The 72,089-nt window shown below is 33.3% G+C and overlaps 5 protein-coding genes across 5 annotated transcripts; 2 read left to right on the top strand and 3 right to left on the bottom strand.

Annotated features, from left to right (window-relative positions):
* The first annotated feature begins 19,370 nt into the window (after nt 1-19,370).
* LOC139852558 (uncharacterized) lies at nt 19,371-23,908 on the top strand. The gene is made up of 5 exons (XM_071841855.1): nt 19,371-19,485; nt 20,380-20,866; nt 21,659-21,687; nt 21,783-22,715; nt 23,622-23,908. Exons 2-4 carry the CDS (start codon nt 20,554-20,556, stop codon nt 22,695-22,697), a joined length of 1,257 nt encoding a protein of 418 aa, XP_071697956.1. The 5' UTR covers nt 19,371-19,485; nt 20,380-20,553; the 3' UTR covers nt 22,698-22,715; nt 23,622-23,908.
* A 693-nt stretch (nt 23,909-24,601) lies between these two features.
* On the bottom strand, nt 24,602-29,680 carry LOC139852010 (SUMO-activating enzyme subunit 2-like). The gene is made up of 11 exons (XM_071841227.1): nt 29,435-29,680; nt 29,260-29,349; nt 28,396-28,479; nt 28,101-28,319; nt 27,566-27,667; nt 26,904-27,362; nt 26,489-26,718; nt 26,067-26,160; nt 25,742-25,924; nt 25,523-25,620; nt 24,602-25,347 (listed from the first exon to the last, which is right to left on the bottom strand). The coding sequence occupies exons 1-11, from the start codon at nt 29,465-29,467 to the stop codon at nt 24,981-24,983; spliced, it is 1,959 nt and encodes a 652-aa protein (XP_071697328.1). The 5' UTR covers nt 29,468-29,680; the 3' UTR covers nt 24,602-24,980.
* A 3,737-nt stretch (nt 29,681-33,417) lies between these two features.
* On the top strand, nt 33,418-39,816 carry LOC139851831 (uncharacterized). The gene is made up of 19 exons (XM_071841006.1): nt 33,418-33,568; nt 33,680-33,740; nt 34,176-34,212; nt 34,615-34,745; nt 34,882-35,070; nt 35,155-35,262; nt 35,345-35,423; nt 35,547-35,680; nt 35,954-36,093; nt 36,170-36,220; nt 36,318-36,400; nt 36,472-36,526; nt 36,640-36,748; nt 37,063-37,558; nt 37,649-37,862; nt 38,006-38,076; nt 38,449-38,617; nt 38,694-38,823; nt 38,985-39,816. The coding sequence occupies exons 1-19, from the start codon at nt 33,467-33,469 to the stop codon at nt 39,578-39,580; spliced, it is 2,955 nt and encodes a 984-aa protein (XP_071697107.1). The 5' UTR covers nt 33,418-33,466; the 3' UTR covers nt 39,581-39,816.
* Nucleotides 39,817-40,795: 979 nt separating this feature from the next.
* Nucleotides 40,796-46,473, bottom strand: LOC139852771 (uncharacterized). The gene is made up of 12 exons (XM_071842101.1): nt 46,121-46,473; nt 45,041-45,150; nt 44,765-44,834; nt 44,500-44,638; nt 44,281-44,418; nt 43,440-43,579; nt 43,025-43,072; nt 42,839-42,949; nt 42,370-42,554; nt 42,148-42,269; nt 41,978-42,054; nt 40,796-41,179 (listed from the first exon to the last, which is right to left on the bottom strand). Exons 1-12 carry the CDS (start codon nt 46,328-46,330, stop codon nt 41,060-41,062), a joined length of 1,470 nt encoding a protein of 489 aa, XP_071698202.1. The 5' UTR covers nt 46,331-46,473; the 3' UTR covers nt 40,796-41,059.
* A 1,382-nt stretch (nt 46,474-47,855) lies between these two features.
* Nucleotides 47,856-52,518, bottom strand: LOC139851430 (purple acid phosphatase 2-like). Its single transcript, XM_071840464.1, has 8 exons — nt 52,323-52,518; nt 50,037-50,237; nt 49,818-49,905; nt 49,506-49,735; nt 48,873-49,011; nt 48,581-48,801; nt 48,257-48,378; nt 47,856-48,133 (listed from the first exon to the last, which is right to left on the bottom strand). The coding sequence occupies exons 1-8, from the start codon at nt 52,503-52,505 to the stop codon at nt 47,938-47,940; spliced, it is 1,380 nt and encodes a 459-aa protein (XP_071696565.1). The 5' UTR covers nt 52,506-52,518; the 3' UTR covers nt 47,856-47,937.
* Between the last annotated feature and the right edge of the window lie 19,571 nt (nt 52,519-72,089).

The following is a 72,089-nucleotide window of genomic DNA, read 5'->3' on the forward strand; positions in this document are numbered from 1 at the left end:
CGTCCAAATCCCTTTGGACGAATACATCATTCATTGATTTCATAGTGAGGTTTTTGACCTCTATATGATACGTTTTGTAAACATTGCATTCTTTTAAAAAGGTAAACCATAAATGAATATATAAATCCAACGTTTTCAATGTCTGATGATTTCTACGTATAGATAATTACCGTCTATAATAGTTTACAATACTACATCCGTTGACAATGCAGTCAAAATAAGATACATGGTGACGATTTTGTGAATGCAAAGTTTTCTTGAATAAAGCATGTATGACTCCATGCACATAGCTTGTATAACGCATAAGCAAACAGCGGAAGACTTCTAGAAACCTGAGAATAAACATGCTAAAAAGTGTCAACACAAAGGTTGGTGAGTTCATAGTTTTAATGTTGCGCATAATCTGTATATAAAGGTGAATCATAAGTTTTCAATTGTTTCATCCAGAAACGTTTATTAAAATATTCTACGAAATTGAGCACCCTGGTAACTAAACTTAACGTATATATAATTTATACCCTTTGTATAATCATCTTAATAATACACGCAAACCAACGTGTACGCTTCTCAAATAGCATACGTCCGTTAAAAGGCTAGTGCTCTAGCTCGGACGGGGATATCAAGCCCTATGGATCCATATACTACTACTCGCGCCCACCAGTTCTTATAACCGGCAGTTACTAGTTACCAAAGCTAAGGGATTTTTGGTTCAAACTCGGTGTAGAATTTAGTATGTACTTGTATCCATTGCGTTTAAAATAAAGTGCATGTATTCTCAGCCCAAAAATATAGATTGCAAAAGCAATTAAAAAGGGAGCAAATGAAACTCACGTTAGCAGCACATAAGGTCATTCACCAAAAAGTGACCGAAACTCGGAATATCAAATAATCGTGGATCTCAACCTAGAGAACATATGTTGGTCAATAAATGTCTATCAAGCTAGGTCAGGTCATAGTGTATCACAATCCTAATGTAGTGACCCGAACTTTTCCATGTTTATATATATTAATTGAGATTGATATTTACATGATTAAATGTTTCCAACATGTTAATCAATCAAACTTGTTAAGACTTGATTAATTGAAATATGTTTCATATAGACAATTGACCACCCAAGTTGAACGGTGATTTACGAACGTTAAAACTTGTAAAAACTATATGATGACATATATATGTATATATATATATATAGTTAACATGATACTATGATAAGTAAACATATCATTAAGTATATTAACAATGAACTACATATATAAAAACAAGACTACTAACTTAATGATTTTTAAACGAGACATATATGTAACGATTATCGTTGTAAAGACATTTAATGTATATATATCATATTAAGATATATTCATACATGATAATATCATGATAATATAATAATTTAAAATCTCATTTGATATTATAAACATTGGGTTAACAACATCTAACAAGATCGTTAACCTAAAGGTTTCAAAACAACACTTACATGTAACGACTAACGATGACTTAACGACTCAGTTAAAATGTATATACATGTAGTGTTTTAATATGTATTTATACACTTTTGAAAGACTTCAATACACTTATCAAAATACTTCTACTTAACAAAAATGCTTACAATTACATCCTCGTTCAGTTTCATCAACAATTCTACTCGTATGCACCCGTATTCGTACTCGTACAATACACAGCTTTTAGATGTATGTACTATTGGTATATACACTCCAATGATCAGCTCTTAGCAGCCCATGTGAGTCACCTAACACATTTGGGAACCATCATTTGGCAACTAGCATGAAATATCTCATAAAATTACAAAAATATGAGTAATCATTCATGACTTATTTACATGAAAACAAAATTACATATCCTTTATATCTAATCCATACACCAACGACCAAAAACACCTACAAACACTTTCATTCTTCAATTTTCTTCATCTAATTGATCTCTCTCAAGTTCTATCTTCAAGTTCTAAGTGTTCTTCATATATTCTACAAGTTCTAGTTACATAAAATCAAGAATACTTTCAAGTTTGCTAGCTCACTTCCAATCTTGTAAGGTGATCATCCAACCTCAAGAAATCTTTGTTTCTTACAGTAGGTTATCATTCTAATACAAGGTAATAATCATATTCAAACTTTGGTTCAATTTCTATAACTATAACAATCTTATTTCAAGTGATGATCTTACTTGAACTTGTTTTCGTGTCATGATTCTGCTTCAAGAACTTCGAGCCATCCAATGATCCGTTGAAGCTAGATCCATTTTTCCCTTTTCCAGTAGTTTTATCCAAGGAACTTAAGGTAGTAATGATGTTCATAACATCATTCGATTCATACATATAAAGCTATCTTATTCGAAGGTTTAAACTTGTAATCACTAGAACATAGTTTAGTTAATTCTAAACTTGTTCGCAAACAAAAGTTAATCCTTCTAACTTGACTTTTAAAATCAACTAAACACATGTTCTATATCTATATGATATGCTAACTTAATGATTTAAAACCTGGAAACACGAAAAACACCGTAAAACCGGATTTACGCCGTCGTAGTAACACCGCGGGCTGTTTTGGGTTAGTTAATTAAAAACTATGATAAACTTTGATTTAAAAGTTGTTATTCTGAGAAAATTATTTTTATTATGAACATGAAACTATATCCAAAAATTATGGTTAAACTCAAAGTGGAAGTATGTTTTCTAAAATGGTCATCTAGACGTCGTTCTTTCGACTGAAATGACTACCTTTACAAAAACGACTTGTAACTTATTTTTTTGACTATAAACCTATACTTTTTCTGTTTAGATTCATAAAATAGAGTTCAATATGAAACCATACGGATTTAAAATGAAGAAGTTATGGGTAAAACAAGATTGGATAATTTTTCTCATTTTAGCTACGTGAAAATTGGTAACAAATCTATTCCAACCATAACTTAATCAACTTGTATTGTATATTATGTAATCTTGAGATACCATAGACACGTATACAATGTTTCGACCTATCATGTCGACACATCTATATATATTTCGGAACAACCATAGACACTCTATATGTGAATGTTGGAGTTAGCTATACAGGGTTGAGGTTGATTCCAAAATATATATAGTTTGAGTTGTGATCAATACTGAGATACGTATACACTGGGTCGTGGATTGATTCAAGATAATATTTATCGATTTATTTCTGTACATCTAACTGTGGACAACTAGTTGTAGGTTACTAACGAGGACAGCTGACTTAATAAACTTAAAACATCAAAATATATTAAAAGTGTTGTAAATATATTTTGAACATACTTTGATATATATGTATATATTGTTATAGGTTCGTGAATCAACCAGTGGCCAAGTCTTACTTTCCGACGAAGTAAAAATCTGTGAAAGTGAGTTATAGTCCCACTTTTAAAATCTAATATTTTTGGGATGAGAATACATGCAGGTTTTATAAATGATTTACAAAATAGACACAAGTACGTGAAACTACATTCTATGATTGAATTATCGAAATCGAATATGCCCCTTTTTATTAAGTCTGGTAATCTAAGAATTAGGGAACAGACACCCTAATTGACGCGAATCCTAAAGATAGATCTATTGGGCCTAACATACCCCATCCAAAGTACCGGATGCTTTAGTACTTCGAAATTTATATCATATACGAAGGGTGTCCCGGAATGATGGGGATATTCTTATATATGCATCTTGTTAATGTCGGTTACCAGGTGTTCACCATATGAATGATTTTTATCTCTATGTATGGGATGTGTATTGAAATATGAAATCTTGTGGTCTATTATTATGATTTGATATATATAGGTTAAACCTATAACTCACCAACATTTTTTTTGACGTTTTAAGCATGTTTATTCTCAGGTGATTATTAAGAGCTTCCGCTGTCGCATACTTAAATAAGGACGAGATTTGGAGTCCATGCTTGTATGATATTGTGTAAAAACTGCATTCAAGAAACTTATTTTGTTGTAACATATTTGTATTATAAACCATTATGTAATGGTCGTGTGTAAACAGGATATTTTAGATTATCATTATTTGATAATCTACGTAAAGCTTTTTAAACCTTTATTGATGAAATAAAGGTTATGGTTTGTTTTAAAATGAATGCAGTCTTTGAAAAACGTCTCATATAGAGGTCAAAACCTCGCAACGAAATCAATTAATATGGAACGTTTTTAATCAATAAGAACGGGACATTTCAGTTGGTATCCGAGCGTTGGTCTTAGAGAACCAGAATTTTGCATTAGTGTGTCTTATCGAGTTTGTTAGGATGCATTAGTGAGTCTGGACTTCGACCGTGTTTACTTGAAAAATGATTGCTTAACAAATTTTGTTGGAAACTATATATTTTTAACATGTGAATATTATGTGATATATTAATCTCTTAACGCGTTTGATATTATGTGATAGATGTCTACATCTAGAACAAGTCCCATTGACTCACCTAATAATAATGAAGAGTCAAATGTAAATTGGAATGATTCGTGGACTGATTCACAAGTTCCCGAAGAGGAACCGGAGGAAGAATCGGAACCGGAAGAAGAATCGGAACCGGATGAAGAAATAGAACCGGTGGGGGAAATAATAAAACGGTTAAGTAAAAGAAAATCCTCAACCAACCGACCAAGGTTACTTATGGTCAATGGTGTTTTCGCCAAGGAAGCAAAATATTGGGAGGATTACCAATTCTCCGATGAATCAGATTCCGACGAGAATTCCGATGATGTTATAGAAATTACCCCAACTGAATTTAAAAAGGCAAAAGAAAATAATAAGGGAAAGGGCATAAAAATAGAGAAATCTAATTCCAACCCTGATGAACTTTATATGTATCGTCAACCCCCGAAGTCCTTAAGTTGTAACAATGACCCGGGAACCTCTAAACCACCAGGTTTTTCTAAACCAATGTGGAAAACGATGGCTCGTATTAGGGGAACATCATATATCCCTAGAAACTTGGCAAAACGAACCAAAACCGAAGAAGAAGAAACAAGCGAGTCGGAATAAGATAGTTGTATTCGTGTGGTGTAATATATGTAATATAGTGTGCTTATGCTTTATGATATATGTAAAAATTGCTTGTATTAATAAGTATTTTTTTTTATGAATCTAACTCTTGTCTATTTTACAGTATAAAAACACAAAATGGATAGACAACCCAATATTTTAAGAGACCTACCCGGAGACATGATTGATGAAATCTTGTCTAGAGTCGGTCAGAATTCTTCGGCACAACTATTTAAGGCGAGATCAGTTTGTAAGACATTCGAAGAACGTTCCAAGAATGCCTGGGTTTATAAAAGGCTTTCGTTCGAAAGATGGGGGATATCACATTGGAAAATCCATAAGTTACGATGTGTTTACTTTGACGCATATATTGCGGGGAACCCAAATGCTATTTTACGCAATGGGTTAAGAAATTATTTTGACTCAATATATCCGAATATTGGACTTCGTGATTTAGAAAAAGCGGCTAACATGCAACATAAAGAAGCATGTTATGCTTACGTGATTTAGTCTTTCTGCCTTCATTTGCTACTAACCAAAGCAGTCCCATCATCTGAAGTGCTTGCAATATTTCCTTGAGGATTTGAGTTATTTAAACTCCGACAATTCTTCTTCAGGTGACCTTTCTTGCCACAATTGTAGCATGTATAGGTCTTTTTCTTTTTAGACTTCGGTTTACCATGATTGTGACTCCCACTTGGGCCACGTTCCTTTGATCTCCCTCCTGACACCACCAAGGCCTCCACTTGTCGTGAACCGACCTGTTTGTCCTCCTTGTTATTGCGCTGATTTTCTTCTTCTAGAATAGCAGCCGCAACTTCATCATAGACTAGATACTCCGAGAGAACATTATGTGATGACCATGACCCGTCCAAATCCCTTTGGACGAATACATCATTCATTGATTTCATAGTGAGGTTTTTGACCTCTATATGATACGTTTTGTAAACATTACATTCTTTTAAAAAGGCAAACCATAAATGAATATATAAATCCAACGTTTTCAACGTTTGATGATTTCTACGTATAGATAATTACCGTCTATAATAGTTTACAATACTACATCCGTTGACAATGCAGTCAAAATAAGATACATGGTGATGATTTTGTGAATGCAAAGTTTTCTTGAATAAAGCATGTATGACTCCATGCACATAGCTTGTATAACGCATAAGCAAACAGCGGAAGACTTCTAGAAACCTGAGAATAAACATGCTAAAAAGTGTCAACACAAAGGTTGGTGAGTTCATAGTTTTAATGTTGCGCATAATCTGTATATAAAGGTGAATCATAAGTTTTCAATTGTTTCATCCAGAAACGTTTATTAAAATATTCTACGAAATTGAGCACCCTGGTAACTAAACTTAACGTATATATAATTTATACCCTTTGTATAATCATCTTAATAATACACGCAAACCAACGTGTACGCTTCTCAAATAGCATACGTCCGTTAAAAGGCTAGTGCTCTAGATCGGATGGGGATATCAAGCCCTATGGATCCATATACTACTACTCGCGCCCACCAGTTCTTATAACCGGCAGTTACTAGTTACCAAAGCTAAGGGATTTTCGGTTCAAACTCGGTGTAGAATTTAGTATGTACTTGTATCCATTGCGTTTAAAATAAAGTGCATGTATTCTCAGCCCAAAAATATAGATTGCAAAAGCAATTAAAAAGGGAGCAAATGAAACTCACCTTAGCAGCACATAAGGTCATTCACCAAAAAGTGACCGAAACTCAGAATATCAAATAATCGTGGATCTCAACCTAGAGAACATATGTTGGTCAATAAATGTCTATCAAGCTAGGCCAGGTCATAGTGTATCACAATCCTAATGCTCGAGATCGACATACAAAAGTTATCCAAAGTCGTTTCAAAAAGTCAATTTTGACAATAGTTCATCAAAACGAGACGTGCCTTATATAAGGATTCATTTACTCGGTTGGTAATATTTAAAAATTCACTTAATCAATCTCGTAAAAAAGTTGTTTAAATCTTAATTGCAGATTCAAAAGAAATTCCAATTATTGTTAATCATAATTCAGTTGTCCATATCTTTTAATCCGTTCATCGAAACTATTCGATATCTAAATGAAAAGTTATTGATTTTTCGCCAGCTTTCCAAAAACATGTATATCATATACCTTTTACCAGTGAAATTTAGTATACAAGCATGTATAAATATATATACTCGAGCACTAGACATGGATACACAATTAATATATAAAAGATAAAATATGAGTGCTTACGTATCAGTATTGAGATTTAATATTGTAGGAAAGTACGTAGACGTAACGGAGATGATAAACACTAGGTTTGACTTTACGAGCATAACCCCCGAACCATACCTATACCTCCATAGCTATAACCCATAATTTCCTTAGATTTATCCCGCTCATAAAACCCGTTTTGAAAACACGCGAGTAGAACCTCGTTGTAGTATTTTATGTATATACTAATATTATCGCTCCTAATACTAATACTAATAATAATAAGATTAATATTAATATTAATAATAATAATAATAATAATAATAATAATAATAATAATAATAATAATAATAATAATAATAATAATAATAATAATAATAATAATTATAAGTGATACTCCGTAAGAGTGAAATGAAAACTGAATGAAAGAATGAAACGAATTCGGTTTTTAAAAAGGATGTTAGTCACTTACCACCACCATACGATCGCATGGGATTTTGCCTATATGTCCATGCGATCGCATGGACTGAAAATACATCTCATAAAGCTCTGCCGACACCCAATTCTTCATTTGTGTAACATAAATACTATTATTTAATATATAATATTATTTAATCTTTAGAATTAATTAAATATTATATTATATTCTCGTGCATAGTTGGTTTGAAATTTTTACACCGATGTGTTGTACATTGACTCTCGACTTATATGCCGGTTTCGGTTTTTCGAACGCCCTTTCGTACGCTTAGAAAACTTGTACTTTACGTTTCGCGACATGTACATTTATCAATAATTAGACTCAAATCAATGAAAAACTAACTCACTCAAAGTGTAACTTATTCAATTGAGCGTTGTGGTCATTTGCTTCTATAAATCAGTGGCTCGTTGTTTATCAAAATATATTATTTTAAATCAGGACGGTTTATGACTAAGTTAATATATATATATATATATATATATATATATATATATATATATATATATATATATATATATATATATATATATATATATATTTAGAATTGTAAATTTGTACGTAATATATATGTTTGAAATATTTATCCAATGATATAAAGATAAAGTTTAAATTTTTTCGAAAATTTCCGGGTCGTCACACATTATTGGTTAAGTTAATAATGAGTTGATCATATGAGTCAGGTAGACTCTGAAGTAAAAGTTCAGCACGTTCTTTTGGCTCTATATTACAACTTAATGAAGCGAGTTGAGAAAATAGAGTATTCAAAGAATTAATGTGCTCATTAACTGAAGTAGATTCATTCATGCGTAGCGCATAAAGTTTCCTCTTAAGGAATATCTTGTTGTGGAGTGATTTGGTCTCGTACAATTTTACGAGGTGATCCCAAATCTCTTTCGCCGTCTTCTTTTCTTCTATGCTAGACAAAATGTCGTCTGCTAGTGCCAGATGAAGATTTACGATAGCCTGACCGTCCATCTCTTCCCATTTTTCATCAGTGACTTCGGCGGACCGTCCACTAATAGCTGCCAAACACTTATCCTTTCTCAGGATAGCTTTCATCTTTAGTTTATATAACGAGAAATTACTCCCGTTGAACTTTTCAATTTCAAATTTCGCATTGCTATAATCACAATCTTCTTTTCGACAATACTATTTTTCTAAGAAATAGTACCCGGGAACTTTTATCTAGTGAAATTAATCTTACTTATTTTCTGATGTGGACGATCCACTCCCGTGACAACCACAGAGCATACGATAAGTAGATTAATACACACTAGATATTAGAACCTTAGCTCTGTTACCACTTGTTGAGAAAAACGACACCGAATTATAGCAAACCGCTAGTAATAATTGAAATAGCGACAATAAAGAGACACCGAGATTTAACGTGGAAAACCCCAATATAGTAAAAACCACGGGCAAGGAAAGAAACGTTTCACTAATAAGAATAATAGGAATTACACTTCTCTCTAATTAAAAGGATAAACACTAATCTTTATATCTCTTGTAATCAGAAGATTAATACTCACTAACTCTCTATTTAACTCTTTTAGTATACAATGGAGAATGTGTTTTGGGATGTTGAATGAGCTTGCTTATGATGGTATTTATACTAGTAAATATTGTGGTAGGTAAATGTGTAAAGATGTAGCACACAACATTGAAGCCTCCGTCATAATAGTTAAGCATCAAAAACATGTGCTAGTTGACCAATTTCATTCAACTTCCACCAACCATCTTAATATTTCAACATTTGATTTGTAAATTATTTATTTTTGACTCTAATGTACTTTTAATAATAATAATAATAATAATAATAATAATAATAATAAAAATTAAATTTAAAAATTGAGGAAATATGTCATGGTTGACAATGGTGTGTTATGGGAGTGTTATGGGAGGAAGTGTTGAGAAAGGAAGAGAGAGAAAGCTGATGTGGCGCTGAAGAAATGCCCATAACGGCGTCATGGTTGAGAATGGTCTATGAAAATAAGTGCTGGAAAAACTTTAGCAAACTTCAACAACGTAATTAACATTTCGTTGGGAAAATCATCGCTGCAAAAATACGTAGCCAAAAGGCTGCAATTTTGCTTGTAAAATTAACTTTGAATACCAATTGGACTTTATCTAACAATAATAGCTTAATTGAGTTCTCGTATATAGCTTGGTTTTTGATGAAAACTAAAACTAGAAGAATATGCATTCTCCTAAAACCAATCCCAACAATGACACCGTCATGGTCATTTTCTCAGCGTCACATCAACTTTCTCTCTCCTCCTTTTTCACTACTTCCTCCCATAACACTCTCATAACATACCATTGCCAACCATGACATACTTCCTCAAATTTTAATATTAATTATTATTATAATTATTAATTAACTAATTGATTAACACATGGATTCACTTTCTTAAGTTATTCATATTGTTTAATTATTACTCGTATTACTTTTATAGTTTTACTAAGTTTTGAGCTCGTGCGTTGCATAGTTGTTCATAAACCATTTCAAATAAGCTATATACAGATATAGATATATAGATGTCATAGAGCGACAACATATAATTCCATATGAGACTATTATATTTTATGAAAAGCATTTTATATAATATTAGTTTGATACATGTATGTATGAATATGCAGGTACATATCTATATATCTATCTATATACGTAGTATATGAAAAGCAATATATATAATATTGTAATTCCACCTACTCATCAATCAAATTTATATTTGAACCAGAGTTATATATGAATTATTACTGTAAATTATTAACGTTTTCAAAAGCAAATGCATAATCTTCAGTTATGTTATTAAATCCTTGTTTACTATCATGACTCCAGCTAGCATCATACTTACATAGTACCTATGTGACAATCCTTTGAAGACAACTCACCCTTCCATCTTCTTTAAATACAAGGTTAAATTTTATAATGATAATCCTGTGTGACAATAACGATGAATATCTTCCGATGATTCAAAGCAATAACAATGTTATTCGACATCGATGTTATTCGAAACTCAGATGACATTTGCAATAGCTGTAAACTCGATTACATAAAAATTGAAGATCGACTCAATATTAATAGTCGACATATACGTACATGATTCGTAGAAGGATAGTAAAAAACCTTTTTTCTCATTTATTTTTGCAAATTGTATCCTAAAACGCATTTTTAGAAAAGGTTGTTGTATATATTCCGTAAATAAAGTTGGCTTAATTAACTTGTTAATTATAGATTAATTATAATAAAAATTTGAAGTTTTGACATGTGGAAATTCGACTTGTCATCATTTTCTATTAATATGCTTCTATTGACAATTACGATAAAATAATCTATTTTTTACGTAGTATATAAATAGATAGATTATTATTATTATTATTATTATTTATTTTAAATTTTAATTATTTAACCATGGTCCAGTTTCTTAACACATGTGTACATAAGAATAGTATGGAGCCTCACAAATATCTCACTCATCTTCTTCCTTTTAAACTCACATGTCTGAGTTTTATTTTTTTAACTTTCATTTTTTGAAATCTGCATTCAATTTTAACGATCAAAAAATAAATGAAAACTAGAATTATACATGAAAAGCCCAAATATCTCGTCCTGAATTGTGCTTGTGGAAGAAAAGAAGCAGGGTGGCAGGCATGAGGGCGGCCGAGGGCGGCTACAATGCCAGCGGCGCCCTCGGAGGGCGGTTTCGATGACACCTTCGAGCACGTGCGGTTGGGAATGGTCTAACTAGGTGTAATTAACTCCTTTTTGTGATTTTTTATGAAGTAAATACGTGAATTTTATGATCTTTTTGTAGCCAACTAAGCTGCATGGACTTGTAAATTGCAGTTGGACCTTTTTAACCAATTTATATTATTATTATTATTATTACTAATACCTAATTGTGGAAGAGAGTAGTGTCGTTTGATTTGTAAAATAATGATGCCAAAGTGAGGCTTGGTTCAATTGTAATAAGGATGTCAATTTAGCATCAACATTTCGTACGTATTGGTTCAATTGCAATTTACAATCAAAAATATAATGGGTCTACGGTCTACCCATTGTTGTTTATAAAATTTTAACTCTTGCCACGGCTTATAGTATAATAATAATAATAGTGAAATAACTCGTGAAACCACGAGTTTGTTTAAACGAAACAGTTTAATAATATATATTAGGTATTAAGTGAAATTAAACGCTAAAGTCATTTAGTTTAATGACCCAACGGATGCCGACTAAAAAACTTCTCGTAATTTTTACACACACATTGATGTACTTAACTTGGTCGGAATAAATGAACTACAGTTATTCTCTCACTATCATCTTTCAATTTTCATCACAATTACTATTTTCCTTTTCATAAAAACCTACATTAGAACATTTCATTGAGACGTGTATTTCGTATACATATATAACGTAATTAATCTCATAAAAGGAACTCATATTTGAATTTGAATAATAATATAATAATAATTAATAATCATAATTAATGAGAGTTAAATTTTTTCCCAAAAAACATGAAATAAATAAATAAGTAGGTTTAATTTAATTAGTCATTAATTATTATATTAATTACATCACCTTAAGGGCTTAGATTTTTTTCTTTTTCTTTTTGATTTTTTCTTAACAAAGGAATTAGCCTAATAATAACATTATCATGGTAAGATTTTAATACAAACTATAAATAATATAAAAATAAAAAATATAATATAGAAATAGATTCTTAAATAATATAAGACAAAATTACATTATCTATTTACTATTTGATAATGTGTATGAAATTCGACAAACATGAATCCTCGGTGTTTGTTGTGCATTGAATTCAATATTTTGGTATCGGTTATACCATACTAACTATGTTATTCGTATTTTTTAATTTGTTTTCTTTGAGAAAAATGCTAGTGAATCAAAACACATATCACATGTTCATGGTTATATTTACTTTTTCTTTTTTATGAAAGCAAGAAAAACTTTATTGAAAAGTTATGTACATGGACATGCATGAGAGACATGAACAATTTACAAGATGTCTGTAAAGTAGTACTAATTTAGACCGAAGTGGACTAAACTAAAAAGTAAACATCTCAAGTGTGGTTATCAAAAGAACTAGGATTTGACAACCACCTATGTCGATCTTTACGCAATTTCTTCGAGCGTTTGAATATGCATTTGAAAACCTATAAATATTTTTTAGATTATGAAAAATATATACATGTGAAAAAAAAAAATTATGACATAGATAAGTAATTAGTAACTAGATAAAAGAGGAATAGATTTGCATAGTGTTCGATGTCCTCTATGCGACGATGATGTAGAAACGGTGACTCTTTCATTTTTTGCAAACTTCATCGTGATATTCGAGAGCAGATATATAAATGGTGGAACTTGGGTAACTTCATAAGTTATGATATTCCTGATATTCTAAATGACAACGTAAGCAACTCCTCTTCGTGTTTTGGAAAAAAGAAAATATGGCAAACATTGACGTGGGTAGTCTCGTATTTAGTTTGAAAAAATTGTAACAACATGATGTTTCAAGAAAAATCTTGGAGCACTCTGGTAGCGATAAATGAGATACAAATAAAATCGTTCGAGTGGATATCTTCAAGAGCGAAAGGAAGAAAATTCGATTGGCTCACCTGATTATCTAGTCCTAATAATTATCTTAGCATGTCGTGAATGTGTTTCCTGTGCTCGTTTGGGATGCTACCTTTGTAACCCATTCGATTTCATTGTAAAAAATCTTCGAGTTTTTTGCTTGGGTGTTTCCAGTCATTTGTAAGGATACCCATGTCCTTGAAATCTTTTGTGTTTAATAATATGATTTGCCTTTAAAAAAAAGATAAGTAATTAGTAGAATTTCTTAGTTAGACGTTTAAATCAGTTATTGAACATATCAATCAATTATTAATTTTTGTTATGACGATTACTGAGGAGCCTTTCAACTAAGAGATTTAAGGCGTAGACATATTGATGAATTAACATGTTTGGTTATGTGACTTGGTATTCTAAAAAAGTTATATAATGCTATAATATCCGGACGAAGTCCATATCGATTATAAACGATTCACAACAGTTGATTACATCGCGAGGTATTTGACCTCTATATGATACATTTTACAAACATTACATTCAATTTTAAAAGACAATCTTTCTTTACAATGAAAATTGACGGCATGCAAACCATTTCAAAATATATCCAACTATAATTGACTTAATAATGATCTTGATAAACTCGACGACTCGAATGCAACGTCTTTTGAAATATGCCATGAATGACTCCAAGTAATATTTCTAAAATGAGCAAATGCACAGCGGAAGATTTCTTTCGTACCTGAGAATAAACATGCTTTCAAGTGTCAACCAAAAGGTTGGTGAGTTCATTAGTTTAACATAAATAAACATTTCCATCATTTTAATAGACCACAAGATTTTCATTTCCAGTTCTCGTAATTATACGTCCCGTGCATAGAGACAAAAATAATCATTCATATGGTGAACGCCTGGTAACCGACATTCACAATATGCATATAAGAATATCCCCATCATTCCGGGATCCTCCTTCGGACATGATATAAATTTCAAAGTACTAAAGCATCCGGTACTTTGGATGGGGCTTGTTGAGCTCGATAGATCTATCTTTAGAGTTCGCGTCAATTAGGGTGTCTGTTCCCTAATTCTTAGATTACCAGACTTAATAAAAAGGGGCATATTCGATTTCGATCATTCAACCATATAATGTAGTTTCAATTACTTGTGTCTATTTCGTAAAATAGTTTTAAAAACAGCGCATGTATTCTCAGTCCCAAAAATATATATTGCGAAAGCATTTAAAAAGGGAGCAAATGAAACTCACGCATGTAAATATTGTAAATCAGTTAATAAAGCATTTGCATGTATTCTCAGCCCAAAAACGTAAAGAATAAAAAGGGCAAATGAAACTCACGCATGTAAATATTGTAAATCAGTTAATAAAGCATTTGCATGTATTCTCAGCCCAAAAACGTAAAGAATAAAAAGGGCAAATGAAACTCACCTAATGTATTTTGTGATAAAAATACATATGACTATATTGAGCAATGCAGGGTTGGCCTCGGATTTACGAACCTATATCATTTGTGTATATCTATTAATACACATAATCGTAGTCGAATAAGTTTATATATGTAACCTATTAATGATATTATTTTTATATTAATACTATATTTATTTTTCATATATTCTTTTTATATAATAAAATATTTTGTTATTTTATATGTGTTAAATATATATATATATATATATATATATATATATATATATATATATATATATATATATATATATATATATATATATATATATATTTATGTATTTCATTTGTTTATCCAAACCGTAGTTCAAATTATACTAAGTTAATATTAGTAAAAATAATGATAATAACATTAATAATATACGTATGTTAATAATAACTCTATTAGTGACAATAACAATAATATTAATAATAATACTGGTAAAAATATTAATTTTACTGTTAATGATATTTATGATAGTGATTTTAGTAATTACATAATAATAATACTCGTGATAATATAAATAATAATACTTATATCAATCTTATTACTAATAATAATCTTACTAATAATACATTTGTTAATAATAATAAAAATTTCTAATTGTCTCTAATAATAATATTAATGATAATAATAATAATTCTAATGATAACACTTTTATTACTAAGACTAATAATGATGATACTAATAATAACGATAGTGTTAATAATGATAATACTGACTATAATTTTACTACTAAAGGTAACAGTTTCAATAATAATAATACTATTATTAATGATAATAATATTACTTTGCATCATGAAAGTGATAATAATAAATAAACTTAGTCATAATAATAATAATAACTACAATTGTAACTATAATCATAATAATGATAATTGCTACTTTATTAGTTATAATAATTATAATAACAACAACAACAATAATAATAATAATAATAATAATAATAATAATAATAATAATAATAATAATAATAATAATAATAATAATAATAATAACAAAGGAGAGTAAACTACCTCATAAAGCATTTTTTTTTTTTTAAAAAGGCTGTTGCAAGACTCGAACCCAAGACGTCTCGCTCACCCGCACACTCCCTTAACCATTCCTCCATCGTCTGTTTTTCTGAATTATATCCTAACTTGAACTATATAACCCGTTTCTTTCTGTGATCATCTTCTTTACTATAAACTCAAGTGGCCAGAGGGGTTGATAACCACGATTGTTAGTTCAAGATTTGAACTTATGATGTAAAACCGAAATACAATAACTAGTGACCTTCACGAATTAACAGAAAAGAAAAAGAAAAAAAAATACAGCAAAAACAGTTCGCTGAATAATTATATGAACTCAAATACTAAAATCGAATTTTTGGGTGTTTTAGACCAAAGTTCCTGAATGAAGTACATTTAAAAACCTTTCTATAATCTTTCTCCATCTTCAATTGAAACAGAAACATAATAACGAGCTCGAATTTCACGAAGAACAAAAAGGTTGACTTTTTGAAAACAAATTTTGACTCGAAAATTAGAAGTCGTTATGAGGAATTAGGAGCTTAAACTTTGCATAAAGATTGAGTGAATGATTCCTAATAAGACCATATTTATAAATTTTGAAATTTGATTCGGTTTCGAGTTTTTGATTTAATGGTACCAAGAACAGAGGTCGTTGTGGGTTCTTCCTAGTTTTCTGACTTTGTTTTCGAATTGCAGAAGGGTATAACATAATTTAATGATAAGAATCGTATGATTGAAGTTTATTAGAGATGATAAGATCGTTTTGTCTGCAATGTAAGTGATTTGGACGGGTAACCAATTTAGAGACATGAATTGACTCTGAAAACAAAAAAAAAAATGTAAAGTGAAAACTTAATTTAACAAAATCGTACAGATTTGGTGGAATAATTTCAGTAATCAGATTCCAGAGTACAAATCTATTACAGTTAGAAAAGGATGTGAAATTGAATTTGATTATAATAATGTACGTATGATTTATTTAATATTAATAATTAATAATTATATTAATAATAATAACTATAATAATAATAATAATTGAAATAATAATAATAATAATAATAATAATAATAATAATAATAATAATAATAATAATAATAATAATAATAATAATATCTAGAGTCATAATAATGAGTCACAAAAATAAAGATTTTAATGAAATTGGTAATAATAATCTTAAATGATGATTCTTGTAACAATATTAAGAATAATGATAATAATACTAAAATTATAATTTTTCTACTATTTATAATAATAATGATACACAATTTAAATATACTAATAATACAGATATTAATACTAATAATAAGTGATAACAACTATCTTTTAACTTGTAAATATATTAATATATAATATTTGATAATTATATACATATAATGTTTATGTCTTATATATATATATATATATATATATATATATATATATATATATATATATATATATATATATATTCCATTATACATATCATAATGATTCTTTTATAGCAATCTTATATATATATATAACTTTATCTTTTAATAACAACTTTATCATTTTATATATTATTTTACGTTTTACATTCTAATGATTAAAGTGTATTTTATTAATTCACGATATTATTTATATACACTTGTATTTATATATGTATATATATATTTACATATTTATTTACACACAACTGTTCGTGAATCGTCGAAAATTATCAAAGGTCAAATGAGTTCATAAAATAGTTCAAAAATTTTGAAATTCCATTTAATAGACTTCGCTTATCATGTCGGAAACATATAAAGATTAAAGTTTAAATTTAGTCGGAAATTTCCGGGTCGTCACAGTACCTACCCGTTAAAGAAATTTCGTCCCGAAATTTGAGTGAGGTGGTCATGGCTAACAATAAAAATGTTTTCATGACAAATATGAGTTGATAAATAGAGTTTTATCACCATTGAATAATTTGGATAAAACGATTCGATTACTCGAGGCGTACGAATGAAGCTATCATAAATATTTAAAATAATAAAAAAAAAAAAACTTTAGTGATGGTTACTAAATTGTATAATTATTTAATCACAGCTATTTGAAAATTTCTTAATTAATTACTACAGTATTAAATTAAATTTGAAATGATTAAAGAAATTGAAGTACTGAGAAAGTGGATTACCCACTTTTATGTTACTTCGCTTACATGCTGATAACGTGTCACGTAACTCCGTTAAATGTAGAATAATTTCATTTAAGTACCTTAATAAATGGTTAACTAGTGTTCGAGCCCTCGCTTCGCGGCGGGGGTTCGGTTTTCAATGTATTTTATTGCATTTAGTTTGTAAAATCATTTTGTGGTTAACGATGATGTCGTTGAAGCGCAACTCGAGTCGAACTAAAAGGTATAACCCGTGAAAGATTTAAATGTTATTTTAAATTAACAATATATGTGCATCTCCGCGTTTCGCTATGGGATTGTCGACTTTTAAAAATTTAACGAAGAATTAACGTGTATGAAAAGTACCCCAAATATTTAGCGTTTTTTAAAAATCGTCCGTTTTGCGTATAGCTAGTGACATTGTGTTCCTAAAATTATTTCGAGTTTAACGATGGTGGCAGAAAAATTTAATTCGTTGCGAGCGCGAAGATATGGCCCATTGAATATTTGGGTGGAGTTTGTTTAAGATTTTTTTATGAGAATGGGTATTTGACACTTTATCCTCCTGTTTGGGGGTGGATTTGATTTTTTTGATAAAGTGTGGGGGGTTTTGTTGTTCAATTTGGAGAAAAAAGGCGAAAAGTCGAAAGTACCCCTGAGTACTATTCATTTATCCTATGTGTCTTAGGTATAACTAGTGTTCAAACCCTCGCTTCGCGCCGGGGGTTCGGTTTTCAATGTATTTTATTGCGTTTTGTTTGTAAAATTATTTCGTGGCTAACGATGATGTTGTTGAAGCGCAACTCGAGTCGAACTAAAAGGTATAACCCGTGAAAAATTTAAATGTTATTTTAAATTAACAACATATGTGCATCTCCGCGTTTCACTATGGAATTGTCGACTTTTAAAAATTTAACGCGAAATCAACGTGTATGAAAAGTAACCCAAATATTTAGCCTTTTTTAAAAAGCGTCCGTTTTGCGTATAGCTAGTGACATTGAGTTCCTAAAATTATTTCGAGTTTAACGATGGTGTCGGAAAAATTTGACTCATTGCGAGCGAGAAGATATTGCCCGTTAAATATTTGGGTGGAGTTTATTTAAGATTTTTTATGAGAATGGTAATGTGACAATTTACCCCCTGTATGGGGGGTTGATTTGGTTTTTTTTTTTTTTTTGAGAAAGTGTGGAGGCATTGTTGTAAAAACGAAATTTAGTTAAGTTTTTTAAAAAAAAAGGAAAAGTCCAAAAAATCCTTGGGTACTATTCATTACCTCTATATCTTTTAGATATAGGTATAATATAATATAATATAATATATAATATATAATATATAATATATAATATAATATAATATAATATAAATAATATAATTGCGATGCAAATATTTACGGAAGTAGTAATCTAGTCCCCTTTCAGCTTTACCAGGGGCTTTTATACAAATTTAGTAATACTGATATCAAACGGCAAATGATTAACACCGTTAGTCTGAGAAAACCATCTACAAAACGACTTTCGCTCCACCATGTTCATTTCTTCTGAACAAAAAGAATCAGATTCCATTTCACACACTAAACACACACACAAGTGTGGCGGCTAAAGGTAGGGTTTCATCATCATCATCATATTAATTATACAGATTCATATATTCATATGTATATTCGTACATACTCGTATGTATCGATATACGGATTGTTTTTGTACATGTGCATTAATTATAAATTTGAGGTTAAAGGTCTGATGATTTGGACATTATAATCTGCGATTTCATAATTTTTTGTCTTAATTTCGGATCTCTGCTCGCTTTGGAGTGATTGAAACTTCGAATTTCATTATTCTTAGGGTTTCTGTGACTAAGGGCTCGAAGTGATTCATCTTCTAATTTAGCATTTGAATTTAGTTCAGGGATTTTTTAGGTTGATTTTTACATTTTTTAATGCTCAAGTCTAATAGCATTTTTTATTGCTGGAGTGTAAATGTAAATTAGGTGTTTGTTGGATTCAGGTGATTGCATTAATTGGATGATTATCAGTAATTGATTTTGTATTGTGAGGTTTAGATATTTGTAATTGCAGTTTTTTATTGAAATTATAGATGAAGTATAAATAGTTGCATTGTTATCCTGTTAGTTTGTGATTAGAACTGCTAGGTGATATTTTATGATTGAGCTTGTACCATTAGCTGAAATGATACAAAATGTTAAATTAAAGTTTTGGAGGATAGTATATACATTTCTTCGATAGATCGTTTGATGCTTTACTTAATGGAGGAAAGATGTATCTAGGCTGTGATAAATTTATGTATCTATAAATCTACTGGTTGTGGTTGATTTTCATATAGAAAGCAAAGTTTCCTTAACCTTCCTTCCATAGGGAGAAATGTATCTAGCTTTTTATTTTGCCTATACCTTTTGCATTTTGTCAGTTTGTTGATGCTCTGTTTAGTTAATATACTTCTTCACCTGAAAACTGAAAGGTAGATTTTGTGACTTTTTAGTTGCAGGTTTACATGCAAGACAATTTGCATGCACAAATTTCATATCTTTTAGGAGATCTGATATTTATTTTCAAACTTCAAGAGTTTAGAAGAAAACAGCAGTTGTTTCAAGTGTGAACATTTTGTATCTCTAGTGCTGGCGGTTTGTTGGTCTGAATTTTCATGTGATTTAAGATGGGGTCTGCCTGTTGTGTTGCTGCTAAAGATAGGACTATAACAGACCAATCTGGTAGTGATGTTATAACCAGAAATGATCAGTATTCACCTTCATGGAGCTTTCGCTGGGACAATCGAGGGCGCGTAGCAGGTGAAGAATCATCTGTTGATTGTTTTTCTGACAGTGCTGGTATGAACGATAGGTTGGACAATAAATCTCATACAACTGTAGAAACTGCAAATGCAACAGAAGGTAGTCCTTTGGAAAGTTCACGAAGCCTTACTTGGCATAAATCTTCTTTTTCTGAAGAAAATGGGGTTCTTCGGTCTGGTGAGTTTAATTATAACAATATATATCATTTATTACACTTTTTTCAGTGATCACCAGAATCTTTATGTTGACTTATTATGGTTAGATACTTTTAATGAATGTTTTTATTAGTTATTTAGTTATCACCCCTACATTGATTTTGGGAATTTTGAGTTCAGATTGCAAACAAATAATTCCCTGTTCCGTACCAGATGCCTTTTGTATCTTTAATTGACTTGTACTATCATTAAACGCCCAAGTCTTTTGTTGACTGTTTGGCAAAAGATAGAAAAGGTATGTAATGAGAGTTAATCTTTTAAATGATGACAATTTAATAGATACCCCAATACAAAACTTGTAGCATTTATATGTTACTGAACTTTTCATTTGTTAAATTGTGTTGTAATGATTTGCTGGTGTTACGAATCAAGTTGTTTGATTATATTGAAAGTGTGGATTTTTCATCCTTATGTGGAAGTAGATGGCATAGTCAATTCGTGTAGGTCTAATCATTGTGCATTTTCTGAACTACACATGTCACTTGTTGAATGGTTACATCTAACACAAGTACAATAACCATATTAATTTCGGAGACCCATTGCACCTGGCTTTTTTATTTTTTTACTTAGATCATTACTATCATCTGAACCTGTCAACTATGATTCTGCTCATGTGTTGTGACTTTGCATTTTATTAGTCGTATTGTGAAGTCAGTGTTCAAAGTACATTGTTTATTTATAAATTTCCTTCTTACATTGCCTTCATATTATTATCTTTCATATGGAAACTTGATTCATCTGTTTGTTCTTGCAGATCCAGTAAATTTCAATAGTCTTCGTGAGGTAAGTTACTGAATGATTGAGTTTTTATTGCAAGTGTTTTTTTTTAATTATTTCTACTCTATTATTATGTTCCTTACTCTTTATGCATTATTTAGGGGAAGGAGTCAAGAGGAACTACTGTATCTTTGGAACTGTCTCCAACCAAAATGTCAACACCAACACACTCAATTTCATCTTTTTCCGCATCTCCTTTATCTTCTTGCCGAAGTCAACTCATGCCCCTCTCAAGTTTGACCCCGTCAAGGTGGCCCCGTCGCTCACCTGGTCACCATCTGCTACGTCAAGTATCTGATAGCCGAATCCGAGGCATGTTGTCACCCAACTTTTCAATATCTGAAGAAGGTTCACCTTTTATGTACCCTGGTTGGAGCAATAAATCACACGCAGGGTCTCATGGTGTATCTTCAGATGGTTGGTCAAATAGAGATAGATGGTCTTTTGATAGCGAGTCTCTCAGTTTTAGCCGTGATAGAGTTAGCCGATCTAGTGGCAGAGTTTCTTCTTCTCCAGCCAATGAGATTCAGACATGTGGCGTTTGCTCTAAGCTTTTAACTGATAGATCCTCTTGGAGCAGTCAAAAAATTGTGGCCAATAATGGGCTGCCAGCTGTCGCGGTTCTGATTTGTGGGCATGTATACCATGTAGAGTGTTTAGAGAATATGACACCGGACGTCGACAAATATGATCCTGCTTGCCCTATTTGTACTTTGGGGCCAAAAAAGGTTCTCAAGCTGTCGGAAAAGGCAATGGGAGAATTAGATTTGAAGGGTAAATTCGGCAAGAAATTAAGGAGTCGGGTGGTGGATGGTGGTGATTCAGTTGTGTTTGATCGTTTTACAGGTGGCAGAGGTCCAAGGATGGGTTCAAGTTCAAGCATGAAGAGCTCCACAAGTTCAGCAAAGCCGTTTTTAAGAAGACACTTCTCGTTTGGCTACAAACCAAACAAATCTTTGCCAGATAACAGTTCTAAGAAAAATAGATTTTTTTGGTCAAAATCGAGCAAGGAGTGAGCTTTTTTCTTATAAAAGGTACAATGTTTTTCTTTTCATCATTATTCAATCTCAATTAAAATTTAGCTTGAAACTTTTTACTTGATTGAAGTTTGTATTTCACAATCGGTTGTGGTGTTTTTCTCATTTTTGCATAATATATGGGATTTAATATGATCATAAAACATGTAATAACAGAAGTGCCAGATTAATTGAACTTTGACCGTATACTTTGGTTTATAGATTTGATATAAAAGTCGAATGAGTTAAAAGTACTCTGAAGTGTAATTCATCCCATCATACCTCCAAAATATCTTTATTTTAGTAAATTTTAGTTTTAATATTTTGTGTATTCATAATATATATGTAAAATATTTTGTGTATTCATATTTATATGTAATATGTAATGCTTTAGTTAGTTCATATAAGTGTTATATATGGATATTGGGGTCAACTAATATAAGCCAACTGTTTTCAACTTGTACTAAAAGTTGGCCCGTTGCCCAACCCATCTTGCCTCTTTAATTGTAGCTCTTTAGCATCCAAAGTGGAGTACATGTTTATGAGGTTTATTTTATAGAAGGGTACCCTTTTCTTCTTTTTAGCTTTTTTTTTTTTTTTATGTCTTTTTAGAAAGGGAGGGAGAGGGAATCGTTGATGTGGTATGCTTCTCAATTGTCATTGTATCAATAAAGCATTTATATTCTCCCCTCCTTTTTATTTATTTTGTTGAGATGGCCTCTACTTTGGTTTTACAAGTTGCTTACTCCTGAAGCATGTATGTATTCGATAAGTGTAACATTTTATTTGTATAATGCCTAACTTTTTTTGGTATAAACCCGATTGAAATAGGACCTTACGTAGGACATGTAATAATGTAAGTTTTTATTTTCGTATTTATTTTGTTGGTAATGACTAACGACTAATGATCTGAATTTTGTTTAGGTGGACGGTTGATATTTCTAAACACAGATGGAATGTTTCCTATGTGAAGTTAGTCGTCATGAGCTCCAAAATGGTTAGCTCCAAAAGACAATTGAGAGTGAAAGCAGGTGAATATATACAGTTGAAGAAATAATATGAATTTAGATATATACAATGTATTTAACTTGTTTTTTGTAAGTATAATATAAGTTGTTTATTCTTACATTCAAATGAGTAATGGTGCATGTATGTATGTATTGTTCTGTCACAAATTTTTTCTTTATAAAATGTGTGTTACAAGTCTGAATTGAGGTGATTTGTCATTATTATGTGTTATTGTGATTTTCTGAGTTATTATTGCATAATGCATACCCTATCTTTGCTTTGAGGGTCTGCAAGCTTCAAAATTTAATATCAAAGGAAGCAAAATGCGCTGGTAACTTTAGGTCATGTTCATAAAGTTCGAGCTTAAGGGTTAGCAAAAAGTTGTTTTTAGAGACTTTCAACTTATTTAACTTGCTTAACAACTAATATTCGTGTGACTTCTTATTGGTTAAATAATCAGCCCATTGGTTGCCTATGTATTATACTCGTTTCTGACTATAGTTCAGAGGTTATCAAAATGATTTTTGTATTACAAGTGTAAATTGAAGTAGTTTGTCATTCTTATGTGAACTTCATTCGTAATCTTTTGCCACACACGCACTTTCGAGAGGAAACTCAAATCGCATTGCAAGAACCCGATCCTTAAACCATCTCGAGAAACAGGCGGACCGGGTTTGAATCCTGAATGGATCCAGGAGAAACCCCCGAGCCCTCTAGGTCAATCTGGAGCTCCATATTTCAGGTAGATTAATTAAGATGGTGAGCTGAGCCGAATATAGACAGATTAATTAAGAGGGTGAGTTGAGCCGCATATAGGATGAGATATTACAAGCTTCCATGCTTCAATAGTTCAATTTACGTGTATTTCTCGATGCATAAAGAATGATCATACCTTAATTTGCATTTATAACCAACAGCAAGATAGCATTCAAAGTGATGATGCCTAGTACCTTCACACAAAATGTTTTAAAGTGCTTTTTGACTCGCACAGCATATCAAATGCATTTCTACTCTAAGTTACGTCTCTTACTCTTGTCACTAGTCAAAATTAACTGCCAAACAAGTATAGAGCCTCTAATTGTCAGGATTTCAGACAGAAACTTTTAACAAAAAAATTTCCCTGTTGTTACAGCCTTCAGGTTTGCTTCTACTTGCACCAAAACCAAATCCTAACTTTCAAACGCAAGAAATATGGGTTACAATGCTGTAAAACTTACCTTTTTACCTGAAACCGCAACAAAATTAGAACAACTCCGATCAAATACACAATGAAAACTACCGAGAAATATTCTTGCTATTGCCATCATTCCCATCATCCAGCATAATAACAACGTCACCGTCGTCTTCGAGTTGCTCGGGCATCTTCTTGACCCGTTTGTCATCGGCAGGAATTGGCGTTTCGGGATCGGATACATCTGACAGCTTTCTTTTCTTTGTGGTAGGTACGGTCTCGATTCCTGATTCTAATATTGTTAGCTCGTCATCCTCTTCCATGTTGTTAACAGCTGACTTAATTGTAGATGATGTGCTGGCACCATTGGTGGTAGTAGTAGCAGCAGCAGCCTGGTTTTCTACCAGAGGTGCTGGCGTCCATCCATGAAGAACCATTCCATCAGGTTCCTTCTCTTCATCAAAATCCTCCCTGAGAAAATGTATATAAAAGAGAACTTTAAAAAAAAAAAAAAAAAACACACACACACACACAACCGGCCCTACCCACCCATTTTCCATCTCCAAAAGAAACTTCTGGATCAAGAATGATACAGAGTGATGGTCCATCAAACACAAAACTTAAAACAATGATTTTACACACAGACCTGTGTTTGATATTAATGTTGCATACAAGCTCTTGTTGAAGATCTTCAACTGTAATAATTGTTCCACCAGTGATTGCATACGGAAGCTCGGATAAAACCTACATGGATTAAGATTATGATGTAATCAAATTACAAAAAATATTCAAGAAGTGGTAACTCCAACTATTACTTCTTGATACTAGTTGATTGAGATTCTAAACACTTCATTTATATGCATACCTTCTCAAGATTAGCTTCATAATTAGCAACCATATCTTGGTCTAAATCATCACCAACTTCGTAAAGAAGCCCTGGCCCATGTGTAATCAACGGCAAATGCATACCAAGCTTTGATGTAACAACTTTCTCCACCACATCCTTAAGCTTAGCGCGCTGCGTATTCACTTCTAGCAATAATGGAGTCTGTTTCAATATAGTTTAGCTTAGTTGCATTACAAACGAAACAAATATAATTTGCTTTCGAAAGGTGGCTACATCACAAGTATGATGAATTTTAATCAGAACTTTTAACTTCACATCTGGAAATGTAAATGTTATAAGTTACCTCAGAACAAACATAGCAGGCTTTGTTTGGTTCAAACGGCTCCACAGGCATAAGAAGCATCTTTCTTGCCGGATGTTCTAGACAATATGTCATTCTGCAGAGATATTAACAAAGACATAAAACCAACATGACTAAAAAATGTTCAATCAAGTTAGCATTTTAAATTTTTGACCAATCAACTTCCATAATTCTTCATAAAAAAATCAGATTACTATCGTCATAATCATATCTAATGTATAATTTAATCTACATAAATCCATAGAAAATGGTTTAAAAAGTGGTTGTAAGCTGCCCGACCCAAGCCAGCTCATTTTGATACCAACATGCTTTGGCCCGCCTCCCAACCAACCTCACATTTTGTCAACTCTACAGTTTACTGAAAGCAAGTTTTACTTGAATTGCAAGTAACACAGAGTACCCACCTGCATTTCTTTGTATCATTCTGCAGCACCTTGATTGCCTCTATTACTATCAAACCTGCAATAATAGCATTTGTTGTTGCGACTGCATGCACAATATTGCCTGCAATACCTTTGGCTTCAAAAAGACTATGCAAAGGTATCCCAAAAGAAGCTGCTCGGATATTTGCAGCAGCTGTCACAAATTCTACAGCTAAACTATCATCCTTGTCAAAGCTCAAATTTCCAACCTCCTGCAAAACACAGAAAAAAAGAACCAGTCAAATAAGTTTAAACAGATCTTCCTTCATAACTAGAGATGGTTATTTTGACCCAATTACACATGAATGGGTTGAATTTAATATTAAACAAGTCAAATCCATCATAAATGGCTGAAGCAAAAATGGTCAAATATATGATTAAAACAACTGATTCAGACCTTCTGTCTCTTAGAAAAGAATAATTTCAGTGCTGCAAAAAAAATCCTTGTATTTTCCTTAAGGCTCCAAACATCTTGTGGATTCTTGAGGCCTAAGTATGCCATTGCAGACGGTGTAGATATAGTTTCAGTTGATAATACTTTGTCTGCATTTCCATTTTGTTGAAGAGGTTCATCAAATAAAGCATCTTTAACATATATAGGCCTTGGTTTGTTTCGGTTTTTCCATGTTTCCTCGTTGGACAAAGCACTTTCAATATTGTGACCAAAAACATGATCATAAATCCGCTTTCCGTACTGTTCGATATCTTCGTCTTTTCTACGCTCGAAGACATCTTCTGAATGATCTGATGAGCTGGAAGCATCGGTAGAACGCACGTTAAGATCATTATCTTGGTTCTTGTCTCCAAAAAGTTTAGCAAAAAACAGGTCTTTTGCCCAGACTATACAGTGTACGAACTGCACGAATAAAGCATTCGCATAAAGATCCATAAGTATTTTGTAATAAAGCGCATTGGACTATATAATTAAGCTAGTGTAATAGTCAGACAAGTCTCACTCAAAATAGCAAATGAAACTTATACCTACTTGATGAAATACATTCATGTCAAAGTGAGCGTAAGAAGCACTTCCATTATATTTGAGAGGGTCCTGTTAATTACCTTTGACGGAGTACTAGTAATAGTACACACAGGATAAGTCTTCGGAGCTGGTTTTGGCTGGCATTCATAGCACTCCGTCTGTCCCTTGATGTGCACGGTTACCTGAAATGAACTAGTAAGATAAAAAAAAACAAAGATTTTGGAAAGAAAAAAAGATAACCCGCAGTTAAGTTACAGAAACTGTGTTCCCTCACCAAATTAGACATGCAAATCGGTAAATGTAAAGTAGGTAAACATGAAAGACGAGCAGAAAGTGAACATCATGATGACTTTCTAGAACATTAGATGTCATGGAGTAAGCTTTTCATTTATCATATGTCGTGGTGAATGCTTTTCATTTATGATATCACATTGATCAATAGTGTCATATAATACTTCCTTATACAGTTTAGCCATTTCCAGCTCGATAGTTTTAATCAGATGTTAGAGGACTAGACCTAATAAAAATGAGAATTAATCCAACGTGACACAACATAGCTGTAAATCAAAGTGTCCGATTCTCAAAATTTTAAAACAAAGCTTAAAGGCACTATACCTGGCCCAAAAAGCCAGTAGTTCCACTTTCCACCAAGGGAACATCAGCTGCCAAACAGAGGCGGTTAACATGCCGCCTAGCATCCAAGTTGTCGAGCCCATTTAAAACAACACTGAATTGCTTGAAAAAGTCAACATTGAAGTCTGAATCTTTCACATTAGCATGGTAAGGTGTAATGCTAATCTGAGGCCTAAATCTTAACACAGCATCACGAGCAACCTAATAACACAAAAAGATACATGAAAAAAAAAATGCATTCAACCAGCAATAATATATTAAGAAAAATGTCGCTCACTTTCGCCTTGGATTGACCAACATGAGACTGACGAAATAAAAACTGCCTATTTAAGTTGCTAACTTCTATTGTGTCCATGTCAATCTGCAATTAAATTTGCAAACACAGAGGTTAATAGTTAAACAACATCAAAAACACCCCGTCCGTGTTCCAACACATATTAGCTAATATAAGAAAACATAATACAGATTTATCTACAACCACAAAAAAGGTTTATAAAATGTTGACAGTACTATGAAATTTATCTGGAAAACGCAGTAGGGTGCAAGCATGTAGCTCATAATTAAAAATAAATAAAAAGTTAACAGGAACTTGCCACATGCCACTTGCATTATCAAGATTACGTATAGAAAAATTCTAAAGGAAAATAAAAATTCGATACTTATATGGAATAGTAGATTAACGCTGGTTACCTAATGTATTAATTCTGATGTGTGTGTATGTTATACCTAACAAAGATGAGTCGGATTTAAAAAATCATAGCAAGATCTGAGTGTGTTTGTTACTATCCCTGATTAACTATCAATCAATAAAAATAAAAAATACATGATACACGAATAATTCCTGATTATTAAACTATCCAAAGAATTTCAAAAAGCATAGAAAAAGCTGTGGCATATAAATATAGATATTATTTCTAAATAAACCTTAACACTTGAGAACTACACGGTGAGTATGCATTACACTAATCACTAAATACTCATTATACAATATATTAATATTAATATTAATATTAATATTAATATTAATATTAATATTAATATTAATATTAATATTAATATTAATAATAAGTTAACAACAGCAATACTACTACTAAAAATAATAATATATACAAAAAAAATAAGTGAAGCATAGTTGACTTACGATGTGTATGTCATGAAAACCAGAAAGAGCTAGGGTTTTGAGAAGTTCGCAGCCGATACCACCAGCACCAACCATAAGGACTTTCGAACCCTAAAAACAACACAAGAGTACTGAAAACTGAACAAAATAACTGAATTAAATTCATAAAATTCACAAACAATAAGTAATTGGACACCTTAATTGCAGATGACTGTTGACCATTCGCCATTGAAACAGGAGAATCGGGTGTGTTTGAAAGAGAGAATTAGGAAGGTGAAAATGAGAGGGAGAAAAGGCGCCAAAAGATCTGAAGCAGCAAACTCTGGGCTTCTCGTAGCGTATCGAGGAAGGAGTACTATTTTTTTGACCAACGGAGAAAATAGAAGACACACAAAATGCAATGGGAGCGAGAGCAAACGCCTATTGTGTGTTTGGGCCTCCTCCTCCGATAGAATCTCAAATTTCTAAATAAATATAAATATAAAATATTTATGTGTAGTTTCTAAATAAATAAATGATCTCTGTAGGCTTCGTGGTAAATACATAATAAATTACCACTGAAATGACTCGTGGAACCACGGATTTGTTTAAACAAAATAGTTCAATGATAGGTATTAAGTGAACGTAAATGCTAAAGTTATTTGGTTTTATGACCCGTGGAACCACATAGTCCGACTAAGAAACTCGTCAACTAAACATTTCATCAAACACCTAAAATGCATATTTAACAATCTACATCCAATTATAAGAGATAATATTGATTGTCATTTTATTTTAAAAGTGTAAATCAAAATATAATTGTAGAATTGGTTTCCTTCTGCCTAACTTTTATAACTTCTCGTACTTAATTTAAAATAATTAATTAAAATTATTTAATTTTAATAATTAAAATAATTCTTAATAAGATTTAATAATAATAATTAATTAATAAGATTTAATTTTAATTTAAAATTATTTAGATTAATGACATCACCCACCATGCTTAGATTTTTTTCTTTTTCTTTTTGATTTTTTCTTAACAAAAGAATTAGTCTAATAATGATATCATCATTTTAGTAGTATAATAGAAACTATAGATTAAAATTATGTTAACCATCCTATGCTTTAGATCACATTTTCTTTATCGATATGGTTAGAAAATTTTCAAACAAAAACATATTCAAAAAACAAACACAACATCTCAACCTTTTTTTTTTTACTTGTGACATCGTTACATATTTCATTACCGATTTAAGTTAATTATTGATTGATTGGATGATTGATATTATATTGTTTAAATGAGCCGATTCGTATTTATTACTGTAATCGATGCTGAATAATACAGTATATTATACGTAATAATTAATGTGAGTTAACGTGTATACCATAACTTATTTTCAGAAGACACGGCTCTGGAAGCAATGATGATCAGGAGAGTGCTGGTGGTTATGGCAACACTAGGTATGATTTTAATTATTGTAAATTGTATTTCTATTTGTAAATGAGCTTATCAGTATTTATCACTGTAATGTGTAGTGTTAATCGATTTTTTTTTTTATTTTGACGAAAAAATGATATCATTAAAAATAACTTTTCACAAAAAAGTGAACAATTACATTAAAAAGCAAACAGGACCTACAGAGACCATGTCCTCTTGCTAGAACAAAAAATCTTAAAGACATACTTGACCATTACAAAAGTCATACATGCAAATATCAAACAACATGACCAAGCTATCAAAACTATGCATACACCCTTTACAGTAGCATCCATAGATGTGTTGACCATATGTAAAATTGATACCTTTCGCATATTTTCGCGTTCGCTAGCCATTGAAACACTTTAAACTTTACGTAATAATTAACGTGTACGTATACAAACCATAACTTATTTTTCAGAAGAACAAGTGGTGGAAGCAATGATATGGAAAGTGCTAGGGGTAACGGCAACGCTAAGAATGATTTTCATTTATTGTAATCGTAAAATTGGTATTACTGATTAATGTTACTCTAATATAGAACTCTCAAGTTTTAACAAGCTATGAACGATTTGAAATGTAATGTGAATCTGGGCAAACAAAAGTAGTTTTAACTTGGGTCAAAGTTGAACTATACTATTAAGTCATGTATCAGTATCACTATAATACGGAGTAGTTTCTTTATTGAATAGAACAGAATAGATTTCTGGAAAAATAGCTTATTGTTGGTTGTTGTTTCCCTAATGTTTTACGTCCATATGTAATTTTAGATTATAAGTGTAATCTCTTTTAAAGCATGCTCTTTCATGCTTGTCATGCACTATCTTGTTTTTAGTAATAAAATATTATGTTGTCTTTCAAAAAAAATAAATAAATAAATAATAGAATAGATTTAAAATGGTAACTTGTAAAAATACGAAGCCCAGTTAATCAATTTTGATCTTGAACAAATATCAAACCTTTACACCGTTCACCCCTTTCTTTCAACTTGTTGTAAATTGTTTTTCACTCCAATTTATTTCATTTTCTTAACCTTCTATTCTTTTTGAGTACGATGTATCTGTATTTGGCTAACAACTCATAATTTTAATACTAGTTTTAATTTTGTTTTTGTTAGTATAATTTTTTTATAATTGTTTGACCAAGGAGTTATAATTTTTTATAATTCATACATTTTGGATGTTTTGCCTTTCAAAAAAAAAGAAAAAAAAAAAAAAAACTTATCATATTTATTTTGATTCCAAATTTATAACACGTTAATGGATTAAAGGACCGATGACTAAACAGAAATACCAAGAACATAACGTGTTCTCACGTATCATTTTTAATAAATTTGTAAAATTGAATAATAATAAAAGAATAGCAATCTTAAATGTTGGAAACAAGATAATTTAAATAAAGAAACATTATAATTAGAATTACCCTTTATATACTAATAGACATCCAAATATATGTCGTTTACTTCAAAAAAACCCTCAAAACGACATGCCCGCCTCCTACTAAAACCATTATCTCTTTCGAAACAAAGTCTTACATAGCCTCCTTTTGCTTCCTGGATAAGCCACGACTACATTAATCTATTTCGCCCTCTAATTTTGTGGCCCATGATCACTCTTTTGGCCCACGTATCGAGTATTCTTCTTGAGCCCCAACTCATCCACACACAGAACCATTGTTATTGGATCAGGCCCACCCATAACTACATCATTCTCCCCTTCTTCGACAAGACTCGTCCTCGAGTCTAGGAGTTTAATCTTGCTGGCATTTTCATTAATTTCCTAACACACGAACCCCCAATTAACTTTTGGACAACATCATGAGCCTCAAATTCAACAAATCAAATACAAAATCCATGTTGGAAGCTGCTTTAGACTTGTATGTCGTTGGACCTAATAAAACTAAACCTTTTAAACTCATCGTCCAACATAGCATGTGTAACACTCAATGGGAGATCCTTGATGAATATAGAATACCCCTCAGTTTCCCTCATCGCGAATAATGTTTCAAACAACATTCTCTTATTCCTCACCATGAGTATCATAGACGAGTTCAATATATTCATTTACAAAGGATTCAATAATATAATCCTTATTAAAACTTGCTCAACCTTTATACCAATGGTCCGTAAGGGATCATCATGATGGCCACGTCTGAATCCTCTCAGCACATCAACGAATGTTTTCATATATTTATACTGGTCCTCTTTTTGGTCCTAATCATAGTTTTTCATCATATTCATGATTTCGACCCCATACTAATTATGCATTCCTTCGTTGCAAACGCTAAATCTCAATATCACGAGGATCACTTTCATTGTCTCTCTCGACTAATCTATGACTCGTTCCCCTGTAATAATGTATGTCAGCATCACGGAAACCATCACCACTTCTTCTCTCGGCAAATATGTGATTTGATCCAATGTAATACCGCCCACTGTGTTTTTAACATTTAAGACGATTATAGTTGGTTAAAATTTAGTACGCTATCATATTATATCTTTTGGTTGGGAACGTTTAAAAAAAAAAAAAACGTTTGCGATTTTATATGAGTTTGCGTTAGTTTGTCAAAAAAAAAAAAAAAAAAAAAAATTTTTTTTATTGATGTTAGGACATGGGGTGGCTATTAACGACAGACGCAAGTGCAGGGGCTAAAGTGTAAAGTTGGTTCAAGGTTAAACTAGCCAAAAACATCCAACAGCCGCTCCATAAAACTCACAGAGTGTAAACCTCGCCGCGACTAATCAGCGACTGCAACTATCTCAGCTTCAATTCAATGGGGAAAAACAAGAAGCTTAAACAAGATGCTGCCGGAAGTCAACACAGTCCGGCCACCGTTTTCGTTAATAATTTACCCTACACTTTTACTAATTCTCAGGCAAGCCTCTTTATTCCATATTTCAATATATGTATGGATAGACACATACATACGTATCTGTTGGTATATATAACAGGGAAATGAAGTGTTAATTTTGACCTAATGTTTCAGCTGGAAGAAACGTTCAGTGATGTTGGACCAATTAGGCGGTGCTTTATGGTTACGCAGAAAGGTAGGGTTTTAGATTGAATATGTATTGTAGTTTTTGTATTTAGTTTGATGCTTATGCAAATTGATAATTGGACCTTATATATCTGCAATTTTGGAGAGTAATGAAACTTGAATTAGATTTTAGAATTATGATGAACTGGCTGCTAATTCAACAAAAAGAAATATAATTAGTTTAATTTATAATGAAAAATGTACTATTATAATCATTGTATTTTATCTTCGAACTAGCCAATTCCGATTCTATAACTGGAATGGAAGGTATTAGATGTACTCATATACTAGAAATTTGATATGTAGTTCTTTGTTTTCAAATTAAGGTTTATAAGTACGTGGAAGTTTGTGTTTATTTTTCTACCCCCAATTATGACTGAAACTTGTAGCTTTGTTTCGTTACTTATAACTGACAAATTCACACTGGCTGAATGTTATTTTACAGGGTCGACTGAGCATCGTGGCCTTGCTTTTGTACAATTGTAAGTCTGAAAGTGCTCTTTATTTAATTGAGTTATTCGTCTGTCACCTACTTATTTCAATACAAGCCAAAGTATATTCAACCATAATACAGAGGCATATAGCAGCATTTTTAATACGCTTTATTATTTTTTCTTATGCTATCAACTTATCATTCAATATATAGGTATATTGAAAAACCAAATTTGAAGATTTAGCATTTCATTTATGCAATTTTTCTTATGAAGTGTACTTTCTTTAAAATATGATTTGGTTGGATATGCTATTCACTTATCTGTAGTAATCGTTTTTTTTTTATTAGAAAAATAAATAGACAAGTAACTAAAGACCGTGTTAGTTCCTTCTCTGTCATATATTTTTCATTGGCTTTTCTTTCACTTCTGGTCTAAACGTTTAAATCCTAGTGCTGTGACCGAAGATGCCAACCGTGCAATCGAGCTGAAAAACGGTTCTTCTGTTGGTGGCCGCACCATTGGAGTTAAACAGGCAATGCATAGGGCTCCTCTTGAGCAACGACGATCTAAAGGAAATGGAGGTTTATATCTCATTTTATAAATCTTTAGCTTAACACCATCTTGCGTATCTCGCAACATTTCGTTAATCATATGCATAAGTTTTAACTCGCCTGTTTAACCTCTCTTTTTTCTGTGTGTGTGATCGGGGAATATCAGTGGTTCCGTCTGATGATACAATCAAGCCAGATGAAACCGATGATATTGATAATGATGTTACCAAAACAGAGGATGACAAGGATGGTTCACTATCTCACTCTGATGATGTAATAAAGACAAAGGAAGATAAGGGTGATCGATCAACACCGATATTAAGTAACAAGCACACTCTTGATTCTCAAGAAAAAGGTTTTAACAATTAAATCTTTTTAATTAATACTCTTGAAATCTTCTACTATCAGTAAAAAGTGACCCTCTTTGTTATATGTTCAGGTAAAAGTAAGAAGTCGAAAAAAGCTGTGATTCCCATTGAACCTGTAGAGGTGGATTCATCATCAATAAGACTAAAGCACAAGCAAGTTCCTAATTCTGAAGAAGAAGGTTTTAATAATTCAAAATTTTATCTGAATTTGTACCTCTGGGATTTTCTACTATCAGTAAATTCACCCCCTTAAATTTTCAGGAAAATCAGATAAGGTAAAAAAAGAAGTGACCCCATCGAAGACCAAACATGTAGAAGGAGTTTCTTCAGAAAAGCAGAGGTATTTTAATGTGAATGGCATACTTTGACCATCTATGCTTTTGGTTCATGTGTTTTTATGGCTTCTTATTTCATATCTTCAGTTTCTTTTTTAATTGATATCTTTAACTTAAATCATAATCAGGGTTGCTAGGACAGTTGTAATTGGCGGGCTTATCACAGATAAGTGCGCAGAGGAAGTTCACCGTATTGCCAGGGAGTGTGGTGATGTGTCATCCATAACTTACCCTCTTCCCAAAGAAGAGATTACAAGTCATGGTGAGTACATACTCTATATCTGTATATCTGTGTGTATTTATATAATAAATGTGGGTGCATACATACGTGTTGTCATGGACTCATGGGCTGAACAGTATTTCCCTTATTTTTGTAGAAAGGTAACAGTATTCTCCCGAATAGTATCTTTATGTTACTTTATGATTTGAGATGCCATATCTATTGAAGAATTGCAAATATTTCTGAAATGATATTCATATTGTTGTCAACTAGAATAGGTTACATGGACATATTACTAATGTTACCTATTTGCAGGGCTATTTCAAGATGGATGCAGATTAGGTGCCTCATCTATAGTATATGCTAGTGTTAGATCTGCTCGGGCTTGTGTCACAAAGTTACATCAGAAAGTTGTAAACGGAGCCACGGTTTGGGCACGCCAGTTGGGTGGAGAAGTAAGCTATTTGTTTATGTAATGTGATTTATTTTTTAACATGTGGTTCGTTTATATAATTTTGTAACTGCTACCAGGGTTCTAAGGTTCAGAAATGGAAGCTTATAATACGAAATCTTCCTTTTAAGGTAAATCAAGTGGTTGCTCAAATATTGCACCAACTGTCTACTAATGATTAGTATTAAAGTTTTGAGTCTGGTATTAACGTCTGAATCATGCATACAGGCAACTATAACTGAGATCAAAGAAATGTTTTCAGCAGCAGGCTTTGTATGGGATGTTTTTATTCCCAAAAATCCTGAATCCGGGTATATCATCATGCTATGTGTTTTGCATCTTGCGACTCCATGTCATATAAACTAAACTGTTTTTGTTTTAGGCTAGCAAAAGGATTTGCATTCGTCAAGTTTACATGCAAGCAGGATGCAGAAAATGTAAGAATGATACAGAAGTTTGCAAGTGTTATTAATGCACGAGTGTTCCATTTTATTTTATTTTTTTCATTTTCTCACAATAATTTATACTTCATGTACTCCTTATTTTTCAGGCTATTCAGAAGTTCAATGGAAATAATTTTGCTAAAAGGCCCATTGCTGTAGATTGGGCTGTTCCAAAGAAAATATATACAGCTGGTTCTCAAGTTGCTTCAAAAGAAGGTAAGGTTGCTTTTTATGACGTATAAATACCTTTGACTTAAATTTGACCAACCTTGACTTTGACCAACTTGCTCAACTCAGCATGACTCAGACCGAATTTGACATAATATTTTAGCGTTGACCAACTTTTTTACTGTTTTTGAGCGAAACGAGTCAGGCTAGAAACCAAGCCGTCTAGTCGGCCGTCTCATCTGACTTTTGCAACACTAGATTATTAACATCTGTTGCTTTATACATATCAATTTGGATGAGTGTGCTTAGATGTTTAACGACTGCATCTGTGGATCATTCTTTTTTTTCCTTGTTAAATGCAGGAGAAAAAGAGAGTGATGAAGAGGATTATGATAGTGATTTGGAGGAAGACCATGTGAAAACGGACAAAAAAACACAGCTTTCTCATGAAGATGCTGATGTGTCTGATACCTCCATTTTAGCGAAGGAAGACGAAGTAGTGAATTTTGACGTGGAAGCAGATGTTGCCAGAAAAGTTCTAAATAACTTCCTTTCTTCATCAAATGTGCCTATTTCTTCTGTCGATGATGATTCTAAATCAGTTCAAAAGAAACAAGTCGATGAAAATGTGAAGGCACATAACAAAGTTGATGAACACACAAAAAATGTTTCAAAACCTGAAACTTTGACCAAAACTGAAAATACAAATTTCAAAACAGCAGAAACAGAAGAAGAGTTGGAGAGAACACTTTTTATCTGTAATCTTCCTTTTGACATCACTAATGAAGAAATAAAACAGCGATTCACAGGATTTGGTGAAGTTCAGTCGTTTGTTCCTGTTCTTCATCCAATCACCAAGTAATTAATGATCTCTTTTGGATCGGTAAATAATTCATTAAATGTGCATACTGTTCACTTATAATTCAAACATATGTTAATGTTTTTCAGGAGACCAAGAGGAACTGGTTTTCTTAAATTTAAAACGCTTGATGCTGCTGATGCTGCATTTGCAGCAGCAACATCTGTAGCTGGTCTGGGTATTATTCTTAAAGGAAGGCAATTAAAAGTTTTAAAGGCTTTGAATAAGAAAGCGGCTCATGATAAGGAAGTAGAAAAGACGAAGAAAGAAGAGATTGACCATCGCAATCTTTACTTGGCTAAGGTTGGTTCAGAATCTGGCATGTTTTTCTGAACATGTTTTGACCCGTTACTCAGGCATTCAATACAATTCAGCTACAAATTTCATTTTCTAAGTTTTGTCAATAAGATTCATGCTGACAATAAATGCCGTCTCTGTTTCTACAGGAAGGTCTTATTGTTGAGGGTACTCCGGCTGCCGAAGGAGTTTCTGATAGTGACATGTCGAAGCGGAGATCGTAAGTATTCAAAGAATCTGATTTGTACAAAAAAGAAATTATTAGATAGATTGATCATTAAAATGTGCAAAGTAGGTCAAGAACTTTAGTACTTTAAGATTGTAACTATTCAATCTGGCTTGTAAAACAGACCCTCACAGGGTCTGTATATATGTATAAGTTTTGAAAACCTCACTACTTTGTTGTGTCTCTAGTGGTAGCTATTTTGACCCATTTACTTATAAATAGATCGATTTGGTTTTCGTTCTCTCTTTCTCTCTCATGTATCATATGGGTAAACTGAAAGAAACTGGGTTAAATGAGTTGAACGGGTCAAAAATCATCTGCTTTATCTGCTAAACCTTCTCTTTTCTTTGGGAATTATGGATGCAGGTTGGAGCAGAAGAAGGCAACTAAGCTTCAATCCCCAAATTTTCATGTTTCAAGGACGAGACTCATTATGTACAACGTGCCCAAGTCAATGAATGATAAACAACTTAAAAAACTATGTTTAGATGCAGTTACATCTCGCGCTACAAAACAAAAGCCTATGATTCGACAGGTAACTTTATACTATCCATTAACCCCCATAAGTCCATGTCGCCATTGCTTTTCCTTATTTATAATGCTTTGTGTAGATTAAACTGTTGAAGGATTCTAACAAAGGAAAAGAAATATCAAAGAATCATTCGCGTGGGGTCGCTTTTATCGAGTTCACAGAGCATCAACATGCACTAGTGGCTCTTCGAGTCCTTAATAACAATCCTGGTATGTTTTCGCATGACGGGTTTAGTCGGATGCAACCTATTTATGCTAAATGAATTGAAATTGCCACCTCTAGTTTTAAACATTAATTTGATTTGTCAGTTCTTATTTGACGTGTAGCTTTTTCACCCTTTTTAACTCGGTATGTTTTCGTTGGAACACAGGAACTTTTACTGCTGAGCATCGTCCAATTGTGGAATTTGCACTTGATAATGTTCAGACATTGAGGCAACGTAACGATAAGATTGAAGCTCAGAAACAAGAATTTGGTAATAATACTGAAAATATTAACAAGAACACTGATTCACACAGACCAGTTGACCGGTCAAATGACGTGTCAAGAAAACGCAAAACCCAAGGTAGTTTCCAAGATAATAGGAACCATAAAAAGGCGGAAACTGATACGAAAAAGACTACGGGCTCTAAGCAACCTCTAGAGGCCCATCAAGAAGGAAAAAGACTGAAAGGTCGTAGTGCGACCACCGACAGAATCACTCCAAGTAAAGCCCAGTCCATGGATATAGTAGCCCAACCCATGAAAAAGAGGTCACGAGATCAGAATGAGATGCATAATGAAGATTTGGGTTCAGTAAAAAGAAGGAAAAGCAGAAAAAATAAGGACCCATTAGGGCAAGACAGGGTGGATAATCTAGACATGCTTATTGAACAATTTAAATCAAAGTTTTCGGGGAACCGAACCAACAAAAGTGGCGACGAAAAGCAAGGTTCCAAACGGTTAGGACGGTGGTTTCAAACATAGTTTTGGTATCTTGTGTAACCTTTTACTTAAATTAGTGTATACTTTTTACGGTTTTGGAACATGCACCATTTCAATTATCAAAAAATGTGACATTTATTAAAGTTTTCAGGACAATGTTGTGATTATAATCAAATGGCACCAATTAGGGCTTGGGTCCGGCCTACATTTGGGCACCAATTAGGGCTTGGGTCCGGCCTACATTTTTTTGTACAAGGAAAACATTGATGACCCTTGAATTAAGCATTGTTTAGAGTTGGACCATTTTGTGTGCGTAGAAAGATATATAACCTCAATAAGTGGGTGGCAACTTAATGATAAGTTGATAACGTATGTTTTGCCTTTAAGCAATCAATATCATGAATGTGCAATATAAACGTTATTGGCGCAAATATGTTAAATATATTTGAATCGCAACTATTGAATCGAAATTTGAACTACATTACCATTTATGCCAAATGCCCATATGTTGAATAGCTTGACTTAGTGACATAAAAATCTCAAGGTTGTCTTCTAGTCATTATTCTACATTCAATCCGGTTTTCAAGGAACCTGTTTCTATTTTTCGTATTATTATATAACCCCCAAAAATCATGCTTACCTTATGAGTCATGCCTCTAGATCCAGGCCAAGCTTTCTGGTCATGCTTTCTGTGCCTTACGTTCATGCAAACCTGTTGAAGCAAAAGATCGCTTGCAAAACATGCACACTTATGCTATTTGGTGACCAACTGTGGCATTTTTGAGCAGAAATCATGCACGTTGTTGCCACTTTTTATTATTGTGTGTGTGTGTTTCTAGTTTAATTTGAGAAATTGTAGGGTCGTACTTTCGTAGACAGAAATGTTTGATCACAAACTTGTAGCTTTGGTCGTGATAAGAAAAAACCCGACTAGAGCATCTTCCGTGAAGAAAAAGGTCATTACTTTTTACACTTGGAAATTTTAGTTGTACTTGTAACAAAATAGGAACAGCTAGTTTTAAGTCTGCAATCAGTCTTTATCCATACTCCATAGCATCATTTTTATACGGAGTACCTTCAAATGGTGGCTATTTAATCTCTTCTTTTAGCTTGTCAAACATCAAAAAATCAATCTGAGAACAGAAACATCGAAAGTACATGTCTTTATATATCATCTACAAAAAGATAATAATAAATAACTTCAAATGATCAACATTATACATTAATCACTACTTAGTAAACAAAACCTTGATAGTTATATATAAACTTTGTCTAAGGGTAACTAGAGTTAATCACAAGTAACGAAAGATCTTCCACGACATGTGATTGATAAATGATCATTGTGAAAGTCCAGGATTCTCAGCTCATGATTAAAAGGAAAACGTTAACGGAAACTAACATATATGTATGTTGTGAATCACTAAACTATCCAAATAAAAAAAGATATTAATATACCCGTGTTATTTTCTTTCTTTGAGTTCACAGTGAAGGAGAAAAAAAAAAAAAGAGGTTATCCCAAATTTACGTCTTTTGCTTTGTTTTCTCTCTTTTCCATACAATTACAGTGCCCCCAAAATCAGAGGAAGCCAACAGGTTTTCACCATGATTCCATGCAACAGCGATTACTGGGTATCCATGTCCCTGCATGCATAATCAACAAAACAAAATATATCAGATTCGTAACTAAAGGCCATTGTCTCATTGATCATGTATAACAGAATGGATCAATTTGCAAGTTGAAAAAGAAATAGACACAAAGGAAACATGATAAAAGGGTACAAAGTCGTTCAAAAAGATTACAACCATCAAAATTCTCAATGTCAAAACATACTCTGTATTATATCTATTGAAAGAATGATTATATCATATTAACACATCAAGTATGTTACAAGGTTTTGCTAATTTATAAAGTAGCCAAAACTAATTGGACTGATAGATCAACTACCCATTTGACATTGTATTCAACACGTGCGACTTGTCTGTTTGGCCACCTTCCGGAATTATCTCTAAAATGAAAGGGAATAAAAGAGTGTCTCCAATATTCTCTTTGTCCCAACTATTTTTTACATAATTTTGTCGCCACCTTCGAACTATGCACATAAAATTGCCTTTATATCATCCCTTTATAAAAGGTAAAATGGATGGATGGCAATGCGTTCACACTTATCAAATACAGAGTCTATCGCCTTTTGTCATAAAATTGCAACGTTTATATTTGAACGATATATAACTATTTGACTATTTGTCAAATACTAATAACACCATTATCCGAAGGCAAAGAAAGACTACTGTGAACCAAAATCAATACCATCAACCACATCCTAATGAAGATAAAGGATTAAAGGGCCGATTGGTATAATTAATTTTAAACCTTTATAAAACATAAGTATACAAGGAACCATTTTTAATATTATATAGGGAAAAAAACAAGGAACAGACCTGTAGCTTGTTGACGCATGTATTCTTGGGCCGGGTTAGGTCATAGAAATAAACACTTGCATCCTCACTTCCAATAACTTCACAATAAACATTAAACCTTGGTGAGTTCAGCATGATGTAATTCAAAGCTAGGAAATATAAGTAAATAAAAAGTGAATTAAGATATAAACCTATATATTCTCCTTTTTCAAGGGAAAGCAATGGACAAAAAGAAGCACGAATGCTGTGAAGTCGTGGAGCCAATTTGAGAGAGCAACGCAGAGTCAGATACCCTTGTAGCTCTAAAGAAACACTGCGAGAATCGAAGATACAAATAATGGTGATCATTTATATGCTAAAATTAGAATTTTTTATTTTTATTTTTTATTTAAAAAAAAAAAAAAAGAAGGTACCTGAAGAAAGACAAGCTTCCATCGCGAGTAAGAGAAAGCAAAACAGGACCTTGCGTCATCAGAGAAAATGATCTATATTCGATGGTTGTGAATTCAGATTTCTGCTTGCTGCTGCTAGTCTTTGTGCGATGAGAACGAGATAAGGTACCTTGACGAGAGTTCACTTTAAGCGTATATATAGATCCCTGAACAATCCAAACCAACCATTGAGTGGGGTGTCAAACTAACCAGTTATCGGTACAGGTGAAAAAAAATTGAAGAGTAACAAGTTGGATAACGGGTTAAATCAAGTTAGAGTTGGAACAAGTCATGTTTTAGTATGCGTCAAAAAGGGTTGGACTGGGTTGACCAACAAACACTTCTTGCCCAAAAAAGATGACTTTGGGCGACTTACACCCGTTCATAAGTAAATGGGTCTAGCCCTCTCCATTTATCAAGATAAAGCAAAAATGATTTTGAAGAGACTCACCTGTGCATCCCCACAGAAGATAAACTGGCCAGTATGGTCATAATCAAGGGCGGGAACCTCGCTATCGACAACTATTTTACTTATTAATCTTCCAGTACTAAAGTTGAATACCTGAGATGAAATAATTACAATTACATCAAAAAAAAATTCCACAAGCAAAAGAGGTAAGTGGTTTGCATTAATTACCGAGATTTCTCTGTTTGCATTGCCAACCGAAAGAAAGTTATTATTTACCTGAAATTAGTTACCAATAAAAAAGTTATGAGCCTACCCATTTATATTATAATTTTAAAGTGTTGCACTGATTATATCATAAATTGAGCTCCAGTTTGACCCTTTCCGAATGAATACTCAATATTGACGTGTACCCAATAAGATATAAGACATATATCACTCAACAGGAAAACCGATTTGTCAGGATTGGGTACCCATACCCCGCACTCAGCGGGATTGGGTAGTGGTGTTGTTGTTGATGTAGGACGTAGGTAAAAGAATAAGGGTTAAAATCCATATAATCATTCACAATTTTTCAAAATTATTTGAGTTCCAAGAAACGGAATTTGCCACTATTATACCAATACTTGGATTGATGTGCACTTACAGGATGAAATCGTATACAGAGCTGGGAGGTAACTCCATATATTACTCGTATACAAAGGCCCTTTGCAATATCCCACACTCTCACAGTTTTATCCAGTGATGATGATGCAATGTACTGGTTACTTAATGAGAAGTCAAAATCTAAAGTAAAAAAAAAAAAAAAAAACAGGATTAGTTTGTAGATGACATTACCGACACATATTAGGCACTTCCAAATAATGGTTCACATTCATATTAATCAGAGATGTACTAGTGCTTTTATAAATGTGTAATGAAGTCTCATTACAACTATTCTAATAATGCACAAGTACAAAAGCATGTACTTCTCTAGAACTTATTACAGTATGCATATCGTTATCCGGAATTTTGGGATGAATTTCATTATAAGTAAAAAAAATAAACTAATGTGTATGCATAATTTTCCACCTTGAACTTGATCCAACGATAGCATCAGTAAAATTATTTGGTTCATCATGTGTTGCTGTAAATTTTATTTTCTATATCAAAGTGTTAACAATATAACATTCTATTTATCATTTATCCATCCAAAATAAGGAGTATAATTCTGTTCAGGAATTCATGGCTTTCTATGAACTCAAACCAAAAGCATGTGTAAAGCACTTCCAAAAGCATGACACTACTAAGCTGCTAACAAAAGCGTCTCCAAGTTAACACATTTTGCGGACGCCAGAATATATACTTGAATCACAAGGTATGGAAACTAATCATAATGTAGAACATGATTGATGCAGATTATTACAGGGCAATAGAAAAAAGTGACTGCAACGCATATCAAGAGACATTAAAGAAAAGACTATAGGGTCAGTACCAGTTGATCCAACCTGTGACATCTTTTGAGTGCCCAATCAATTTCTTCATGATTGAAGGTGGTTCAGAGACAGTGCAAACTGCTATAGTTCCATCTGTTGCTCCATAGGCAAGTATATCAGAACTCATATGTCCAAACTTTATAACAGTAACTGCAAATAAAACCAAACCACTCACTCCAAGGGAAGTAATCAAAGATCATATGAACACCACAAATATATCTTGAAAGTTACCCATGGATTTGCATTCATCAAAGATGCAATGCATTCCCACAAAAGAATATGCAGGTTCGGCCTTTCGCCGTGGATGTTCAAAGTCACTTGAATTTGTAAAGCTAACAGCACGACTCATTGTTTGACTCTCACGAAGATCCTGTAAAAAAGCCAGCAAGATGAGTAAAGTACATCAAGAATCTTTGTTTGAAGATTAAAGCATATCAAGACTTATTATCCTAATCCAATACATTGTTATGATGAATGACGCTTGAGTGAAACATACCTTACTACCAGGCCAGCTTTCCATCTCAAGTGCCAAGGAAAGTTGACTTGGAGAAGATATCCATCGCCCACTGACAAATAACATCCACCACTCATTAAAATAACATAATCATCCACTTCAAACTTCTGAAACCCTAATCTAACTAGTGAGAAAACTAATTATTACAAGGCTTGTTCATCTTTGTACAATCCAACCACTATGTTATGCATCTTATTATATATTTAATCCAAAATAAAATCAGGATGTGAATCGGTAACAGATAAAAAGTTCAGCTACCTGTTTCCGGGAGTGCTAGCACGACTCGGCATTTGAGAATTTACCCAATTATCTGGCCTATTGATAAAATTACGATAAGCTACATATCCTTTTCCATTGCATCTCCAATCCTACAAACAACATAAAGACATCCATATTCATTGTTCATCAAAATAAGCAGCATTGATACTGTTCCGTCAAACTATTAGTCAAACTGCAAACACTTAGCTATACAAACTCAGGCTATACTAATCTACATCCTCTGTTTATATTTGTTGTTCACTTGAAATACATGACTTACAACAGATATCATCAGCTATTTCGATAAATAATTAGTTAAATTGAGAAGTGTGGTAACAATACAAACTTAAGTCATACTAATACTAATCTACATTCTTAGGTAAATTAAGATATATGCTGTTCATGAAATTTGTGATATGTTGTTCATTTGAAATGCTCCGTAAATGATTACTAATAGACATCAAAAATCATTTATACCCATTGTTCATCAAAACGAGCAGCATACGACTATTTCACCAACAGGTCCTTATGTACTCACTAGAGGTTTCCTGTTTAAACCTCACATCAACATATCTTGGGGTGGCCAGGTGTCGTAAATAGTCACGGGATAACCCGCTTACCTGTTTTATTAGTCAAATTGTTTACTCTGATCAATGTATAGTCACTCGAAACTCATATATGTTGCTCATCCAACATAAACGACTAATAACATAATTTCCGAGTTGCTAGTTCACCAAACTATTAGTCCGATTTGCGAATTCTGTTAAACTTAACCAATCTACATACTTCGTCGAGATCCGCTAATCAGAATAAAAGTTACCACAACTGCTATATCCATCCATTCCATCTATTTCATTAGAATAAACAACATAGCAACCATTTCATCGAATTATTAGTCAAATTGTGAACTCTGTTAAATATATGCTCATTTCAACTAAATATATGTTGTTTATCAGACATTGATTACTAAAAACATATATCAACAGCTTTACTCATTGCGTAGTTGCTAGTTCACCATACTATGAATCAAATTTGGAGTTACGTTAAATGATACAGAAAATAAAAACCTAATCGGAGTACCTTCCGTCGAAGAACGCCTGATTGAGCCTTGCGATGTAGAAGTATACGGCGAATTCCGATGTAATTCGGATCGGAATCAGCGGGACAGGGCTGAAGCACACAGCTAAATGTTTCTGGATCTTCGGTTATATCTGTTTTTTTCTTCAAATTATTCTCGTGATCATCATTAACTCCTTCAGACGAACATTTATCGATCGTCTGATCCGTCATTTTATGATACTTTTAAATGATCCTTCATTACAGTTAAAAACCTCACACTTGTGAATTGGAAAAATACAGATATATAAAGAAGTATATCTATATATCTATAATCTGAGTATTATTACAGAGAGCAAACAAATCGAGATTTTAAGGACTTGTACGCGTCTGAAAATGGTGTTGACAAACTATGATCCATGTGCAAATTTTCGTTCTTCGAGCTTCGGTGACGGTATAGTTGCAATTGTTTCCCTTTACTTTCGTAAATGACGTTTAGGCCTTGTTGTATTTTGATCTAATAAAAAATGGCATGTTTTTTCTTTCTATTAATTTTTGAATGGCGATTAGTAGTCACTTACACGCGATGTCGTGACCCATTTACCCAATCATTTCTTTGGATGAACCATTTATAGTCATACCACTCCTCAGGAGAAAACTTCACGACGAATCGTGTGTGGTAAAACCCCTCGATTGAGGCTCAAATACATAGACGTCCGAACCTTTCGAGGCTCGTGAAATGGGCGGGTAACCACAAGATAAATAATTTTGCAGCATGAGAGTCGAACCCTTGACTTTCTTTATGGGAAGTTGAGTCACCCCCAATGCAGTAACACTTTGCATGTTTTAATCTTTATAATATTATTATTATTATTATTATTATTATTATTATTATTATTATTATTATTGATCGACTGATTTCAATTTCAATAACTAATTCTTATATTCCACATGATAAAAATGGGTCTAAGGGAATATTTTACATAGAGCTTATTGAATTAATTGGGTTTAGAAAGACTCATTGGGTTCGCATATATTTGCGTTTAGTTTAAGATATACGGAGTAATTGTTATACTCATCTAACTTAAAGATTATTCTACCATTTGAAATCAAAATATTATTTTTACTCGATATACAAGATATCCCATTCGCACACCTAGCTTTGTTTTTCAATGTCAATGTCAACCCATTAGAATTTAAATTGGTCAAGTCTCTCTAGTTTATTGCTGATTCTAGAGAATGACTAAGAAATCACCTTAGTTTCGCATTTTCTATCTTTTTTTAATTGAGGGAGCAAAGATGAGAAGTGTTTGGAAACTTGGAATTTCCAAAGGAATCAAGGAGTTATTGTATGATAGTAGTTGCTGCTTCATTTTATTTGCTTTTTTTTCTTCTTCTTATAATTAGAAGTATTCAATATAAATATTTTTCTTATGTAACAATGAAACTATGTACTAAATGTAGTACTACCTCCGTCTCATTCCAATAGGGCAGTATTCTATTTTGGGCTGTCCCATTTTGATAGTCCACTTCCATAAATAGAAAGGAAAGATGATATTTCATTGGTGGATCTGGAGAGAGAAGATATTTTATTGGTGGAGAAATGAAGTTAGTGGAATTTTCTAAAACTGCGTGTTTTTTGTCTGTAGACTATTGGAATGAGACGGAGGGAGTAATAAACATGCATAACTGGATATTTATTACTTTTAATATCTAAAATAAAGAGTTTCATTAAAGTGTTATAACAAATTTACATGGAGCTGAGGTACGAATTCATTCATTCAATGAAAAACTTATTTTTTGTCAGCTGCAAAATCAAAATTATTCATTATCATTTTGGTTTAATTTTGTATTGTAGACTCGTTCTTTGGAAACCAGTATCTGTTGAAAAACACCATTGAATCTGATTTAACAGCGTACCCATCAACATTGCGATGCCAAGCGTAATATGCATGTGTGCGGTTTTTGATCTCCATTGTTGCGTGACCAAAACTCGCTTCTCTAAATGCTGAATATTTTGGTTGTGGCTCAGTCATGCTACAAGTACATAAAAAACTACATTATGATCAAATTTTCGTCATTATGTCGAAAATTGAAGAAGGATATAATAAAATAACAAGTTATAGGCAAATTTTCCATTTTGATAAACAATAGTCTTACATTGTTGCTAAGCCCTCAATGTTGCCTCCATCTCCAATAGTTATGTAGACAGGGGCATTTTGGTCATGAACAGGGGTGCATTCCCCATTGACAATGTTATAAGCAATATTTGATATACGTTCCTTATGTATAAATTTGTCAAATTTGAAAAGATGAGAAATTCAATTTTAGTGTGTAATGTTGGTACTAGCTACCACAAGTTGTATTAGTTATGTGAGATAAACGTACCGAGCGTTCATAAGCATGAACATGACCAGCAAACACAACATCAACATTGTACTGAACAAACCATGACTCAGTATTAGTTATGTGAGATAAACGTACCGAGCGTTCATAAGCATGAACATGACCAGCAAACACAACATCAACATTGTACTGAACAAACCATGACTCAAACATAACTCTCATGGTCTCGCCCTCCATGTAATGATACGTGTTACTATTGTACCACGGAGAATGCATAAGAACAATTAACCATGGCGTTTCAGTTGTATTAACCTTTTGTAGCTCCTCCATTAGCCAAATATATTGAGGAGTGTACATTCCTACCCAAAGTTAAGCCATAAGGAAATATAGAATTTATCTAGCCAAAAAATAAACGAACCATAAGTCTTACCGTAAGCCGAATAGGAAGACAATACAATGATATATGCCGAAGCTCTTTTGATTGAATACCAAAGGGGTTCTGTGCTCCCTGATGCTTCGAAAGGGACTTGATATCGGTGAAGAAAAGGCTTAAATGGCGTGTTCTCACCCTGTATCAAAACAGTGCATCAATAAACACGACTGATATTCATACATCCCCGTTTGGTGATTTTAGAGTCATCTAATAATCATTTTAGTCAGTTGTGATTTACTTTGAAAGCAAATGTTATCTACTTATGTCTAATAACGGGTTTGGAAAGTGTGGAGTGCACGCCGTAAGAGTTAACTCGATACTGTTGCGTAAACAGCGGGGTCTAGGAGGCAACACCCGTTGTTGGATAATTAAAAATTGCTTCCAAGGGACTTTTCCGGCCAAAATACTCATTATTCAAATATCCCGTCAGAACGATGGATTGTACTCTTTCGTTGTTCTTGTCTTAACCCTATAAGGATTTCGTGAACATAGGCGTCACTAGGTCCAATACTTTATAGAGAAAATGTTCACACGATTCAAGATTTATCCAGATTATCATATTATCAAACCCTGCATCTGACTGAGTTATCTTTAAGTCGATGGTAATACATATTTAATCGTTTTACTTACAATGTCAGGACTAAAATCAAGTTCATGGTTTCCGGCAGTCCAAATCCAAGGTTGATAAGCAACACTTCTTTCAACAAATCTTCCCCAACTATCCCACCTTCGATTGTCATGGTACAGGTAGTGATCGGCATATGACAAATCGCCAACATACAACATTGTCTCCCCTTTTACCGGATTCATTTCATAGTGTGTGAGCGTGATATTCGAATCATATGTTTGACCAAGATCTCCTACACAAAGACAAAGCCATCTGTTATAACGTTATATGTGTCATAAAGCACAAAAAATAACTCATATGAGTTGCTAACATACCGATTATTCCAAAAGTATAGGGCACATCAGGACCGAATTCTGGAGGGGTAACAAACCAAAATGTCCTTGTAGTATGACCAATCCCGACCTCATAATAATACTTCTTATTAAACTGTTACCAAAAAAACTATGAATATGTTAACAGAACAATTATAAATAGTTCAAAGATAAAAAAATGTGTACATAAGTATAGATAAAAAGTTAAACTTGAAACCTTACTTGTAAGTTTTCGAGGGTGCAATGATGGATGTAACCGGATGTGTAATTGTAGTACTTGTAGGTTGAAATTTGGCCTGTGGCTTGATCCTTTTTGGTGCTATCTTGAGACCAATAAACAACTGTGCTTGAACCCGGTTCATCAACAGTGACCCATGACACTATTATTGCTTTTCCCACTAGATCTCCTTGTGTTATATGAACCTTAAAAATAAGTGGAAAAAAAAGTGTGTCACAAACATATTAGAAAATATACACTTGTATGATAATTTTATCACTTGTTTTGGTTAACAACTTATACATTTGAAGTTTACAGAGTTTACAGAGAAGACACCAAATTTAGTAGTGTAATTGGTTTAAACATTTGTCACCCTTGTTTAGCGCAACATTGAATTTGGTGTTATCCTTTGGCCGTAAAATGATAACATATATATCGACAAATATATACATATACAGTACCTATCTTCTGATCAGGGGCTAAACTAGGTGGGGACTGGGCGCCCGCTCCAATGAATTTGAAATTTTCAGTGGAAAATTTTTGGGAGGTTTTTAGACTTTTTTGCTCCGTTGGTCTCTCAGTTATACCCCAATTTGCTAACAGCGTCCCTCAATTTCTAATTTGGCTTTGCGCGTTCTTTATTTATCAAACATTTGCAATCAGTATCCCTCCATCTAAGTTCCGTTAAATAGATCCGTTAACCCTTGACATGTGCCTTGCATGTGAGGGTAAAATCGTCTTTTTAACCTTCTTCTTCATCTTCTTCACAAAAATGAGGGACCATCGGTGCAAAAACTCTTATAATTCATATATTATTAATTTATATTTATAAATTTAGAAAAATAAAAGTCTATAAATAATACTACTCTATTAAATCTTTATCATTTATTTTGTCATCTAAACACAAAAAAAAAAAAAAAAAAGAGATTCAAGTTTCATATAAAATAAAAATCTATAAAAATACTACAAATTTTTAGATCCAAGTTGTCGAGTGTTAGCAACAAAATTTCTAGAAATTTTTGTACAACACAAAACTCTCGAGAAGCTTATCTAATTGCAAGCTTATCTCATGTGAAACGCACACCTTTGTTGCTTGAATTTTGCGAACAAGATCGATATTTATGGTATTTATTTTCTGTACGCCGAAGATATCTCGGAAGATATGTAATCGAATTAAAATGAGTAACAGGCAGACGACGATGTGGATTCACCGGAGTAGACTTACCATACAGATCCGATTGGACGGATCTCAGAAATGTTGATTTTTGGATTGTTTGTTAATATCGTTCTGTTTAAAACTATTGGTTAAAAATCACAATCGTTCTATAAATATGAATTGTTTGTTAAATTTTTTTTTTATTGTTATCTGTGATGCTTTATTAATTAAACCCACGTAAATAATTGTTAGTGATGCTGTTCAAAATAATTTGGAGTAACCCACGTAAATTTTTGATTCTTTGTTATATGTTCAATGCAATTAGTTTTTGAATCCGTTTTTTAATTTAAAAGTAGATCAAATAATATTAAAAAATAAATTAAATAAAAACAAAAGTAAATATAATTATATTTATAGATTCTTATTTTTATAAATTTATAAATTAAAGATATAAAAATTATAAGAACTTTTTGAGCCGGTAGTCCCTTGGTTTTAGTGAAAAAAACAGTAAAAAAATAAATTTACCCTCAAATGCAAGGCACGCGTCAAGGGTTAACAGACTTTTTAATGGAATTTAGACGGAGGGACGCTGATTAGCATTTTTTGATAAATAAAGGATGCGCAAAGCCAAATTAAAATCGAGGGACGCTATTAGCAAATTGGGATATAACTGAGGAACCAACGGAGCAAAAAAATCTTTTATTTTTATTTGGCGCCGGTGGATTTTTTTTCTTCCCAAAAGTCTTCCTATTTTGCCTCAAAAGTCTCCATATTTTGCTTAAAAGTCTCCATATTTTGTTCAAAAGACTTCATATTTTGTTCAAAAGACTCCATATTTTGTTTTAAAAAAATTGCTATGCTTTAAATATTTTTTTTGTCCTCAATAAAAAAAAAATTCTGATTCCGCCGCTGGTTCTAATTATTATGTACAAACATTTTAACTTTGACAAAATCTTGCCTTTTCCTAAATACAATTAAATGCAATATTGGAGACTCATCATGATTAAACAAATCGAGTGATACATGACGAACTGAACATGCCAACATGGCAACATAAGTGTCGATCTAAGATCAAGAAGGCCATAATTTCGATAATTTTACACAAAACTATCAGTATTATTAACAATAGTATAACCTGTTGAGGGGCATTGTAACCAGGAGGAACCTTAAAGACATCACTGTCAAAAGGCATATCTATGCTTTTTTCTTCATTCCTAACAAAAGAGCTTGTAACCCCGCCATTAGAAAGTAACACAAAATATCCATCATCCAATGCCAAAACTAATATTGCAACAAATATATATTTGTAAAATACCATATGGAGCAACAACAAAAACACACACTGGAATGTGTGTTTGGAGTAGTCTTATGTAGAAATTTTAATACTTATAATGGGTTTGAAAAGTTTGGAATCTCAAAAAAGTCCATAATATTGAATATTAGCAAAGTTTTTGTTTTCTTTTAAGAAGCAGACAAGAATTACAATAAGAAAAGAAAACAACACACGCAAAATCCAAGCATTGTATCTTAGCAAGTAAGAACTACGGTGATTTCAAAGTGATTTCAAAGATAATTCTAATGCACCACTTTTCGTCTTTGTCATTTGTTAAATTAATTTTAAATGTAATTTTTACTTTTAATTACGTAACAGAGTATAACATAGAAATTACAAAAGTATAATACAATTAGATGCAAACACTCGTCCTAGACCGGCATCATGATCTATGTATATGTCGACATTGATCAGGTGCATTGTGTACTAATATGGTATTCTTTTTAATACGGAGTATTTTTATTTTATTATTTGTTTTATGGAGTGTGACTAAAAAAGGTAAATTTAGTGTTTTTGTAAGAGGAGAAAATATTTATGGTGCGTTTGTTTGCCTCTTAATGGAATGGTTCAACATTGAATGCTGAACCATTCAGCATTCAGTGCGTTTGTTTCTGACATTTGAATGACATATTGTGCTGAATGGTTCAGAATTCAGCTGATGTGTGCAGGGTAGTATACGAAATAGATTATATTTTACTACGAAATACTATTAAATACAATACAATTTTACACAAGTTATTTATTTATTTATTGAATGGATATACCTAAACTTTGCTACAACACTTATAGGCAGTGTACCTAATCGTAGAGTAGTGTAGTTTTTAGTAAGTCCAGTTCGTTCCACAGGGATCTAGGTAAGTTTAATGCTATATTTATTTTAAACTATATTTGTATAAAAATATATATATAAGTAATATTATTATTGTTATAAAAGGGGGTTTTTACCGTTTAGTGACCGGTTTGTCGATTTTATGTCTTAAGTCACAATTAAAACCTAATGTAAAATATTAAATATAAATATAACTTAATTTAAAGCATAAAGTAAATGACGATAAATAAAAGTGCGATAAATAAAAGTGCAATAATTTAAAGTACGATAAATAAAATGACGGTAAATAAAATGACGATAAATAAAAGTACGACGAGATATAAATTAAAGGAATTATGCTTATTTAAACTTCCGTAATCATGATGTTTGATGTGTTGATTTTAATTTACTACCATGGGTTAATTGTCCTTTGTCCAGGATTATTCGATATGTTCATCTGGTTTTTGTCCATAACAGTCCATCAGTCATAAATATAAAGTGCGAGTGTCCTCGTTAAATTATCCTTATACCCGAAGTCAAATATTTCAACTAATTGGGGACTTAAACTGTAACAAGGTCTTAATACTTTGTTTAATAATTACACCAGGATATCGACTGCATGTAACCGAAGGTTTTAGTACTTTGTTAACAATTACGCTAAGTGTCCTTGTACGTAATCCACCCATGTTTTAATGAGTCCATTGACTATTAATCCATCCCCGTGTCCGGTTAAATGAAGCATTATTAGTACTTATAAATATCCCGCCCATCGTGTCCGATCGAGTGTATGTGGTTATTTATAGGTACGCCCAATTGTAAATCTTTATATTAAATTAACGAACTATCATTCAATTAAACAAATATAAAGCCCATTAATAGCCCATAGTCTAATTTCCACAAGTGTCGGTCTTTTGTCCAAACTCCAATTACGGTATAAAGCCCAATAACCCCGTCTTAATATTTAGTCCAACATCATGATTACTTTATTTTAAATAAGCATAATAATAATTTAGCTACGAGACATTAATTTAAAAAGGTTGAACATAACTTACAATGAGTATTAATCGCGTAGTGTTACACGGACAGAATTTCGACTTACAAACTTAAAACATTCGCCACTATAACCTTATTATTATTATTATTAACTTAATATTAAAATTATAATTATAAAATATAAATAATATATTGAGAGAGTATGATGATAGATGGATATATGGTGTACATATTTCGGCCAGAATTATAGGACCTGGCCATGTTTTCTGGCTCATGCGATCGCATGAGTTTTACTCATGCTGGTCATGCGATCGCATGGCCCCTTGTCCCAGCTCACATGTCTTTGTTTGCTAGCTTGCCGACTTTTTATTTAAATATATATATAATATATATAATTTATATTAATTATATATATATTATATTATATTCTTGTGCATAGTTGACTTGTAATTTTAGCTCCGTTACGTCGCGCGTTGATAGTTGGTTCATATCCCGGTTCTGGATTTTCGAACGTCCTTGCGTACTATTTAATATCTTGTACTTTGCGTTTTGCGGCTTGTACTCTTGTAATTTTGAGACGTTTCTTATCAATAAATTGAACCACTAGGATTGTACTTTGTACTTTTTAGCTTTTTGGTCGTTTGCGTCTTCAAATCGTCGAATCCGTCTTTTGTCTTCACCTTTTATTATTTAAACGAATATCACTTGTAAATAGAACAATTGCAACCAAAAGCTTGTCTTTCTTGAAGGATAATGCTATGAAATATATGTTCGTTTTTAGCATTATCAAATATTCCCACACTTGAGCGTTGCTTGTCCTCAAGCAATATAGAACTTGAATATAACTTTACTAGAATCACTTCTTTATTCTTCACACTTTGTACATCAGTGATTTTAATACGGCGGTATGAACAATGGCAGTAACGATGTGGTTTACAGTCCCACATGACTATAAAAATTTAGTTCCTTTTAGGAAATTGGATCTTTATGAAAACATTTGATTTTTTGAAAATTCAATCTAGCTTTTACCCTAGATAAGTTTTCCGGAATAACCCTTCACCGGTGTTTGCAAAATGTTTTTGTGGGTTTTGTGGGTTTCAGATTTGAAAATTTTAGCTCAAAACTTATGATTTTGTGTCACCCACTTACTAACCTTGTATTAGGAAAGCAACACGTCCAGTATACTTGCTCCGTATATTACCTTTTGGTAAACTACCGTCCGGTTGTAAAGGAAAATGTTGAACAAGCAACTGTTAAGACACTGTCTAATGACATGCTTTTGATTATGGTCTACATCATGTCGGATGCAATTACTATCCTTTGTAGGAGCAATAGTAAAGATCACCCTATAGTTTTTCGGTCTGGCACAAGGTCCTGTATTCGACCATGCTATGCAACCACCGTTCTTACGGTTGACACCCGATTTGGTTCAGGTGACCTAATGAATTCCAGGTGAATTCCTAGGATTTTACGTTCAATGGTAACGAACGCATTGAAAATAGGGTTTCAGAAACAAATCGGTTTGTAATTTTGATCAAAGTATTTTCTCGTTCAAGCTCGAGTTTAGATATCATTGAATTCCATGAGTTTGTAATTCTCAATCTTTAAGGCCAATCTCAAGGATTGAGTAATATCAGGCTTAAAAGCTAATTTTTGATCTTTAAGGAGATTATCCTTTCTGGGGATCTGTTTCATTAGTCTTATAAGCTAATTTGCACGGTGCCCCCCATTGTACGAGACAGATTCTCTCATGATTAGGATAAGTCTGACCACTTGGCGACCCTGTTTGATGCTGAGGTCCGTGGATTTTCAGCTGATTTTCGAGAAAACTTTTCAAGGTTTTTCATAGACTCTACAACTGGTCTGGATGACAACTTCCTGACCTAAATCAAGAAGCGCATGTCTTTTTCTCGGAAGACTGTACTTCCTTATAAATTCTATTTATATTACAATAAACTGGGTAAAATTGATTAATATTGTCCAAAATAAAAGTATCTTCAATTATTTGTACAAAAATATGTAATATATGTTCTAAATAACTTGGTAAATTTTTTCCACACTTGGCTTTTATTTTTCTTTCTTTGCCTTTTTATTCTCTTCTATTCTATTTTAAATGAATTCAAGCGTTTTGGGTTGTTTCTCAATTTATATCCTTTCCGAGGTAACAATAATTTCGGTGTTAACACCTAGTTTTATCGTTCATAAATATGTATAAACATGATTTTGAGTTCATTTAGTTAAAATTTTTTAAAATTTTTACTAGAAGTGGGTAGTCAGTATATAAGACTAGGGCTGTTCTTTATTATCAGAGAGCACTAGATTCTAATACAACTACTGCGTTACTAGTAAAGTTTAACGGTGGCTATTAAACCAAGTGTATAAGTCAAAAAAAATTAAAACCGAAAGAATTTAATCCCTTCCCACACTTAAGATCTTGCAATGTCCTCATTTGCAAGAAATCAGTAGCAATTAAAATTATTGAGGGTGATTAGCGTAGAAAAATGATTAAATTTTACCAAAGTTTCCAAACATATTGTTGTTTGTGTTGAATGATAAATGGTGCACATCATTTGTTCATTCCTGCAGTTGTTATTTCACATATATTTTGCATCTTGTCGTCAAAATTAGTTGTTTTTGCTGAACTTAATGCCAGTCTTTGAAAATGTGTTGTTTTATCCTGTTGTGTACATAGGATAAAATACATACAATACAAATATAAACATGCATGGTAATTTGAAATGAAACTTAATATCCCACTTTCAAATTACAAAAATGAAATATTAGTATACAATAATAAAAATGTTAAATATTACATAAAAGTATCAAAATGTTAAATGTTTAACATAAATAGATAATAATAATAAAAGATAAGACATTACCAATGGAACACTATTGATTTGGATAGGGGTTCCAGTTCATATCATCGTTCGGGTTTCATGGTTGGTGATAGGTGTTCTGGTAGGCTTGGTTGGGGTCGCACAGGTCAAAGGGTGGTCGCATGTCGGGCTGATGTGGTGGATAGTAAGCAGGTCGAGTCGGGATGTATTTATTTAGTACCTGATATGATAGCTAGCTCATGATTTGGTGCTGATGAACTTGCCAGTTATCATGTTGGCGTCTCCTGGAAGTCTCATACACATTCGCGGCTTGCCACTGCTCATATTGACGATGCCTATCCTCATTACTCATTTCCACCTCATCTATACGTTGGAAAACGTCAGTAAAACTATCCCTAATGACATCCTGATGTCATCTGCTTCCTCCATCTCCTCATCCGAACCCCTCTCTACCTGTGGATGGGTGCCATGATATGGTATTGGCATATTGTGCCTCCGTTTTAGTACCTTTGCACCCTGATAAACCTGCAAACCTATAGTATCGGTTTGTTCTTCAACCACCATCATTGGACCCCCCGTATTCCCTATCCACACCTAAATACTCTCCAATGAGAGTAACAAAAATGCCTCCTCCTATTATTCCCCCGTACTGTATACCTTCCACAACTTTGGACAAATAAAACCCAACACAGTAGGGAATATTAACAAAGCCTCTAGTGTCTTGAATGCACTTAAGGTAAAATAAATTGTTTAGAGTCATTTTCTCCTTGTTTTTACCTCTTTGTGTAATCGAGTTAGCTAAAAATATATGTATTATACGAAGCTCTGCTTTGTTAATATCTAAATAAGAGTGTCTTCCTGCTCGTGTAAACACATTAAAATTTGACATACGCCTCCATACGGCGTTAGCGTCAAAATCTCTATCTACCCTCTCACCGTGATAAATTTAAGCTGTACAATCAGGTGATAATAATTCAGTGGGGTGTAAATCTGTAAAGCTCTAGCCATGTCTATCATAGACATCCTGTACATCCTACCCCTAAGTAAAAACCTAAGAAAAGTCTTATCGTCTAACCTATCTACATCCTTATTTAAGGCTATAGTACTCATTAGCTCAACACACCACTCCTTATATACAGGCCTACGAGTGGTAAATAAACATTCCCAATCAGTAAAAGAAGAGCTGCCATATTTTTGGATTAGATGCTGTCTAACTGAGTTAGCTAGGCTGACCCTTACCAAAGGCTCCTAATCTATTACCCTTGGTACTTCTACATTTTTGGTTCAAAGCTTAAATTTATTACTTTGGTACGTCGGGTAATCTCTCCAACTTCTATCAAATCTTAGATTGGGGTGTAACTCCTCTTCATGAATTCTCGAGTGTTCTATTACATGGTGAACGGGAAATACTATGTAGGCAATAAAAAATTGTGGTTCTGGTTCATAGTATGGCACGTGTTGATCATAATGTTGTTGTTGTTTAGGTTGTGGTTCCGGTTGCGATTCTTGATCAGGTTCTTTTTCAGGTCGTCTAGACGATGATGCACCTTTCGTATCTGTATTTCTCTGCAAAACACATTAAACACAAAATTTGTGCATCCAAATATGCATTAGTGTTAGCAAAATAACAAATTAAAACAATTACAATAACATGTTTAATCCATATTAAACTTACACTTATTTTCATATTTTTATCAATTCTACAATTTTGCAAATAAGCATATATGAAAAGGTATACAAAGTTCATAAGCAATCAACTCAAATAACATGTTAAAATAACCATTACTAGCAATTAAACAAGTTTCAAATGACATTTATATCAAAATAATCAAGTTCATGAATTTTAGACTTAAAAAGTCCACTTCGATGCTCAAATATCATGTTTAGGATCAAAGTTTGGATCATTTAGCAACCTAAACATGTTACACTACTTAATTTAGCAATAATCCATAACAAAAATCGGCCATAACCTGTTTATATCAAAAAGTCCCAAATTGCTCAAGAACACAAACCCTAGATTTCTAAAATTTTTGAAGTTTAAGGCTTCAAATCATGTTAAATAGCATCAATCTAGGTTATACATGCATAATATACTAATAATTTAACTCTAATTACACTAAAAATTATCAAAATCAAATTAGGACAAATATTTGTAATCATCACAAAAATTAGGAAATTTATGAGTTTAGGGGTGAAATTTTTACCTTTCTGCTTCCCCATCTGAGAAAAGACATGATTATAGCGGATTATTGTGACGAATTTCGTGAATTTTGGTTGAAAATTGGTGATTTTTGGTGATTATGTGTGTATGTGTTCGTGTTTGAGTGTGTGTGATTGTGTGAGACAGAAAGCAGGTCGATGGCTTTTGTTTCTGCCCAGTATTCTGGTGCCATGCGATCGCATGGTTTATCTGTGCAAACCCCATACGATCGCATGGGGTCTATTTTTTTTTTTTTAATAAAATCTTTCACTTATAAAACAATTAATTAATTAATTTTTAAAATTTTGTTTCCTTAGATTGAGGGCGTTTCGGTACGTTTACCTAGTCCGTCCTTCGACAAAATTTAAAATTTGTCATTTTACAGCATTTGTTTAAAAAGCAAAGATTTATGGGTTTTTTAAATGTTTTTGGCATACTTTAAATCAATAAGATTAAAAATAATGATAATAAAATTTCTCGTCCCTCCCTCGGGTAAAGCAATTTCGGTTCAACGACCTAGTCTTCAACTCACGACGAATTTTAGAAATCATATTTTTAACTTAATGAAATAAAGTATATTTTTTATTTTTAAATTCACACCAAACTTAAATTTTAAAATGCATATTAAAATTTCATATAAATATTATTAATATTTATATATATTAGTTCTATAGACTTATATTAAAAATATTAATTTTTAAATTATTTACAAACTTAAATATATTGGTTTTAAAAATTTACAATAATAATCTAATATTAATTTAAAAACAAGGTAAAAATTAAAATTAAAAATCTTTTTGGTCTTTTATCCCACTTTAATCAATCAAATATTATCAAAAATATACGTCCCTCTTTTTGGGTAAAGTAATTTCGACTATATTATCTAGTTTTACTCCTGACGAATTTCTGAAATATTTTGAAGATTGATTAAAGATATTTATACCTTATGAATAAACGGTAAATTTCGCAGTGATGTAATAAATTTTTGTATGATATCAATAATTTAGGTTTCGCATACCTAATTTTATTGAATATCAATTTAATACTTTATAGCGAACGATTCAGCGTTTATTATCAAAAGGTTAAAAGCAATAAATAAAAACAAATAAAAACTGTACATACTTACCTGTGAGATAGAATTCTCAGAGACCTGCTGTAACGACCCGTCAAAATCGTTATTGACGCGACACGTTAATCATTGATTCCACAGTGAGGTTTTGACCTCTATATGATACGCTTTGATAAAATATTGCATTCATTAAAATACGTGACTTTCTAAACATAAAAAGTCATAATCATGTGGGCGAGTGCTTAGGTATAAGCAAAACCCAAAAATACATAAGTCTTTAATTTACAGGTTGTCATCACAGTCCAATTATTTATTACACAATGCAGTTTTATTTAGAATGCAATAAACTTTATACAAAGCATGAGAGACTCCGTGCAGGCAACAAGCATATCACAGCGGAAGCAGTCTAAGGACCTGAGAATAAAACATGATAAAAAGGTCAACACGAATGTTGGTGAGTTATAGGTTTAATTGCTCGAGTCATAAATATATAAAGATAGACCACAAGATTTCATCAAAAGTTTATCAATAGATTCTACGTAACAGAGCACCCTGGTAACTAAACTTAACGCTATAATGATAATTACCCTATTCGTTTTAATACACGCAAACCAACGTGTCATAAACTCAAATAACATACGTCCGTTAAAAGGCTAGCGCTCTAGCTCGGACGGGGATGTCAAACCCTATGGATCCATATACAATTATTCGCGCCCACCAGTCTATATCCTATGTACTGGCAGCTACTAGTTACCAAAGCTAAGGGATTTTCGGTTTAACTCAGTGTAGAATTTAGTATGTACTTGTGTCTTATTGCGTTTAAAATAAATTGCATGTATTTTCAGCCCAAAAATATTTAAAGTATTTAAAAAGGGAGACTATAAACTCACAGTTCAATATTGAGACTCAATATTATAGGCAAATTGCGTAGACGTAATGATGGTAGACGACTGTATGGTTGGCCTTGGATTCAAGAACAATACTCCGAACAATACTCAATATTTCCTTAGCTTAAAGCGGTTTGAAACCCGAATTAAAACACCCTCGAATATACTTTATTATTATTAAACTTAAAATTAAAATTAAAATTATAAATATAAATATAAATTACAGAATAAGAGTGTGAAGATGAGTCGCAGAAATCTGGCGTATTTATAGTACTTTTCCATTTACTGTAGCTCATGCGATCGCATGAGTTTTCAGTGTTTTTGCCATGCGCTCGCATGGCCGCCTGATCCGCTTTTGTTTGCTAGTTCGTCGACATCAAATAGTGTTTTACTGTAGCAAATAGTGTTTACTGTAGAAAATAGTGTTTTAATGTAGCAAAGTCGTTTTCACTGTAGCAAATAGTGTTTTACTGTAGCAAAGTCGTTTTTACGGTAGCAATTAGTGTTTTACTTGTACATCTTATAATATATATATATATATATATATATATATATATATATATATATATATATACCGGTTTACATAATATTAAATCATATAGAGAATTGGTATAAATTAGTCAAAATTTTCCGGGTCATCACAGTACCTCCCCGTTAAAGAAAATTTCGTCCCGAAATTTTGAGTAGTACCTGTTTTATGAGCGATATCAGTGAACAAATGTGGATACTTTTGCTTCATTTGATCCTCACGTTCCCAAGTAAACTCGGGTCCTCGTCTAACGTTCCAATGAACCCTAACTATCGGTATTTTGCTTTGTTTTAATTGTTTGACCTCACGGTCCATGATTTCAACAGGTTCTTCGATAAAATGGAGTTTATCATTGATTCGTATTTCGTCAATAGGAATTACGACATCCTCTTCAGCTAAACATTTCTTTAAATTTGACACGTGAAATGTGTCATGAACACTACTAAGTTCTTGCGGTAGCTTTAATCGATAAGCAACTGCTCCAATTCTTTCGGTGATTTCAAAGGGTCCTATGTACCTAGGACTTAGCTTTCCTCATTTACCGAATCGTACAACGCCTTTCCAGGGTGACACTTTCAACATGACTTTGTTGCCCACTTGAAATTCTAGCGGTTTTCTTCTTACATCAGCATAACTCTTTTGGCGACTTATGGCCGTTTTCAATCGCTGTTGTATTTGAATGATCTTTTCGGTGGTTTCATGAATAATTTCTGGTCCAGTAAGTTGTATTTCTCCTACTTCACTCCAACAGATAGGAGATCTGCACTTTCTACCGTAAAGTGCTTCAAATGACGCTGCGTTGATGCTCGTATGATAGCTGTTATTGTATGAAAATTCTGCCAACGGTAAGTGTCGATCCCAACTGGTTCCAAAGTCAATCACGCATGCCCGTAACATGTCTTTCAATGTTTGTATTGTTCTTTCACTTTGACCATCTGTCTGTGGGTGATAAGCGGTGCTCATATCTAATCGATTTCCCAATGCTTTTTGTAATGACTGTCAAAAACGTGATGTGAATCGGGTGTCACGATCAGATATGATAGATATGGGTACACCATGCCTGGAAACTACTTCCTTCAAATATAGGCGTGCTAATTTCTCCATATTGTCTGTCTCCTTTATTGGTAGAAAGTGAGCTGATTTAGTTAGACGATCAACTATCACCTAAATAGTATCATGACTACTTGCAGTCCTTGGCAATTTCGTAATGAAATCCATGGTTATTCTTTCCCATTTCCACTGCAAAATTTCCGGTTGTTGCAGTAATCCTAACGACTTTTGGTGCTCAGCTTTGACCTTTGCACACATCAAACATTTGCTTACATACGTAGCAATTTCTGTCTTCATAATAGGCCACCAATAGAACTTCTTGAGATCCTGGTACATTTTCCCATTTTCTGGGTGAATTGAGTACCTCGTTTTGTGTGCTTCATCCAGTACTAGTTGCCTTAGATTACCATGTTTTGGTACCCATATCCTATTAGCAAAATACAGGGTTCCATCGGCTTTTACTTCAAGCTGTTTTTCTAATCCTTTGCTCATTTTGCCTTTTTCATTTTCTTCTTTTAAAGCTTCTAACTGTGCTGCTTGAATTTGCTTTGTGAGATCGGTACGAATTGTAATGTTCAAAGCTAGGACCCTAAGAGGTTTTACTCTTTCTTTCCGACTTAGGGCATCAGCTACAACATTAGCCTTTCCGGGGTGGTAATGGATTTCACAATCGTAATCGTTTAATAACTCTACCCAGCGACGTTGTCTCATATTGAGTTGTTTTTGATCAAAAATATGCTGAAGACTCTTATGGTCGGTGTACACTATACACTTGGTGCCATATAGATAGTGTCTCCATATTTTGAGTGCAAAAACTACTGCTCCAAGTTCCAAATCATGCGTCGTATAGTTCTTTTCATGAATTTTTAGTTGTCGTGAGGCATATGAGATAACTTTTGTGCGTTGCATTAATACACATCCTAAACCTTGGCGTGAAGCGTCATAATCGATTACGAAATCATCATTTCCTTCCGGTAATGACAAAATGGTTGCAGACGTTAACTTCTTCTTTAATAACTGAAATGAGGATTCCTGTTCCTTGGACCAATCATACTTCTTTCCCTTTTGAGTCAATGCAGTTAAGGGTTTGGCGATTCTAGAGAAATCTTGAATAAATCTTCGGTAGTAACCAGCAAGTCCTAAGAATTGGCGGATTTGTGTTGGAGTCTTCGGTGTTTCCCATTTACTAATGGCTTCGATCTTGGTAGGTTCAACTTTAATTCCATGTTTACTGACAACATGGCCCAAAAACTGTACTTCTTGTAACCAGAAATCACACTTTGAAAATTTTGCGTACAATTCTTCTTTCTTGAGTATCTCTAGTATCAGTCTTAAGTGTTGCTCATGTTCTTCCTTGTTTTTCGAGTAAATCAATATGTCGTCGATAAAAACAATGACAAATTTGCCTAAATACGGTCTACAGATGCGATTCATTAGATTCATGAATACTGCTGGAGCATTAGTCAATCCAAAAGGCATGACTAGAAACTTATAGTGACCGTAACGGGTTCTGAACGCGGTTTTAGGAAAATCTTCTTCCTTCACTCTCAGCTGATGATATCCAGAGCGTAGATCAATCTTGGAATAAACACTTAATCCTTTCAATTGATAAAACAAATCATCAATCCTCGGTAATGGGTACCGATTCTTGACCGTTAATTTGTTTAATTCTCGGTAATCTATGCACATTCTCATAGATCCATCATTCTTCTTGACGAACAGAATAGGAGCACCCCAAGGTGAAAAACTGGGGCGAATAAATCCACGGTCCGATAATTCTTGTAACTGGTTTTGTAATTCTTGCATTTCTGAAGGTGCAAGTCTATATGGGGATCGGGCTACAGGTGCATCTCCTGGTACGAGATCAATCTGGAATTCTACACATCTGTGTGGAGGTAGCCCCGATAATTCTTCTGGAAATACTCCGGGATATTCTCTTACAACCGGCATGTCATCAATGCTTCTTTCTTTAGTTTCGATCTTCTTTACGTGTGCCAGAATAGCATAACAACCTTTTCTTATAAGTTTCTGGGCCTTCATACAGCTGATAAGGTTCAGCTTCGAGTTGCTTTTCTCCCCATAAATCATTAATGACGTTTCATCCTTTCGAGGGATGCGTATCGCTTTCTCAGCGCAAACAACTTCCGCTCTTGTTTTGGACATCCAGTCCATGCCAACAATTACGTCAAAACTTCCTAATTCTACGGGTATCAAATCGATTTTGAAGGTTTCACCAGCGAGATTTATTTCACAACCATGGCAAATTTTATCGACTTTTATTAGTTTACCATTAGCTAATTCGATAGTATATTTATCGTCTAGAGGCAATGATGCACATTTTAGTTTAGAACTAAAGTCTTTACACATATAACTTCTATCAGCACCCGTATCAAACATAATAGAAGCTAGTTGATTATTAATGGTAAACGTACTCGTGACAAGATCAGGATCCTCACGTGCTTCACTGGCACTAACATTAAATGCCCTCCCACGTGCGGGTTCTTTGTTCTTCTCCTTACCAGGGCATTGATTTATAAAGTGACCAGACTTCCCGTATCCAAAACATTTCTTAACATCAGTCGGTTTTGTCTTTACTTCAGAAACGGTGGCATAACAATCTTTCGCCACATGTCCTTTCTTGTTGCACTTATCACAGACCACTTGGCAATAACCTTCATGATGTGTGTAACATCTTTTGCAGAACGGATGGGGTCCCTTATAGTTTGGACTAGCAGTTGCCCCATCTTGTTTACCTTTAAAAGTTTCTTGCTTCTTCAGGTGAGTACTTTGCCCTTATAGTCTTCCCATTTCCTCTTTCCTTCAGTTGTCTTGACTTCGGTAATTGGTGCCTTAATCGAACTCTCTGTGATCTGGTCCATGAGTTGGTGTGCCATTGTCATGGCTTCCTGCATCGTATTAGGTTTGGACTATGTAACATTTCCTTTGATATTGATCGATAAACCGTCAATATACATTTCTATCTTTCGTTTCTCGTTTGGCACCAATTCGGGACACAACAAGGCTAGTTCCATGAAACGCTTTTCATAGTTATTGAGATTTGCGCTGAAAACCTTCAGATTACGTAACTCATATTCCATTTTTCTGATCTCATTTCGAGGACAGTACTCCTCGATTAGCATCTTTTTCAGTTCTTCGCAAGAGATGTCATATGCCGTATCTATTCCTTCTGCTTTAGCATAATTGTTCCACCAAGTAAGTGCACCATCTTGCAACGTGCACGAAGCATACTTTGACTTGTCTCTATTTGTAGCGACCCGACCAAATCGTCATTGACGGCGCCGACTACCTAGGTCCCGTTACGTGGTCGTAGTCCCTATATGAGAGTCGTTTGACCAAAATTATGTCGCATTCATTTGAAAGGTACAAGACTTGCAAGTTTAGTTTACAAAACTGTTCGACAACAAGTCTAAGTTTACAAAAGTCATAAAGTATAAATGAAATAACTTGCGACATAATATAAGTTGAAAAACACAGTTGCTATAAATAGCGTAAGTATGTAAACAATATGTTTGAATCCAAAGGTGCTATCACTAGCGTATGTATGTATGTATCTTGACTCCAAGCAAATAATCAGAGTGTATGCATGTATGCTTGACCCCAAGCAAGTATGAGTGTACGCGGAAGCATGTATCAAATAGCCAAGTATGAACCTGAGAAACATATAGAAAACTGTCAACGAAAAACGTTGGTGAAATCATAGATGTATTAGTAAATGTTATATTTTGAACCACAAGATTTAGTATTTCCAAAAATTGATCATCCAAAAGTTGCATTCCAAAAGTTGGTTCGCGAGCACCCAATTATCAAGACTTAACGTTTCCTTCCATAGAACCCCATCACAATAGTGTTAGAACATACACTGTTTCCCGAAAATATATTTCATCCGTAGACGGTAGCGAACCGTCCGTAATGAGGGTTTGTCAAACCCGTATGGCCACACAATATAAGTTCTCGCTTACACCCTGCAAGTGTAACTAATGATAATCGAATTGAGGATTTTTGTTCTAACTCGCTGTGGAATGTTTGTTTTCCTTGTACTTGTGTTCAAAGTATAAAAGTAAGTAGTACAAAATGTAACAAAGTATATGTTTCTCAGCCCACAATTTAAAAGTATAAAAAGTTGTTGAAAAGGTGGGACTATGATCTCACCTCGAGTGCACGAGTATAAAAGTACTTCACAAAGTAACGTATGCATGATAGTTGCTTAGCCTTGACCTAAACAAATAAGTTGTATCAATTAACCGGTTACGACACAAGGTCGGGTGAAATGTGTTCAATTAGTCCTATGGCTCGTTACGACTCGATTAAGTATAGCATGTGAATCACGTTGTCAAGTTTCATACAAGAAACAAGTGTAAAAGCATGTTAGAATGATTGTATAAAAGTTTGGTTAAGTTTGACTAAAAGTCAAACTTGGTCAAAGTCAACGAAAAAGTCAACACGTTCGGGTTCGGTCCCGAACTATTTTTCTATGCTAAATATTCATATACAAGTATATTAAAACAAGTTTCATGTGAATCGGAGGTCGATAGCTAGTCAAACATTTCACGTGAAATGGGACGAGGAGGTCAGAATCTGACCAGGCACATCTACGCGCCGCGCGGGTAAGGGGCGCGCCGCGCCACCCCCTGTACAGACATTTCTGGTCAGTTTTCAAAGTATGCACGAACCAAAACACAAACAATCACATTTTATGATCCGCAAACAATTAGAACATGTATTTTATATCATCGGAAAGCTATTTCGACAAGGAATACAACTAACCACATATCATCAATCAAAAACATCATTTACAATAACCGAAAACTCGTCAATTGATCAAGAAAGGTTTATTTTCAAAGTTTCAAGTTCGTAAAACGTATTTTATGATTCGGGAACTTTTAACATACAAATGATATGCCGTTTTGAAGGTAATAACGCATACATTGCAGCTAGACGCATATTCCAAGTTTCAATAAACATTTACTACGTCAAAATCACTAGCCACGTTATCGTTTCAAAATCAATTTCGACACAAATGAGACTTATGATTCACTAATCAAACGCTAGCATACATCACACCATTTCGAAGCTATTTACGCATACAATTTAACTAGTTATCTAGCATACATTCAAACAAGTGTCTCAACTAGCATTCAACCGCATCAAGTTCCTACCAAAACGATAATCGATTCACCAAAAACACATTTCATGTTATTGAGCTAGTTTTTCATCATCCAACATATCAAAACGAAGCTAAGGAAGTAACTAACACTTTTAACACATACACTTTATCTTATAACATCATTTGAGCAACCAAAACTCAAGATTAAGCTAGACCCATTTGGGTGTTCATGTCATATTTTCAAAACACGAAGAACGAGCATACAAATTACATACACGACATCCCTACGAGCCATAGACACTAACTAACACAATTTCAAGTCAAAAACACAAATTTAAAGAAATCTAGAGTTTTAGAAATGTTACCCAAAATGGATGAAATTGGTACCAAATCGAAGAGGATGATGAGAGGATCACGAATATGTAATTTGTTTTGAAGTTTGCTTCCCGATCCGAATTTAGATGATGAATTATGTTTGTGTTCTTGAGAGAAAAAAGAAAGAAAGAGAGAGAGATGGAGGGATTGAATGGATGAGAAATGGTGGGTTGACTAGTTGACCTAGTCAACTAGTTTGCCCACTTGACAACTTCGGTCCCTCAAGTTTCAAAGCGGGTGCGGGAATTAACCAAACGAATATTTTTAAAACGCTCGAGTAAACGGGTGATGTCAAAATTAAATAGCGGGAATATAATGAACGTTACTCACGGAAACTATTAATTTATATACGAAAGATTATGTTTAAAAAAAAAAAAGACGGTGTTAAAATTAAATTTAACGGAAAAACGCGGGATGTTACATTATCCACACCTCAAAAGAAATTTCGTCCCGAAATTTAGTTGGAAGTAGTAGTTGTTGAATCTTACTCGAGACCTTGCGTTGTAAATTCTACGAATAAGTGAAGGTACGTCCTTGAGTATTTCCACGAATTTTTGACGGTCGGGATCATATGTTGTTTTAAGGTTTGGCTTCACGATTTATGGTTTCAACCGGTCCTCCTAGGAAGTGAGGGTTATCGTCGATAGTGAGTTCATCAAAGGAGATAACAAGTTCTCGTTTCGCAAAACACGTCTTTGAGTTGATACATCGAATGTAGGATAAACGGAGACTCAAAATGGGTCGGAAAATCTAAACGGCTAGCGACGGGTCCAAAACTCCCCAAGATTTCAAAAGGATTAAGATATCACGGATTTTGTTTTCTATGTTTCCCGAAACGGACTGCACTTTTCCAAGGTGCGACTCTTAACGTGACGCGGTTTCCCACGTGGAATTTGAAATGTTTACGTCTAAATCGGCGTAGCTCTTGGTGATTACGAGTCGCGTAGGGTTTTGCCTGAATATGAATAAATTTTCTCGGTTGCTCATGAATAACCTCGGCCCCGGTGAATTGGTCATCGTTTACTTGGTTCGACAAAGGAGAATGACGTTTCCGGTCACATGTGGTTTCAAAAGGAGTGACGTTAAAACTCGAATGAAAATCATTGTAGTATGAGGATTCGGTTAAGGAAAATACTTTTCTCAAGTAAATTTGAAGTTGGTAATACAAATTCGTATTATGGTTTTCAAGGTTTAAATCGCATGTTTGTTTGGTCCGTCGGGTTGTGGATGGTACGCGGTACTCATGTCTAAACGCGGTCCCGAGGCTTTTTGTGAGGCACTCCGAAGTCTACGGAGTACATTCCGTAAGGTATATTTAGACAAGTTTGTTAGGACAAGTTTCTCAAGAAAATTCGCGTAGCGAAAGATTTATCAGTTTCCAAAAACGTTCGTCGGGGCAAGTCCTCATCGGTTTCTGAAAGAAAAACGTTCGTCGGAACTATTCACCCTCGAGGTGAATACTAGTATAACGTGGAGAGTCTCTCTCCATTGGGAATTTAGAATAAGGACCTCCTGAACCGGAAGTACGAGGGTGATGCAAAAGAAGTTTCCGCCTCGGTGCGAGCATAACGAGTAAATCGTAATTAGTCAATAAGACTGTGCGAGGACGAGATAGTATACACGTGTAACATACGGTTGAAGTCGAGAGGAATCGGTAATTCATTCGGAAGCATAAGTATAGTTCGACAAAAGTCGAAGGGGTGTCCCCGGTATGGTTGTTATCAATATTCTCGGAGTTTTCGGATGTCCAAACATGAAAGGATGAAGTCATGTACATGGCACATGGTGGTGTTTAGGTTGATCGAGTCTAACCACCATCACGCGTCACTAGAACTTTGGTATGTCTTACCGTAATATAACCACGTTGATCGAGTGTCGTTATATTACGCTAACTCATACCTCCATTCCCACATCACTCTATAGATTCAAGTTCGTGTCATCGCGAAAATCTAAAATGAACAAAATGTAACGACGTCTCAAACGTGACTCGTATTAAATCGAAATAGTTTCTACAACTCTAAAGAAGCGTTTCCCCGCGGGAAGAGTATAAATGATTGTTAACGTCAAATCGGTTCGATTCAAACAATAATGTATTTAGGCACGAAAAGAGTAACGAGTCATGATAACGAGTAGCACGCAACCGTAGTGATAAATGTTGATGACGATACTCAACTAGAGTAGTGATGGTAGTAACACCAAAAAGTAGGTAGTAAGAAACACCAGTGGGAAACCGATAGTGAGTTGAAACGGTGGCAAATAACAATCCGGGAGACAGAGTTCCCGAACAAGTGTGACTAATGAAGTCGTCGTCATCCATACGTGCATGAATCATGAATTTACGTGTGTTACCAAAAAGTGGCGGAATACGAGTTCGTATGATGAAGGTTGGGTACCATTAAAAAGTTTGCCTAAGAATGATTCAAGTATAATGCACAAGTAGTCAAGTAAGTGCTATCTATAGCAAATGTATGTCAGAATGCAAATGCTAACTATCCGGTTGTAGTCTAGACTCACTAATGCGTCCTAACGACTCTGTTAGACACACTAATGCATCCTAGTTCTCTACAACCAACGCTCTGATACCATCTGTAGCGACCCGACCAAATCGTCATTGACGGCGCCGACTACCTAGGTCCCGTTACGTGGTCGTAGTCCCTATATGAGAGTCGTTTGACCAAAATTATGTCGCATTCATTTGAAAGGTACAAGACTTGCAAGTTTAGTTTACAAAACTGTTCGACAACAAGTCTAAGTTTACAAAAGTCATAAAGTATAAATGAAATAACTTGCGACATAATATAAGTTGAAAAACACAGTTGCTATAAATAGCGTAAGTATGTAAACAATATGTTTGAATCCAAAGGTGCTATCACTAGCGTATGTATGTATGTATCTTGACTCCAAGCAAATAATCAGAGTGTATGCATGTATGCTTGACCCCAAGCAAGTATGAGTGTACGCGGAAGCATGTATCAAATAGCCAAGTATGAACCTGAGAAACATATAGAAAACTGTCAACGAAAAACGTTGGTGAAATCATAGATGTATTAGTAAATGTTATATTTTGAACCACAAGATTTAGTATTTCCAAAAATTGATCATCCAAAAGTTGCATTCCAAAAGTTGGTTCGCGAGCACCCAATTATCAAGACTTAACGTTTCCTTCCATAGAACCCCATCACAATAGTGTTAGAACATACACTGTTTCCCGAAAATATATTTCATCCGTAGACGGTAGCGAACCGTCCGTAATGAGGGTTTGTCAAACCCGTATGGCCACACAATATAAGTTCTCGCTTACACCCTGCAAGTGTAACTAATGATAATCGAATTGAGGATTTTTGTTCTAACTCGCTGTGGAATGTTTGTTTTCCTTGTACTTGTGTTCAAAGTATAAAAGTAAGTAGTACAAAATGTAACAAAGTATATGTTTCTCAGCCCACAATTTAAAAGTATAAAAAGTTGTTGAAAAGGTGGGACTATGATCTCACCTCGAGTGCACGAGTATAAAAGTACTTCACAAAGTAACGTATGCATGATAGTTGCTTAGCCTTGACCTAAACAAATAAGTTGTATCAATTAACCGGTTACGACACAAGGTCGGGTGAAATGTGTTCAATTAGTCCTATGGCTCGTTACGACTCGATTAAGTATAGCATGTGAATCACGTTGTCAAGTTTCATACAAGAAACAAGT

This window comes from Rutidosis leptorrhynchoides, chromosome 6 (assembly GCF_046630445.1).
Source record: "Rutidosis leptorrhynchoides isolate AG116_Rl617_1_P2 chromosome 6, CSIRO_AGI_Rlap_v1, whole genome shotgun sequence".
Lineage (NCBI taxonomy): Eukaryota > Viridiplantae > Streptophyta > Magnoliopsida > Asterales > Asteraceae > Rutidosis > Rutidosis leptorrhynchoides.

What these genes read in the sequence shown, in the direction of transcription:
- LOC139852558 (XM_071841855.1), top strand. Translation starts at nt 20,554, where the DNA reads ATGGGGTCTGCCTGTTGTGTTGCTGCTAAAGATAGGACTATAACAGAC. An exon ending in AAATGGGGTTCTTCGGTCTG is followed by an intron (nt 20,867 to 21,658) that starts GTGAGTTTAATT and finishes TTGTTCTTGCAG; the next exon opens with ATCCAGTAAATTTCAATAGT. An exon ending in ATTTCAATAGTCTTCGTGAG is followed by an intron (nt 21,688 to 21,782) that starts GTAAGTTACTGA and finishes TGCATTATTTAG; the next exon opens with GGGAAGGAGTCAAGAGGAAC.
- LOC139852010 (XM_071841227.1), bottom strand. Translation starts at nt 29,467, where the DNA reads ATGGCGAATGGTCAACAGTCATCTGCAATTAAG. An exon ending in AACAGTCATCTGCAATTAAG is followed by an intron (nt 29,350 to 29,434) that starts GTGTCCAATTAC and finishes TGTTGTTTTTAG; the next exon opens with GGTTCGAAAGTCCTTATGGT. An exon ending in CTACTGGCTTTTTGGGCCAG is followed by an intron (nt 27,668 to 28,100) that starts GTATAGTGCCTT and finishes AGTTCATTTCAG; the next exon opens with GTAACCGTGCACATCAAGGG.
- LOC139851831 (XM_071841006.1), top strand. Translation starts at nt 33,467, where the DNA reads ATGGGGAAAAACAAGAAGCTTAAACAAGATGCTGCCGGAAGTCAACAC. An exon ending in GTTTCTTCAGAAAAGCAGAG is followed by an intron (nt 35,424 to 35,546) that starts GTATTTTAATGT and finishes AATCATAATCAG; the next exon opens with GGTTGCTAGGACAGTTGTAA. An exon ending in TCAAGTTGCTTCAAAAGAAG is followed by an intron (nt 36,749 to 37,062) that starts GTAAGGTTGCTT and finishes TGTTAAATGCAG; the next exon opens with GAGAAAAAGAGAGTGATGAA.
- LOC139852771 (XM_071842101.1), bottom strand. Translation starts at nt 46,330, where the DNA reads ATGACGGATCAGACGATCGATAAATGTTCGTCTGAAGGAGTTAATGAT. An exon ending in CAGGCGTTCTTCGACGGAAG is followed by an intron (nt 45,151 to 46,120) that starts GTACTCCGATTA and finishes TGTTGTTTGTAG; the next exon opens with GATTGGAGATGCAATGGAAA. An exon ending in GCACTCAAAAGATGTCACAG is followed by an intron (nt 43,580 to 44,280) that starts GTTGGATCAACT and finishes TTTTTACTTTAG; the next exon opens with ATTTTGACTTCTCATTAAGT.
- LOC139851430 (XM_071840464.1), bottom strand. Translation starts at nt 52,505, where the DNA reads ATGGTATTTTACAAATATATATTTGTTGCAATATTAGTTTTGGCATTG. An exon ending in GCACCCTCGAAAACTTACAA is followed by an intron (nt 49,906 to 50,036) that starts GTAAGGTTTCAA and finishes TATTATTATGAG; the next exon opens with GTCGGGATTGGTCATACTAC. An exon ending in TTCATGCTTATGAACGCTCG is followed by an intron (nt 48,379 to 48,580) that starts GTACGTTTATCT and finishes TTTATACATAAG; the next exon opens with GAACGTATATCAAATATTGC.